Raw genomic sequence first — 72,089 nt, forward strand, 5'->3', positions numbered from 1 at the left:
CCTTCTCCTTCTCCTTCTCCTTCTCCTTCTCCTTCTCCTTCTCCTTCTCCTTCTCCTTCTCCTTCTCCTTCTTCTTCTCCTTCTTCTTCTCCTTCTTCTTCTTCTTCTTCTTCTTCTTCTTCTTCTTCTTCTTCTTCTTCTTCTTCTTCTTCTTCTTCTTCTTCTTCTTCGTCTTCGTCTTTTTCTCCTCCTCCTCCACCTCCTTCTTCTTCATCATCACCATCATTTCTTTAGAAATATCAATTCAGGCTCCCAAAATTGTGAGTCTAAGGGAAAAAAAAAACTAACCTGATGAGGTACAAGTTGTAGTTATACCTTGTTCTACAAGTAATGATGTAAAACACACACACACACACACATACACACACACACACACACACACAAACCTGGGGACAAACCATAGATGCAATAAAATACATAGTCCTCACTTCACTCTTTTTTTCCACATTAGAAATTATTCATTGAAAACTATGAGTATGCATAGAGAAGAAAAAAAACTAAAAATATAAAATGTGCCTCATTTTTTATACTTCAATTACTCTCCACAAAATATAAAAGGATGATAAGAAGTGGAAGAACAACTATCACAACATTGCTTCTCCTACTTGAATACTGTGGCTATACCTAAACTAGTAGAAGGGAAACCTCAGTCAAGGTTCTTCTCAAAACAATGCATACCTGCTCTTTTCCTACCTCTTATTTTACCGTGGTGCCTTCCGTGCTGTATGTAGTAAACAGTAAGTTCTTTAAGGTCAGGGAATTTATAAAAAGAGGCAGAAAAGAAATGAAATTGCTTCATTCTCCAAGTCTTTCTTACTTTCTCAGAAGAATAGGTTTGCTAACTCATTTACCTCAAATCCATCTTAATCTGGGTCAATAAAGTTGTCCCAACTTTATATGGGTCAACACCCTTTGGAATTTTTTAGGCTGTTCGTTATTCATTCAACCAAAGATGACACAGGTTATGTGTACATAGGGAATTAAATGATAACTCTTTCTTATTTGAATAAAATTATTCTTCCTTCTCCATACCATTTCCAGATAATCCTCTACCATATAAAATGGAAGTAGAAAGGATTCTGGAAGTGAATTGATATGTGAATGTTCAGTATTCATTATTTGCCTCACAACAGAATCTGTAATAGGAAGAACTGTGAGCTAAATCTGGAAAGGTTGCTAGATTGAATGAAATCTGAAACATTTAGGAGGTTGAATTTGCTAACTAGATGATAAGGAGCCATTGAAACCCTTTAGGTAAAAAGTGATATAATAAAATTAAAACATAAGAAGGATCCCTTTGATCATGAATGGCAAATTATAGTGATGAGACAAGGGAAAAGTCTAAAGAGAATAGAGGCGCGTTCTAATGGGGGAATAATGTGAATAGGTTACAAATATATTGTAAATAATGTCTGTGTTCCGATTGTGTGAGTCACAATAAAAGGTAATGAGTTCATAGGTATTTCAAATGTAGTGTGTGTCTATGTGTCTATCTATATATGTATGTGTATATACATATATGCATGTATGTATACATATACACACACAGAGCTTAGTTATGAATTGGATGCAGGAGGTATGAGAGAAAAATCAATAAGTAAAACCAAGATTTCAAAAGTAAATACGTGAATTTTTTTTTACCAAAACAAAGTAATAAGAAATAAGGTCTTTGGAATGGAATAACACGTTCGGTTTTCGATGTGTGGACTATAAGATGCCAAAACAATATCAAAGGGAAATTCTAAATTATTCTGTTGTGTAAAGAATTAATTGTTATTTGAGGTTTTTATGCCTCGGGGAGCACTGAACTGGGGCTCCGCAAACCCCATGGTACTCCACCCACTGGTTGTAGCTGTTGCCAGGGCTCTGGCACCTCAAGTCATCACCACTCTCTGACGCCTACATGGGCCTGGCAAAATTATAATGATTGGAAGCCTAGTGAGGGCAGTCATGTGACTGTCAGAGAGGCCATCCCATTGGCTGGGACTGTGTGGGGTGTTTCTAGGTTTGGGGCGAGGAGAATTGGGCATTCTAGGTGGAAGCTGGAAAGTGACAGGTGTTCTGCTGTATATTTTCAGCTGATTCGTGGGCGGTGGTATTTTTCAGGTATTATAATTTCCTTTTCTCCATTTTTATTTCCTTTCCCTTGATCCTACTGATCCTGTTTGTGTTTTGTTTTTTTTTTTAAGTTCGTTCTTGTTGAAATAAATCTTGTTCTGTTTTGAGGGAGGCTGCCGGTTTCCTTCCTTGCCCCAATATTGCGGCAAGCTGCTTAGCTAGCACTCCCCAATTAAAAATTGGTCCCCACAATTGGAAGTCTATGTCTGGCATACTGGTGACATAATAGTATTGATAAGAGTTTATAGGACTCAGGGGCAGCAAGGTGGCATAGTGGATAGAGCACCAGCCCTGGATTCAGGAGGACTTGAGTTCAAATTCGGCTTCAGACACTTGACACTTACTAGCTGTGTGACCCTGGGCAAGTCACTTAACCCCAGTTGCCTCACCAAAAAAAAAAAAAAAGAGTTTATAGGACTCATCAACAAAGAAATTATATTTGAAATGTAGGTAGTAGATGGTATTGCCACAGAAGAGTGAAGAGAGAAGGGGAAACACTTTACAAAGTTTGAGTTTAGGGGAGAAAGAAAGCAGAAGGGGATCCAAACCTATGAAAAGAAGAAAGACAAAGTTGAGAGAAAAAAGATCAATATTGCTGAGTACTGAGTGCAGGACACACTCAAACTAGCATGTATTTGGTGCTTATAATGTACCAGGCACTTTGTTAAGGATTGGGGATGCAAAGAAAGGTAAAAACAAAACCAAAAACAAACAACTTTCCTTTCTCACAAGAAGCTTGCATTGTAATGGGGGAAATAATGTGAAAATAACAATGTTCATCATATTTTCCCTTTTATATCTTATTTTTATGTACACTCTCTGTTTTGCCCCATATTCCTTTGTGAAAAGATTCTCTGACAGATCTCTTTATCACCAATACCTTGTATGGTTCCCTACACATAATAAACCCTTAATAATTGTTTATCCAATAGAAAAATAAAAGTAAGTAACAATGTAAAAACAGGGTGTGTCGAGAATAAATTGGGGTTGGTGTCAAAAAAGGGCACTAATATGATGCAGGCCTAGGAAAGGTTTCTTGCAGAAACTGGGAATTTAGATGAGACTTTAAGGAATCCAGAAAATCTAGAATGCAGAGAGGAGGTAGAAGAGAGTTCTATGCATGAATGACAGCATATGCAAATTTTCCATGATGCTGGAATGTTCTCTGTAAAGAGTAGAAAAGAAGACAGTATAACTGGATAACAGAGTATTTAAAGCGGAGTACAGGATAATAAAACCAGGAAGGTGGGAAGGGTTCATATTATGAAGGTCTTTAAAAATCAAACAGAGGACTTTTTTTTTCTAAAGTATGATAGAGATCTAGTTAAAATTTATTACATTTGGAGGTAATATGATCAAACAAGTTTTAGGAAAATCAATTTAACAGAAGAAAAGAGACTGAATTGGAGTAGAATAAGAGTTGTGTAAGGGAGAACAAACATAAGTGCTATTTCAATAATCTAGGCATGAAATGATGAAGGTTTGTACCAGGTGGTTGTAATGTTAGAGGAGAGTAGGGGACATATGCAAAAGATTTTTGGAAGGTAAAAATGGCAGGATTTGAAGAACTGATTGGATATTGATGGTAGTGGTGATGGTGGGTATAGACAGAAAGAATGAAAAAGAAGTTCAAGATGATAACTAGATTTGAATCTAGTGACTGAGAGAATGTTAATATGTTCAAAGGGTACAGGGAGCTTAGGCTGAGGAGACAGTTTAGAGGGAGAAGATATAGAAGTTAGTTTTAAACATGTTGAGTTTAAGATGTCTACAAAACATTCAGTTTGAGATGTCTGATAGACAGTTGTGGATATACTATTAAAGGTTCAGAGAGGTTAGTCCAGGAAAGAACAAAACAATAAATGTAATCTTAATAGAAACCATAATAGAAAATGAGATCCACAGTGTGAAATAGTGAAGGGAGAAGATGAGGCATAACATGTTTTCAGACTCGAAAGATAAGGTACAGCCAAGTTATGATATCTTTAAATGTCAAACAAATAATTTTGTACTATATTTTTAATATTTTTGAAAACAACAGGAAATCACTGAAGGTTTTATTTTGTGGGGTGGGGATGTAAGAAGAATGGTATACTCAGAATCATCCCATTGGAATAGCACCTTGGTAACTGGTTGAGGGGTAGATTAAAGAGAGGGGGGTTTGGTCAGGCAGATCTATTTGGAGGCTATTATAATATTTCAGGCAAGAGATGATAAAGATCTGTACTAGAATTTTTGTGATGTAAATAGAAAAAGTGTACTGATAAAAGAGATGCATAGGAGATAGGATTGACAAGATTTTGAAAATTCTAATGGGGAGGATTAGAAAAAGTGAAGAATAGGGAAATTTACAAAGAAGAATAATCTATGGGGAAAACTAATGTTTTGCTGACCATTTTGACTTTGAGATATCTTTGGGATATCCAAGTGGAGTTATCCAGCACGCAGTTGAAAATGTGGGACTGGAGATGAGGAAAGTTGTGGTCTAAATTTGCATATTTGGAAGGAATTTGACAGTACTATCTACGGTAATATAAGAGTTTAACAATTGACTAAGTGTAGATAAATAAAAGGAAATTGTTCAAAATAGGCATCATGGCAATATACACTTGGAGGTAGCAGGACATTGATGATAAACTTGCCAAGTAAATGTAGGTGGATCTGGTCAATAGGCAGGAAAAGAAGCATGGCAACAGCACCCTGTGTGGAAAGGGAAGGAAAAAGGAAGGATAGACAGAAAGACAGAGACAGAGAGAGACAGAGACAGAGACAGAGACACACACACACACAGAGGCAGAGAGACAGAGACAGAGACACACAGAGAGACACACACACAGAGAGACAGAGTGAATCAGACAGAGACAGAGACAGACAGAGAGACAAGGGGAGAGATAGGAAGACAAAGGGAAAGAGAGAGACAGAAAACAATAGAGAGAGACAGGGATACAGAATGAGAGAGAAAGAAGGAGACAGAGACAGATAGAGAAATACAGGGTGGCAGAAAGTGATGGAGACACAAAGGCATAGAGACAGACAGAGACAGACAGAGGGACAGAGAGAGACAGAGGCAGATAGGAGAGAAGGAGAAGGAGGAGGAAAAGGAGGAGGCAGGACAGGGAGAGGAGGGAAAAAGGTAGAGGGAATCAAATGCAGAAGGAGAAAATTATGAATAGTATAGTCTACACACACTACATTGCACGGGGCAATGAGGATTAAGTGACTTGACTTGCCCAGGGTCACACAGCTAGTAAGTGTCAAGTGCCTGAGGCCATATTTGAACTCAGTTCCTACTGAATCCAGGGCTGGTGCTTTATCCACTGCACCACCTAGCTGCCTCTATATATACTTTTAAAATGCATTCAGATATTGGAGGGATCTATGCTGTGTATTTTCTTTTTATTTGTTTGTTTTTGTTTTCATGTCAATGAGTGTTAAGTGACTTGCCCAGGGTCACACAGCTAGAACGTGTCAAGTGTCCAAGGTCACACTTGAACTCAGGTCCTCCTGAATCCAGAGCTGGTGCTTTATCCACTGTGCCACCCAGCTGCCCCATGCTGTGTATTTTCAATATCTAATAAGCTTATATTATCTAGCAGACACAATGCTATATAGTCTTTATGACATGCTACACAGGAAGTAGGCAAAAGGCAACAGAATGGCAAAGTACAATTTCTGCTTTCTCGTATGTGTATTAATGAAGCAGCTTCATCATCAAAGAAAAGTAAAAGACTAGTGTGATTTCCCCAAGCAGTAAAGTTGTTTTTGCTTGGTAATAGTCTACATATTGGATTGTTTTGAAAAACCTCTGGGAACCCATCTCTCTGGACTCTAATATACCTTTAAATTCAGATAATACTCAGTAAGTCTTTCCCGGAAGCTCCTTATCTTGAAAGGTTTAACTTGGAGACAGAGACTTTTAATGACTGATTAATATTTTTCTTAACTCTGGTCCAGATGGAGAAGAACTATCTATAGAACGTGAGCCCTACTTGTCATCTTAATGTGTTAAAGTGACCATGAAAAACACAGATTCCTTCCAGTTGAGGAAAAGCCTTGTTGATATACTTTCAGCCATTGTCTTGGACCACACAGATAAGTGTTTGCCAACAATGACTCCTCAGGTATCAGTCCAGGTTTTCAGGTGCTACGTTCAGATTATTATACTATGGCATAATTTGAGTGGCTGACCATTTGCTTTTATTTCCAGGTAGTATTTATTTTCCTTACCTTGAGCCCTGGACTTTTCTGCCCCATGCTGTGTATAAAGCCTGCCTTTATGTACTAGATAGCCTTTGACTGTCTGGAAAAACTTGGGGATACCTGACAACAATGTCGTTAAATGCATAAAATACAAATCAAAGGATTACAAAGGGATCTAATTATTGTTTAAAGATCTATTATTTTCCATCCAATATCACAAATGCCCTGAAATATATTTATGATCCCCAGTTAATATTCCCTTCCTATTGGGACTAATTGGGAGCATCTCCACACTGGTTGAAAAATAGATTTTTTTATAAACTGATTTAGCTTTTTAATTGTTTGCATCATTGCATCATTCTGCTTATATCATAAATATCTCCCTATTTTAATGTGTTTGTCTATAATGATGTGCATTCCTTCTAAAATTATCCTCATAGATTAAGTAATTCAAGCTCCTTAATGATTTTGGCAGACGTCAGAAACATCGATGACATATCAACTGGACCACCTCGATTCAATAACAGTTCCCATTCTCTATATTGTCATCTTCCTCAAAATTATTTTTCTCTATTTCCCAAACATATTGTTTTACACTGACCTCTTCCTCACTTCCCTGTCATTACTCATGGGAACAAAGGTGAGTGAGAAAACATCTGGCTAAAATTATTGTTATAAGGAAAGTGTTATCTAAATCTGTTATGTGTGATGGAAAAATGATTTCATTTAGGCATGTTTGCTTCTCTCTAAAACAGTTTTGAAGTGGGAAAGGAGGCACTTAGTTGGACATAGTTTCAGTTAGAATAATTGATCCTTATAATGCTTAAGGTATTTCAAAATTCATTGTTAAATATTATCTGGTCTATTACCAGGAGCCTGGAATGTGAGTCCTATCTATTATGATTCCCATTTTGTGAGTAAAGTGAGGCTCAGAGAGATTGAACCATATTTCTAAAGTCACATTACCAATTATCAGTAGCATACACTTGGTAGCATCAATTAGAGAATTTTCCCACCAGGACAGCTATCTGTCTTTCTCCTAGGAGTCACTGACACTAGGAAGACAAACGGATTTATCATAAAGGTTTTTCAGGAAATCCCAAAGTTTTCATAAGGATTATTCTTTGCTTCTTTCAAAAACAATTAAGCATGTAAGTGGGAGAGACTATTAACCACTCTACTTTTTTTTTAACTTACCTCTGAGAGACTTAATCTCATGAAAAAATGTTATATTACATGTTTTAAGTAAGTGTTTCTGTTTCTGAGAGACAGAAGGTGGGAGGCAGTGAAGGAGAGAGGAATAGAGAGAGAAAGGAAGGAAGGAAGGAAGGAAGGAAGGAAGGAAGGAAGGAAGGAAGGAAGGAAGGAAGGAAGGAAGGAAGGAAGGAAAGAAGGAAGGAAGGAAGGAAGGAAGGAAGGAAGGAAGGAAGGAAGGAAGGAAGGAAGGAAGGAAGGAAGGAAGGAAGGAAGGAGGGAGGGAAGGAGGGAGGGAGGGAAGGAAGGAAGGAGGGAGGGAGGGAGGGAGGGAAGGAAGGAAGGAAGGAAGGAAGGAGGGAGGGAGGGAAGGAAGAATGGAAGGAAGGAAGGAAGGAAGAAAGGAAGGAAGGAGGGAGGGAGGGAGGGAGGGAGGGAGGGAAGGAAGGAAGGAAAGAAGGAAAGAAGGAAGGAAGGAGGGAGGAAGGAAGGGAAGGAAGGAAGGAAGGAAGGAGGGAGGGAGGGAGGGAAGGAAGGAAGGAAGGAAGGAAGGAAGGAAGGAAGGAAGGAAGGAAGGAAGGAAGGAAGGAAGGAAGGAAGGAAGGAAGGAAGGAAGGAAGGAAGGAAGGAAGGAAGGAAGGAAAGAGGGAAGGAAGGAGGGAAGGAAGGAGGGAAGAACACTGCCAGCTTTTTTTTTATTTTTTATTTTCCTGGCAGCTTTTTTTTAACAAGACTAGGATCCCAAATCAAACATTCCAGCTGCATCTGCATTGGCTTCCACTACAGTAGAAAAGTGATAACTCTTTAAACACTCTAACAGGAGACAGTGGTATCTATTTCACTGTTTCTCCCTTTGGAACTTTGAAAAATCTATTGGAAGGAAGACATTGAACTTGAATCCAGAGCTTCCAGGTTTGAACACCAGGTTCATTGCTTATTGGTAATGCTGATCAACAAATCACTTTGTGATCCTCAGTTTTCTCATCTGTAAAGGGAGGGATTTAGATTGATTGACGTCCAAATTCTCTTCCAAATGCAAAGTTCAATATATAATTTATCATGTTTGAACAGTTCACATTCAGATCTATCACTATAACATGGGATATACAGCTGGGAAATGTGTAAAGGAAATCCTTTAGGCTTTTCCTTTTTTGTATTCCATTTTGGAATATTCAGGAATGCATTTTTTCTCTGTCTAGCTCCATTCTACTAGAAATAAAAGGCCAGGGCACTCATTGCTCACTGGAAGGTAGGCAGATAACAAAAACTTTCTAAATATAATTTTAAAATGGAATAAAGTGAGTTGAATGGTATTTGGTTGCCTAGTATTTGATAACTCCAGGGAATGTATTTGACATCCAGGACCAGCAGAAGTTTAATTAATTCTTGTGGTGGGAGGGTTGATTGAATGTGGAAAGGAATCAATTTTCATTTCTAGGTACATGGTAAGATGGCACATGATACCATACTGTACCATCATTAGATTTGTCTTTTGCCTAGGGTACCCTTTACTGAATGAAAAGATATTCTTCTTATTGGTTTCTGAGAACTTTACAAAGCATTTCTGGAAAATCAGTTTTTATTCATCTGATTTCTAGTCAGCACATAATTTATTGTACTCTGTGTGTGTGTGTGTGTGTGTGTGTCTTTACCTAATCTCCTCATTTGGCTATCATTTTATGTTTTAAAAGCCAAGAATAATTTCATTTAATCTGAGTTACTTATGTTTGTGGGATAGTAAAGGACCTGCAAATCTATTGTTTTTTATATTCCCCTATATATTTATCTGGGGTAGCTAGGTGGTTCAGTGGATATAGCACTGGCCCTGAAATTGGGAGGACCCGATTTCAAATTTGACCTCAGACACTTACTAGCTGTGTGACCCTGGCAAGTCATTTAACATCATTCACCTTAAACATCTGAAGTCATCTCCACTCATACTGATAATGTATCTTGACACTGGACCCAGATGGCTCTGGAGGAGAGTGATATTGGTGACCATATACAGCCCTATGCCATTTGGAACAGCTTTTTTTTTTTAATTTCGGGACAATGGGGGTTACGTTACTTGCCCAGGGTCACACAGCTAGTAAGTGTCTGAGGCTAGATTTGAACTCAGGCCTGTCCTGAATTCAGGGCCAGTGCTTTATCCACTACACCACCTAGCTGCCCCCAGCCCTATGCCATTTAAATCCAATTCAGTGCAAGTCATGACATCAGCGCAATTATTATGGCAATATTGGAGAATGAAGATCAAATAACAATATATTTATCCTCAATTTCTTGAGTAATTTTAAAAAATATTCACAGTGATATTTAATATTTTAATTTTAAGGTTTTTTTCCCTTATTAAAATATCAAATTTAGATAGATCTCAATTGGCTAACAAAGGCATATCTATATGTTTTCATATTGTTCAATTTTCTTTTTTAATACAATATATTAAATTTAATTTTGCTGTAATCAACTTTGCATGGTTTCCCTAAGAAAGAGCCTTATTAATGTCAAAATACAGCCTGTATATGCTTAGGATATTGCCATCTCTTTTAAATTGACCTTACATTTTAAAAACTAAAATATCGATGCATTTTATTGGCAAAGAAGGAATTGTTGGATGGCCAATGAATTTTAGAAAATTTTCCATGGGATGGATAATAATAACAATAATAGTAGTTGTAATAATGATAATGATAATAATAATAATAATAATAATAATAATAATAATAGTCCCTTCCTCTGAAATGTTTTTAAAAGATCAAATTTAAGAACAGTGTGAGTTGCAGTAACAGAATTTGCCTTTACCTTCACAAAGAATTATCCATTTAATGCTAACTAGGCTTTTATCATGTCCCCTATATTTTCAGGTTAATTAAACTTCTGGATAATCATTTATTATTCTCAATACATGGAAGATCATAGCAATGTCACTGAATTTATACTCTTGGGACTTCTCATGAAGAAAGAAATGAAGACAATGTGTTTTGTCATTTTCATGGCCTGTTATTTAGCCATCTTCTTGGGGAATTTCATTATCTTCATCACCATCACATACAGCCATCTAATGCAGCAACCCATGTACTATTTTCTTTGGCACTTGTCCTTCATGGACCCATGCTTTACTTCCACCATAGTTCCCAGGCTGATTAGTGACTTAATTGCCACAAAGAAGAATATCTCCTATAGTTGCTGCATGACTCAGCTTTTTACTTCTCACTTACTGGGAGGTGTTGAGATGTTCATTTTAGTGTCCATGGCCTTTGATCGCTATGTCGCCATTTGTAAGCCCTTACACTACATGATGATTGTCAACAGGCAGAGATGTAACATGCTGATCCTGCTTGCCTGGGTGGTGGCATTTTGGCATTCCATTGCCCAGCTTCTCATGATCCTGAGGTTACCTTTCTGTGGCCCTAATCAAATAGATCACTATATGTGTGACTCAAAACCCCTTTTAAAGCTTGCATGCACAGACACACATGTTGCTAGTATTTTAGTCATTGCTAACACTGGAATGGTTGTCTTGGCAACCTTTCTGGTTTTGATAGCATCTTACATCATCATATTATATAACCTTAGGAAGTACTCATCAGAAGGTCGGCGTAAAGCCCTCTCCACCTGTGCTTCCCATGTCATAGTCGTTGTTCTGTTTTTTGTACCTTGTATCTCCACCTATATCCCACCTCCAAATTCCCTAAATAATGACAAAGAGTTCTCAGTCTTTTACACTGTGATTGCACCTATGTTGAACCCTCTCATCTACACACTGAGAAATGCAGAAATGAAGAATGCTATGCGGAAGGTATGGTCCAGAAAATTGGCTTTGTTATTTAAACAAAACAGATGAATTTCAATGTTTTTCCCCTTTATATCCACCCAGTTAAGAAATAAGTATTTTCATCATGAAACTTTCAGGGATAAACAGTACCTTTGATAATACTGACTACCCTAGACCCAGAATTATAAGAAATGTTACATTTCATGGCTCTCCCAGTGTTTTCCTGATTCCTTAACGAATTGTTAGCTAAGCTTTCTTGAGACATTGGCTCCAGCTGCCTTGGATTGCTTGCACTAAAATGTTGGTTTGGTCTCATGTACATAAGATCTAATAAAGCATTAGCAATTGGATTAATTTTACAAAAAGGTAAAATAACAAATATATAAATATATCTCTTTACTACTTCATTCTCTGGAGAGGGGAAGAGGATTGGGTTCCTGGGTTAACTCAGTTGTTATATAGCACTCTCCTAGTTTCAAGTCGAATCTCCCTATTGGGTTCAAGGGTCAGGCATCCTGACTTCTCAAGTCTTCCCTGCTTGGATGAGTCAATGCAACATTCTGCATAAAATTCTGGTTTATATTTCATTGTGGTTAAAACTCGTAGGTCCAGTGGGGATCATTCCCTGAATCTAGAAAATGAGAAGGGAAAATAAAATAGAATAAGACAAATACCATACATCATTTTTTAGGTCAACAGGATAAAAGTGAGAACAGGAGAAGAAAGATCTTCATGAATCAATGGTTCATTCAGTTCAAGGTGTGCATGCTAAGGGTTGACCTTCACGCTTCTAGAATGCTGAATGGTGAAAAGAATATGACCTTCCTAGTCCTCCAGATGTAAAAATGCAAACTATTCTGGTTTTGCAGCTAATCAATGCAAAAAACTCCCACCCATGTGAAATAGGAATAGAGCGAAGCAGGGTTTTCTATATTAGGCTATCTCAGCATGTTAAGAAACTCTATTATATTTTAAACAAATCCAACCAGTTCTCAATGAAAAGCAGGTACCCAGATGAGTAGAATGGATTGTCACCTCTCATGCCTACAGAATACTTTGTACATAATCAACACTTAATAAATGTTTATTCAATGAATTGTTTGGGAATAAAAAGATTGGTGATCTGCCTTTTTTTTTGGTTTTGTTTTCTATTACACAACTCATTATTTCACTTCTAAAATGCTTCTCTTTGCAAAGGTCAGTAATGCCTGGGGACAGGAACAGTCTGAGAGTAAACCATGAAATCACTAATTTCCTTTGATGTTCTTCAGTTTCTCCTATTTTATTATCTCCTTTTTTTTTTAGTTCTTCTAATCAACCAAGGTAGTATAGCTGATGGCTTCTGTCATTCCTATTTTTTCTCTCTAATATCTGCCAGCAGATCCTTTTTTTTTTTTTTTTTTGGCAGGGCTATGGATGGGTAAGTGACTTGCCCAGGGTCACACAGCCAGTAAGTGTCAAGTGTATGAGGCCGAATTTGAACTCACTTACTCCTCAATCCAGGGCCAGTGCTTTATCCACTGCACCACTTAGCTGCCCCAGCAGATCCTTTTAAAAGCATACACCTAGATTTTAAAATGCTTAGCACAAGTCTGCCAACATATGATACAGATATAAAATAAATTGAATGAGAAATATACCTTTATGCAAACAAAAAGAATGCATATAATGCTGTTATCTGATCTCAGGTAAAGCCTTTTCTATTTTATGCATTTTGAATACCCATGAGAAAAAAAAAAACAAACATTTTATTTTCACAGAGTCAAGGAGTGCATAAATGGGCCATAAATTGTTTCTTATACTTCCCAGAGAAGAGTAGTCTTAGGAAAGAAGAAATAGCTGGTAATTGAATAACATGTATTAGTTCCTACTCTATTCTAAGCTCTGTGGACAATTCGATGCAAGTCATGTCATCAGCTGATGTCATGGTCCTCTTCGACAATGAAGGATAAACAACAACAACAATTACGACTCTATCAACAAGCATGCTTCTTGAAATGTGCTTCTATGGATCTATAGAACGGAAGTAGGTTATTTCATTAGTGTACACAAAATAAAAATTAATTTATCTTTTATAATTCTTGATTTAATTTAAATAGTCACAGTTTTCTCCTCTATTCATTGTTTTGAAAGCTCTTGCCCCCATTACTCAATTTGCTTATTTTGTGATACACATGCACACACATGCATGCACACACACATGTGTGTATACACACATGCATATATAGACACATATGCCAGGAAGATGCTCTATATATGTGAAGTGTATACACACATGTATAAACATATACATACATATATACCTATATACATACATATATGCATACATAGACACACATCTTTATTTCTTTCTATTTATCTATCATCTCTCTATAACCTATCTATCTATCTATCTATCTATCTATCTATCTATCTATCTATCTATCTATCTATCTATCTATCTATCTATCTATCTATCTATCTTAATTGTAGGCATCAAAGAGGCTGGCTGAACCTTACCCCATGGTTGGAGCAGATCTAAAGCACTTGGAGTCAGTCTTATGAAACTCCATAGTTGCTGCACCTGGAACCTGCTTTTCTGACCAGATGTTAACACTCCCCAGCCTCCTCAGACCTCTCTATAGACTTTGGAAATTATGCAAAACAAATTATATAGCAGAATACTGAGTTTGTGCCTTTCCTGAGACACCCTCCATGATGCTATTTTAACCCTTCCCTCTCTGTCCCCCTTGGGCCCTCAAGGACTTCAAGCTGTGTATCTCTAAATTGGAATTGCCTAGCCTTAATTAAAGATTTTCGTTTTTGATTTTTGTAAGCTTTTTTTTAACCTAGGCTGATAGAATATATCAACCATGTCATGTCATGTCATATCATGTCATGTCATATATCCCTTCATTCCAAGCTTATAGAGTACCAGGGATGAAGTCAAGAATGCCTCAGTTGAAATCCAAATTCAGATACTATTAACTCGGAACAAGTCACTTAAAGGATTGTTTTCCTCAATTTTCTCATCAATAAAATGCAGATAATAATAGCACCTACCTTGTGGGGTTGTTGTAAAGACCAAATGAAATAATATTTGTACAGTGTTTATGACAGTGCTTGACACACAATGATTTGAATAAAAAAAACAAAAAACAAAAACAAGAATCGGAGTTTCTGGGTAGGCTAAACAGCAATCAATAAATTGATGGCCAATAACCCCAAGACCCACATTGTAGATCCTAGAGCCTTAAATAACTTTGTTTTTTAGGTTTTTTTTTTGTTTTTTTTTTTTTTGTTTTTTTTTTTAGCGAGGCAATTGGGGTTAAGTGACTTGCCCAGGGTCACACAGCTAGTAAGTGTTAAGTTTCTGAGGTCGGATTTGAACTCAGGTACTCTTGACTCCAGAGCCAGTGCTCTATCCACTGCGCCATCTAGCTGCCCCAAATAACTTTGTAAAAGGTATTGCTCCTGAGAAGGGAAATTAACCTTTATTGGTGGTAATTTAATGCGCAGGTGGACTAGAAGAATTCATTTCCTCCTGCTGAGAACATGGTTTGATCATGAGACTCAAGTCTCCAGCAATCTGAACAACTGAATCCATGTCCATCCAGACCGCTCTGGTCAGTTTTCTCCTTCATGAAATGGGTCACCCTAAACTGCATTGGAGGAGTACAAGGAGGGGGGCTACTTTCCACAGGCTAAAGACTTTTCCAAACTGACTTTCATGTATACTTTAACAAAAGTTAGGTCTTCTAGTCGGGTGGGGTCCTGTCCAAGATTGAATAGCAGGAGTAAGTCACTCCTTGAAGAATAGGAGTAATCTCATCATCAGTAATGTCCTTCAGAGACTGACTTTAAGAAGAGTTGGGACTTAATGAATAAATGGGAGAAAAGACTGGATCACAAATTATTCATTAGTTATTAACATAATTGTATAATAATTTATCTCCATAATAAGCACTACATAAAAGATTGCTATTATTGTTGGCTCTTATATCAAACTTTTAATATATTTTATTTAAATTTTTGAGTTAAAAATTCCATCACTCTCTCCTTCCTTTCCCTCCCCCCTCCATGAGATGGTAAACAATCACATATATTTTTGAGAGAAAAAGAGAAAGAGAGCGAGAGCGAGAGTGAGAGAGAGAGAGAGAGAGAGAGAAATGGAGATAGAGATGGATATGGATATGGATATGGATATAGATATAGATATAGATATAGATATAGACATAGACATAGACATAGATATAGATATAGATATAGATAAAGATATAGATATAGGGATAGGGGTAGGGGTAAGGATAGGGATAAGGATAGGGATAGAAAAATGTAATTATGTAAGACTTTCCATGTCATTTTTTCTAAAACTTGAATAAAAGAAAAAAAAAGGAAAAGAAAGTGAAAAATAACATACTACAGTCAGAATTCTTTCAATATCAGTTATTTCTCTGGAGACAGATAATATGCTTTATCATTAGTCCCTTGGGGTTGTCTTGAATCATTTTATTGCTGAGAATAGTTAAGTCATTCACAGTTCTTAAACAAAAAATATTGCTGCTAATAGGTACAGTGTTTTCCTGGTTCTGTTCACTTCACTATGCATCAGCTCTTGTAAGTCTTTCCAGGTTTTTCTAAAGTCATCCTGCTTGTAATTACTTACAGCAAAATAATATTCCATTATAATCATATGCCACAGCTTAATTAGCCATTCCCTAATTTATGGGCATCCCTTTGATTTCCAATTCTTAGCCATCACAAAAAAGATTTGCTATACATATTTTTGGACAACTAGTTCTTTTCTCTTTTCTGGATGTCTTTGGGATATAGACCTAGCAGTGGTATCCCTGGATCAAAGGGTATACACACTTATATAGCTCTTTGGGCATACTTCCAAATTGCTCTCCAGAATGGCTGGATCATTCACAACTCTACCAACAGTGAATTAGTGTACCAGGCTTGCCACATCCCTTCCAAAATGCAACATTTTCCTCTTTTTTTAAATTATATTGGCCACTCTGAAAATTGTGAGGTGGTACCTCAGAGGTGTTTTTTATCATGAATTTCTCTGATAAATAGTGATTTAGAGCATTTTTCCCATATGACTGTAGGTAGCTTTGACTTCTTTGTATGAAAACTCCCTGTTCATGTCCTTTTATCATTTATCAATTGCATTTTTTATAAATTTGACTAAATTCTCTATATATGTGGGAATTGAGGCCTTTATCAGAGATACATGTTGCAACCCCCCCCACACACACACACACACAGACACACCAAATGTTCTGACTTCATTATAATTTTGGTTGTCTTGGTTTTGTTTGTGCATAAATTTTATATAAGTAAAATGATCTAGTTTACATTTTTCTAATGGTCTTTATGTTTTATTTGGTCCTAAGCTCTCCCATCCATCAATTTGACAGATAAACTATTCCATATCCCCTCTACTTGGTTATGGTATCATCCTTTATGTGGAAATCATTTAAACCTTTTGATATTATTTTAGCATACAGTGTGAGATGTTGGACAATACTTATTTCCTGCCATACTGTTTTCCAGTAATCCCAGCTGTTTTTTAGCAAATAGTGAGTTTTTGTTTCAAAATCTTGATTCCTAGGGGCAGCTAGGTGGTACAGTAGATGGAGCATCAGCCCTGGAGTCAGGAGGACCTGAGTTCAAGTCCGGCCTCAGACACTTGACACTTACTAGCTGTGTGACCCTGGGCAAGTCACTTAACCCCAATTGCCTCACTCAAAAAAAAACAAACAAATAAACAAACAAAATCTTGATTCCTTATGTTTACCATATATGAGACCACTATAGTTATTTACTATAGTGTAGTTCATATGTATTCTGTTCCACTGATTGACCACTCTCAGCTAGTACCAGATTGTTTTGATAATTATCACTTTGTAATACAGTTTGAGATCTGGTAAGGTTAGACCACCTTCTTTCACATTTCTTTTCATTGATTCCCTTGATATCCTGGAGATTTTATATGCCATCTTTATAAATAATTAAAATATTTTATAGCTAACTGAAAATCTATGCTTAATAGTTAGTAGAAGTGATGGAAGTCATCTGAAAATAGCTGACATTTGGACATAATATAGAAAATTATATTGGCAAGGAAGATAGCATGTAGCATGGTGAAACAAAAGAGAGCCTTGGGAAATATTGACTTTTCGGTATCAGGACATGGAAGATAAGCTAAGCCAAAAAAGCTAAAAAATGATAGTGTGCAAAAAGAAAAAAAAGATAGAGAATATGGTGTTGTCATACAAAGCAAGCAGGGAAAATGTTAGCAGTGTTCAAAGGTTGAAGAGATTTAGGAAGAGGAGAACAAAGAGAAGAAATTTTTATGATATAGTCCTCAAGGGAAAACTAAGCAGAGAGCAGTTTGTCTACACTAGTAAGATTGTGATGGGTAATATTATGATTACCTCTAAAATACTAGATTGTGTCTCTATATGAGTCAAATGTATTATTGAGATGAACTCAGATATTAGGAAGAATCAGTTTTGTACATATTTATACCTTCTCTTCTCCTAATTCCCATCACTTAAAATAAATAATGCTGAGGATAAATGGAATACACAGTAGAATTTCTAAAATTTTCATAAGCTATTGGAAGTGAGAAGGGGAGGGACTAGGATCCAAAGTGACAAAGTAGATTTTCTGACATTTTTGTTAATCAAAGAACCTTGGCTGTGCCTGGAAAATTAAAAAAAAAAAAAAGAAAAGAAAAGAAAAAAAAAAGTTGATCTCCCTAGGCACCAAAATGTAGCTTCTCTCTATAATACGGTTTTCCTTTGGCATCTTCAACATGTCTCTGGGAGTTCATCCCCTGGTCATTCACAAACCAATAAATTCAGAGTGATCATGGAGGTTTTCCTGGAAGATAATTTAGTTGAAATGCTCAAAGTGTATTAGTATATATAGCTAGAATGATGACTTTGAATACCTGATGTCTTATTCTTTGGATTCCAAAACAGGGAGAAAAAGAATTAGTACAAAATGAAACTCATTATGTAAAAGACTACCTTCTAGTTGAAAAAAAGAAATTTGGGATGAAATATACATGCATCATACTTCCTTTTGAGATATTGTGTTAATCCATATGTGCCCGCATTCACTACCCTGGCAGAAATCCATGATTTCAGGTACCAGATATGTTTTTTGTGAGAGATCATCACCCAGGTATGTATATTACTTTAATATAGGACAAATTCAAGATTCCCACTTTCATTTACACATATACGATATTTCCATATTTATCTGCTTCCTTAATCCTTTTTTCTGTGTGTTAAGCTACTGATACCAAACCTTGACTCTATTTTGATGCTATTTCCATTCCTAACATTTCAAGGAGCTAAATAGACTAAGGAAACACACACACACACACACACACACACTCACATGCACACTTAGTAATCAATCACCCTTCTAAAAATCTGACTCAATTTAAATTTCCAGCACTATCATTCTCCTCTTAAACTCACTTAGCTTCCCAGCTGTACCCCCAGAAACTTATCAAATTTCATTACTAGAGCGTATGATAAAGGTCTTCAGCTGAGGAGTGAATGGGTTTGCACTGATTGCTTCATTCAGAAGTTAGGAGGACAGTGTTTTATAAATCTAGAAAAATTAAGGAAATGTGACCTATTTTAATTCCTTTTATGCAGCAGTTTATTATTTTCCACATCATTTGGGATGGTTGGCTATTAGATAAATGTTGTTTCTATAGTGTAATTAAAATTATATATTATATTTATTAAAGCCCTTTCTCTTATACTATTTTATCCGACCCTCATAAAAGGTGAGATGGGCAATAGATAAAACTGAAACATAGAGATATTCTGTTATGCTCCCAAAGTAACATGAAAAATTTTTCCGTAGTGAGCAGGCAAGAAGGCAGAGAGAGTAAGGGGGAAATAAAAGATAAAGAAAGGAGAGGGAGAGAAAGGGGAAGAGATAGGATGTAGAAGGGAAGAGAGAGAGGCAGATAAAGAGAAACAAACATAGAGACAGAGGAGAACCAGAAAAGGGAATAGAGATCTAGTGAATACAAAATGGGGGAGCATAAAAACAGTCAAAATTAATAGACTGAAGGATGGAAAAAGGATGCTGCTCTTTCCTTCTCTTTTGGTCACATTTCTGCTGAACACCAATTGCCCAGAAACTTGCCAAAAATTATTCCCACCCTGGCTCTCAAGAGAACTTCAGTATTTCCATCTCTGAAATGCATTAGTCTCTCTCATACCTTGCTACTTGAGCTCATTATAATCATCAGAGGTCCCACTGATTCCTCCTTCTATGACTTCCTTTTAGAAATGGCAATAATGTTTTTAAAGAATTTTTAGAAATCCTTGTATAGTGTTTCTTAAAATCTTCTTTGAGTCATCTTATTTTTAGCCTGCTCCTGCCTTGCTATGCTTTGTGGCTTTTTTTGCTTTTCTTATTTGGATAATTTCAATCCAATTTTTAAGACATTAATAAACTACTTGACTCTATTAATTGGTTGTTAATTTTCTTTTGGGAATATGTCATTTTCAGTCATATTATTATATTTTGTGATGTACATTTTCACTAACTAATGACTATATTTGATTTAACTGCACTTTGTAAGATGGAATACTGATATTTTAAATTTCTTGTGTTTTTTTCTTACCCTATAGCCATATTCAATTTAATTATGTTTTGATTTACCTTGCACAATGTGTGGCACTGGGGACAGTATTTTTTTTATTGAATTGCTACCCTATTTTGTAGAATTTTAAACTAACCATGCTATTGAATGTTATCCTGAAACTTGATGACATAGACAAAAATTAATTTAAATCATGAAAAAAAATAGAACGTACATTTAATTGTGGAAAACATCCTTCTGATAACTAAATTGAAAACAAGCTGGTATCCTAGATCTAAAAATATTATGACTAGAATTATAGATATATATTTTGTTTCCATGATAAATTTGAGATGATTTTGTATTTCCAATGAAATATAAATGTAATTTTTATGTTCTGTATGATTTCAGATGAATTATTTTTATTCCTGCATACTCATCACCTACTCCAAATACATCAAAATGCAGAACAATGTCACTGAATTTGTTTTTTTGGGACTGTTCACGAACAAGGAAATGAAGATTTTAAGTTTTATATTCTTCTTGCTATGTTATTTAGCAATCCTCTTGGGGAACTTTATCATCTTCATTACCATTTCCTATAGTTATCTGATTCAACAACCTATGTATTATTTTCTCTGTCACTTGTCTCTTATGGATTTGGGCTATACATCCACTATCATCCCCAGGTTGATTAGGGACTTAGTTGCCAAAAGTAAAACCATCTCCTACAATAGCTGCATGACTCAGCTTTTCAGTGCTCATTTACTGGGTGGTGTTGAGATGTTCATCTTGGTATCAATGGCCTTTGATCGCTACATAGCCATCTGTAAACCATTACACTACCTGATAATTGTGAACCGGAAGAGATGTAACTTACTTATTCTGCTTGCCTGGGTTGTGGCCTTTTGGCATTCCATTGCTCAGCTACTCTTGATTCTTAGTTTACCATTCTGTGGCCCTAATCAGATTGATCACTACATATGTGATGTTAAACCCCTCCTGCAACTGGTTTGCATGGACACAAGTATTGTTAATATCTTAGTCATTGCAAATACTGGGATGGTAGCATTGGTTACATTTTTGGTCTTGTTGTCATCTTATATTGTCATATTATATAACCTTCGAACATGCTCATCAGAGGGTAGGAGAAAAGCTCTTTCTACTTGTGGTTCCCACATCATGGTTGTGGTCCTTTTCTTTGTGCCTTGTATCTCCACGTATGTCCCTCCACCCAGAACTGGCAATAATGACAAGGAATTTTCTGTGTTTTATACAGTGATTGCACCTATGTTGAATCCTCTCATTTACACACTGAGAAATGCAGAGATGAAGAATGCAATGCAGAAGGTGTGGTCCAGAAAATCATCATTATTATTCAACTTAAACATATGAATGTTAATTTGCCTTCCCTCCCTCTCTACACACCCACACTTGGGATGCTAGTAAAGAATTGAGCACTTGTCATCAAATTGTGAGGAATAAATGCTATCTTGAAAAGTCTATTCCTTTCTAGTTGATAATAAAGGAAAAATTAATTACTAAACATAATATATATTTCTTTCTATATGCCAAGCACTGTGATCAGGAATGGAGATGCAAATGAAAACTCCGGGTTTTCTCCTTTCTTCAAGAAGTTTATGTAATAACGTTGGTGATTACATAAATAGGAGAATGGTGGCCAAGGAAGGACGCTTTGGTTCAAAATATTTCAGATATTGAGGGATGTCCTAGAGGAGAGGAGTGGCACTCTTTATCCAGGAATAATAGCAGACTTTATTTGATCATGGTTCATTGTTGGGTGAACTTGCATCTAGTAACTGACTGATATTTTACCCACTTCCTAATGTTCTAATAAACTGAGAAACCAATGTAATGTATTGGCTATGACCTTTAAGGACAGATCCTTCTTGTTGTATTCATTGGTGAACATCCATCACGTGAGAATAAAAAACAAGCACTCACAGAGTGGTAAAAATATCTATGGTCCTCACAGCAGACTTTACCTCACAATACTTCTATGTTACAAAGCTACATACTACTTCCTCTTTAAACCATTCTAAAATATCTTATTGTATATGTTTTAAAAAATAGTAAAGAGGTGTGAGCAGAGATGAGCATTCATAATGGTAACATTATCACCCTTGCTTACAGTCTTCACATAGAGTTGGGGAGTTATTTTAATTTAAAAAAAAATATGTCCCTCTCAGAATATATAGAAAAATGTTTTTTTCCTTCCTCCCATTATAGATCAACTGCATTACCATCACTTCTTAAGGGCAGTGATTATGCCAGTTGTCATGACGGGCAGTAAAGCCATATTAATTTCCAATGATTTCTACCTATGTCAAAGTCATATGGATTTAGAAAAGTTGGGTGGAGGCAAACTGAATCCAAAAATTGGTGAGACAGTTTTGTTCATTCCCATTGATTTGATTTGTTATAACAAATAAGATTGGCTCCTTCCCTAATGGAATGAACATTTTCCCCATTTATCAGGACTGTTCTGCATCCATACCTATTAAAAAAATGACTGTGTTGTGGATGGTGGGTGTGTTGAAGTTTTGCCTCATGATAATTCCCCTGAAACAGGTTCAGCTCTTCTTGGGCCATGAACAAGAAAACAAGCAAACAACAAAAGCAAAAAACCAGAATCCTTCCCACTGGGAAATTAGCACTTTGCAAATCACAATCCCAAAATCATTAATAGACTCACTGTAGAACATTGGTTTATTTGAGAAATCTTTAACCAGTAGTAGTTTTATCTATAGACACTTGGCCATAGAACATATTTAAATAAAGGAATCCTTGGAATCTAAAAAAAATGTGGCTGGCAGTGTAGGGAAATTTAGAAGCTTATTGCCTTTCATAAGCAAGTGGCTTTAGAGAATAGAAAATAAAAATTGAGTCAACCCAAAAGAACATATGATTGTAATGTTCTTTAGAATAACTAACCTATCTGTGTAAATGTATTGTTTTTATTTCAACTTTATCCTCTCTTAATACCAATTATAGTGGTTATTATTCTCTTTGTTAAGTAAATTCATGTACATGGAAAGGGGGCATATGTTAACTGTATAAGGAATACAATCATAGATTTAAAAAAATACTCTCTAGATTTTGGTAAGCATTAAAACAACATTTGATAATGGATAGAGGATTGACCTTGGACTCAGGAAAATAAGGCTTTAATTTCTTCTGACAATTTTGCCTTGCGGGCCCATGGCCAAATCATTTTACCCCTTTAAGGCTCAATTACCTTATCTGTAAAATGTGACCAATATCTCTGACAAGATTATGTAAGGTGCTATGGAAACTCTAAAGTTTATACAAAAATGTGAGCTTTTATTATTGGGAAACAGAAACCTTCAACTATTTCATTGACAGCTATCTGTGCCTGCTTTGAATTCCATATCAATTTTGATTTAGTATTTATATCAGAAGGAATCTGAGAAATGGAATAAAAGGAGCTACTTCATACAATTGTTGTGAGGATCACATAAGAAAATACGAAGTAAGTTCTTGATATACTTTAATGTTCTGTATAAATATAAGCTGTTTTTAGATAAAGATTGACAAACTGTATGACCACAAATCCAGGAAGAATTTTCTTCATATCCCACCACCGAATCATACTGTCTTTTTGAGTCTGGAGGAGTCAATTCATGTTTAGGTTTCCAAGAATTTTCTAAGACCATGTGTTACAAAGAAGGTGCCAAACTGAACTGCTAGAGGTAGTGTCTTTAATTCAAAGTTCTAGTCTATTCCAATAAATACACAGATCAAATCATCATTTTCCTCCTCATTGTTATTATTTTACAGATGAAGAAATTTGTGCTAGAGAGTAGAAATTTTTTACAAAGATGATATGTGTGTTCATATGTGTGCATGCATTTATTTATGTATGCATGTATATATGTAGATATACAAACACATGTAAATACATACACATAGATGCATATATTTGTGTGTGCTTGTATATACACACTATATTTCTATGTGCATATATGTTGAAGTTAGGTAGTGTCTGGAATAAGTAAAATAATCTAGACAGCCTTTAGAATAATATATGGATGAAGTGATGAGTTCCTTGACTTGAGTATATCCATAGGGTTGGAAAACAAAGAAGAAGCCTAAGAAACAGTTTAAAAAATAAACAATACTCAGTGAATAGAAGTGAGGAGACATACCACAAACATAAATACATACATACATACATACATACACAGATATCAGGAAAAAAACAAAATTGTTGGCCAATGTTTCAGGTTAGTAAAGTTTCTTGGTGGTAACATGAAAATAATTGAGAAAATGAAAGCGTTTGAGGGAGGAAAAGACAGTATATTCTGTATTTGGGTTATTATTATTTTTTTAGTGAGGCAATTGGGGTTAAGTGACTTGCCCAGGGTCACACAGCTAGTAAGTGTTAAGTGTCTGAGGCCAGATTTGAACTCAGGTCCTCCTGACTCCAGGGCCAGGTGCTCTATCCACTGTACCACCTAGCTGCCCCTGGGTTATTATTTTTTAATAAAGGAACTTGGGAAAACTGCTCACATCAAGAAAAGGATGAAGTTTGGCTAAGGGATTAGGAATAATGATTTTGAGCTGTCGGTGGAGACTTGAAGATGAAATTATTCCATGATGGTATGGATACGGAAACCAAAAATTGAGGAAAAGGAGAGGGCCAGAAAATTAAAAATAGTAAAGGAGTGAGAAGATAAGGAAGAGAAATAGAAATTGGGAACAAAGGTTAACAACCAAAAGAGTATAAGAGAAGTCAGGAACTGAATCTGAATTGTGAGGGTCAATGGATTTCAATTTGAACCAGCTCCATGATGATGTCCCAGACAAACATGTCTCCAGCTAAGAATGAGCCCAGCTTATTTTGATTAATTAATAAACTGTTTTGGTATTTTTTACACTCCTATGGAAATTACATACTATTATATACTATAGATTTAACAGTGTTTAAGTCGATTGCTCCCATGTATAGATCCTGTGGGGTGACAACTCCACTTTCCGCCTACTATTGTTTAATTTGTGTTATTCATTCTTATCACAAGTTCTACGGGAATAAGTTCTACGGGAATTGGGTGATGTCTCATTATGTGTCACGAAATTGTCAATATTTCTCTCATTGATCATTCAATTACCTTTTATTCACAATTCCTATTTATTTAATATAATTTATTAAACAAACTGAATAAACTAATTTTATCATATTTACATGATCTCTTTTATCAGTAATCCATCCAATTAAAAGTACATAGATACATAGATACATACACATACATATATACATATACACATATATAATAAGTTAAACTTGTAGCTGGTTTTATGAAAAAAATAAAATAGATGAACAATTGGACAATTTGGTTGCAAAAAGGAAAACCAAAAATACATAGTATCAACATTGAATGTATTAAGAATGAAATGGGTTTTGTTTATATTTTTTTAAATTAACTTATTTTTGCTATTAGACCAATGATTGGTAACACAAGTTCTTTAAATTCTTTGAGTTTAGAGATCCTTTATTTTCCTTAGTTTTTTTTTCTTTTGTTTGTTTGCTTGCTTGTGGTTTTAATTTTTTCTTTACAATAAATTTTTTGTTCTTTATTATAAAATAAAACTATGCATGACAAAATGGGGTATCAGTCAATTTCAAAATTTCTCTATGTGAAAGAATTCTACTAAACTTTGCAGATAGCAAAAGAGATAAAAAACAGTCCCCACTTTCAATGAGATTACAATCTAATGATCTAGTGTCACAGGGTTTATCCTTGTATTATTATATTTGAAAATAACATACATTTCAAAAGAAAAATGAGAAAAGGACAAATAATGCCAAAAATCAGTATATTTCCAGTAAGGCACAGAAAGTTATGTGACTCCACAAGTAACAACAGCAATAGTATTATAGAGTAGAGGACTCTTGATGTACTGTTGTATATTCTTTACTTTTAAACCCAATTTCAATTGAGAATTTAAATAAAATGATGAATACTTTTCAGTGCATGAATTTGCTTGCCCAAAGGTCACATAAAGGCCATAATTATTTTTATGAAGAAAAAAACTTGACATCAAATTATGAAACCATTAAAACTGGAAGAGATCCTCATATTTCAAAATGTGAGGTCTTTTTGTGAAAAGATTTCTTAATCCAAAATTTAGAAGATTTCCAAATCTTGCATCAGCCTTGAACAAAATGATATTCTTGATTTACCTAATGTGATTGTTTACCTAGAAAGCTTCATTCACTTTATGAAAGGCTTTAGTAAAAACATATACACTTCAAAAGGTAAAATGTCTTTTTGTCCTTGGAGGAGAAAACTGATATATATATATATATATATATATATATATATATATCTTTTAACATGTCACCAAGGAATTGAAAACTCTGATCTGCAAAGGATAGAATTTACACATTTTTTTGTATAACCAACTCAATTTGTTATCCTCTAAATACAAGGAGGTTTCTTAATTTGTGATTCACTTTTAGAAACAAAAAGGCTGTTGATATTTCAGAAATGCTGTTTTCTTCCATGAAAAGAAAACTTTCATAACCTTTGTTTGAGTCCCTTAAATGTTTCATGATACTTTTTGTCACTTTATTGAAAAAATGAGAGAACTCATGTAATTATCAATATATATTTATGTTCAGATTGCAATGGCAACAAACAATCTAAAATAAGGTTAGTCAGCAAGCATAAGCATCATCAGCTTAAGTAGCATCAAATTTTTGGATCATTGAATTTTTAACAGATTTTGCAAGAAAAGGGATGTGTGTATATACATTATACATGGGTATATTATATGTATACATATACATACATCTATACATACAGATACACACATATATGTTAGTATATATAAACATATGCATGCATATCCATTTATAGATATATTCTAGTATATAGAACTTCATTCTCTTTCAAGATCACAACTTGAAATTGTTCAAACTAAAGGAAGATTTTTTTAAGTCACCTGGACCATTTTAAAAAGAAGGATTTTATTCATTGTTTAGCTTAACTTGTAAATATTTCTAACCAAACTAATTAGATAAATCTTTCTATTCAAGATCCAGAATTCAGCCTTAAGGATATCAATTTACAAACTCACAATTTTGCTAAACTACTAATATGGAAGAAAAAACTATAAAGCATCTTTACAAAATTTAAAATGCAAAAGGAAACATTTTACCAAGTTGGAGAAGAAATTGGATATCCTTTGTCAACTTCGTTAAAAAGATAAATCTATAAATAAGAAGAATCTTTTCAGATTTCTTGCATAAATCATCTTGATTTGGGGGCATCTAGATGGTGAACTGGATAAAGCATTGGCCCTGGGTTCAGGAGGACCTAAGTTCAAATTTGGAGTCAGACTAAACTAGCTATGTGACCCTGGGCAAGTCAATTAACCCTCATTGTCCAGCCCACCCATCCCCAAAACAATATTGATTTTGATGGTGTTGAATCATGTTAACTAATTTATATCTTTTATGCATAAATTATTTTGGTCACATTCCAAAATAATAATAGTAAAGGAATCATTGATCTTTTTGTCAAAAGGAACAAACAAAAAACTCAGTATAATTGGAGTTCAATTTAAAAATATTTTGAGAATTGTTATATTTTAGATAGAATCCAATATTCACCTTATAAATCTAGGTATTGTTAAGGGCTAAAATTCTAGCTAAACTGTCTAAAATATCTAATGAGTGGTCGCCAATAAATTATAAACTTTAGCAAGAGTTAGACTTTTAAGCATTTATTAAGGAGAATAAGAATTTGGTAAAGAGAGAGAAAAAGGCCTAGATTTCTATCTATTAAAGGGAGAGCACATTTCTAGCTCCCTTCTCCACCAGAGTCCAGAGCAAAAGAGAGCGAGACTGAGCGCCAGTCTCTTCCTTCCTCCTCCCACTAGCCCGCGTCACTTCCTGACTCCTGGTCTTGCCCTCAAAGACCTTCCCTTCATGGGCAGAACTCCTCTACAGTAAGTATCCAGCAGGTGGCGTTATTCCAATCGTTACAGTCCCCCCTGTTGTTCCTCAAGAAACAAAATGTTTCCTTGACGGAACAGTAAAAACAATATGATAACTATTGCTAACTAATAATATGTGAACAACAATATAGAAAAGGAAGAGAGGAAAGTTTTGTCCAGAGGGGCGATTTTTTTTTTGTCCTCATGAACCGACGCTTTGACATTAGTCTTGCAAAGGGAGGGCCTCTGCAGAGAATACATGTTACAGATGGTGTATATTATAACAGAAAAGAGAAAAAAAACCAACAAAAAGAACAAATCAAAACTGTTCATTTAAAGTCTCTGAAAGTCTTTTCTCAGATGTCCTCTAGGTGTAGTCGTGGAATGGAAGTCTTTTCAGGGGTTGATGTGTGGATGCTGGTAATCAGCCAGGAAAATTTCCTACAAAATTGAGCTTAACACAACTTTAAAATAGCTTTGTCAATAATCAAATCAAACAATGAAAGTTCTCAAAAACATGTCTAAGGGAATTCAGAATCTTAGTTGTTACACATGAAACATATAATAAAACAAAAATTGAACCATTCTTTAAAATTTAATATTACTATAGTCCCCCCCTTATGGAGGGTAATTGAGAAGACAATTGCTGCGATATTAATTATTAAAAATAATTTTTATCTTTGTTTCATCACTTTTTGCATCATCTGCCTAATTATCCTCATGCCATTATGAGAAATTAGAAAATCTAATATAATTGGTAACAGGTGTCAAGGCCAAATTCAACACTGTATTTATCATGACACCTGAGATAATTATGGGGGTTACCATAAAAGAACAGAGAAATGATAGGATATGAGCATTCCCACACTTGAGCAATATATACTGCCCATACAGTATGCCAGGCTTAAAATAGGTGGATGGAATATACGTCCATGCCACCGAACATATTGGAGGAAACTGAGTCAGACTTAATCAGATGCATGGGATTGAGATGTCCATGGCATCAGGCATATAGGAGGGAGCATAGAAGCCAGGTGTAGAAGTGAGATGGGTGGGATGAATACTTCCAGCCATCTGTACAATATTGTGGGGAAAAAGAGAATAAAATATTAAACCAAGAGAATCCAACCTCAACATTTGTCAAAAGCCGTTCCCTCGGCCATACCTTGACTTCATGCATGTCTCTCCCCTCATGTGACAGTTCAGTGTCTGCTCTTGCATGTATTCCTCTTGTGATTGGATGGCATCTTGGCCAACTGGCATCTGATAACTCAGAATAAAGGTAATTAGTGTCTTAAATGATAAGTTCCCATAATCCAAGTCTCATATGGATTTAAAAATTGAGGATAATAAATGATTGCAAAAAATGTGAATACATCTTGACTCAGAACACAATATATAGTTATGCAACAATTTCAAATAATATCTTTTTTTTTACTTAGTATACAATTACTTTTGTGAAAAATCTGAACATATTTAAATACAAGTTAAAGCACAACAGAATCTCAAAGAAAACTTTTTTTTTTGAAAAAAGAAAACTTTTACAAATGTTCCCCTCTTTTTTTTTTTTTTTTGGAATGTGCTTTACTTCTAGAATCAATTTACACTTGCCATGGCAAACAATTTGCTAGGGAAATGCTTTAAAGAGTTTGATCAAATAATCAGTTGAGAAAAAATAACAAAAACAAACAACTCAGAATATGGGAGCACAATACTCCTAGAATTAACATTGTATAATAAAATCAAAAACATCTTGCAATGTTTCAAAATTAGATAGACAAATGAATAGAAGAAAATACACATGGAACAATAAAATACAGTGAAATTCAAACTAAGGAAATCTAAATGAATATGAACTTAATATTAATAAGAGTATTACAAAATATAAACTTGATCACATGATTATAAAAAGCTTTTACAAATATTCTCCTTGTTTTAAAAACTAAGTATAAAACACAATCTCAAAAGCATGAAAATCTCTATGAAAATAAACCCATACCATTAATTTCAAAATGTAGGTGTAATAGCATAGAAATCCTATGTAACCTCTGAACTGACATTAATACTCTGAGTGAATTCAGAACACTTTTGATTCCGATATCTAAAATCCCCAACACTCATATCAATACCTTGCTGCTTACTTCTACATTTCTCTAAAATATATACCCTTCCATGGCAAAAGAAGCAGAGTCTTGAACTATGTTGATGATTGTCATTCTTATTCAGCTTAAGTTTTTCTTCTTTAACCCCTCTATATTGTCTGTCAGTCTTTTCACCATACAAATGCTTTATAAGATTACTAATTAAAGACAAAAGCAGGTTAGCAAAATTATGAACAAATCGAGCATATCTGGAATTTAAAGGGTTTTCTAAAGTTGTCTCAGAAGCACAGCCAGGCTGGGGAAGGGCTGAGCCTGAAGCTGCAAATGTAGTTAGAGAAAGTTGCGCATGAGCATTAGATCTCTGGACTTCCCAGGCAGGGGAAGCAATGGGCTTAGCCATGGGAGGAGTAGAGGGTGGGGTCTGGAGAGGAGGGGAGGGACCAGCACAATTTGAATCACACTTGATTTTGAACTCAGGCCTGGATTCCTCTTCCCCCACCTTGCCTCCAGGTGCTAGGGGATTAAAAGCTTCTAGAGGGTGGGTCATTGCCTCCAGGCATGCAAAATTAAAGCAACAATTAGTGTTAGAACTGGGAAAAGCTGCGGGAATCTCTTCAGGTTTCTCTGAAAAAGCATGGTTGGGAGAGGGAGAGATATTTCCTTGTGTGAGTAAGTTGCTGGCTCTTTTAACAAAAATAAAAAGAAAAATAGAAAATCCACAAAAACAAAGCATTAACATGATCTTATCTCCCATTTGTCTGGTTAAACAGACCAAAATCAAAAATAGGATAATTAGGGAGTTTAAAAGGTCCATTCGAAAAAATTCAAAGGAAAAACACAACCAGTACACCAGTACTTAGCAGTTAAAGGGAGAGGGAGGGGAAATTTCTTACCCAACCAGCAGATCAGAAGAAGACTGAGGGTTAGCTTTCCTCTTCGTGGTCAGCCATCTGTTAAGGGCTAAAATTCTAGCTAAACTGTCTAAAATATCTAATGAGTGGTCGCCAATAAATTATAAACTTTAGCAAGAGTTAGACTTTTAAGCATTTATTAAGGAGAATAAGAATTTGGTAAAGAGAGAGAAAAAGGCCTAGATTTCTATCTATTAAAGGGAGAGCACATTTCTAGCTCCCTTCTCCACCAGAGTCCAGAGCAAAAGAGAGCGAGACTGAGCGCCAGTCTCTTCCTTCCTCCTCCCACTAGCCCGCGTCACTTCCTGACTCCTGGTCTTGCCCTCAAAGACCTTCCCTTCATGGGCAGAACTCCTCTACAGTAAGTATCCAGCAGGTGGCGTTATTCCAATCGTTACAGTATGAAACCTTTTAATCACATACTTATTTAAACAAACTTTTATATGTATATGTATAGATAAATGCACATATACACATATATCTATATATGTATAAATCATATTAATTTATATATTAAGGAATTGAGAATTTCAACATCTGTATCAAAAGCATAAAAATAATATGCATATAAGTCTGACATCTGCATGTTTCCTGGTCAAAGATAATGCAACAATTTTGTATTCTATTCCTTTACAGTCAACACCAGATTTCACACTAATATTCCTTTAAAAATACAATTTAACTTGTTTGTATTTAGGTGTATTATTAAATATTTTAATAAAAATACATACCCCATCACAACTTAAATATTTTGATAGTCATTTCAATATGTTTTTTAATTGTCTCTATTTTATTTCATGCCTTGTAAAACATTATTCTGAGTAATTCATAGGCTTTTATAGACTGCTGGTAAAATTCCATGATGCAAACAAACAACAAAAAAGTTAAAAATCCCTGAAATAGGATCCTAGATCTAAAAGATAAATGTGCCCTTGAGATTACCCAGACCAAGCCTATAATTTACGACATGCAGTATATGAGGCCCAGAGAAATTAAGCCACAGAGGTGTTAAACATCAGAGCCTGAATTCAAGCAGATTCCATGGTTCCAAGTTCAGTGTTTTCTACAACACCAAGTTACTTAGACATAGGTGAATATAGTGAGTCATTTGGTGTGACCCCATTTGTGTTTGTTTTTCTTGGCAGATACTCTGGAGTGGTTTGCCGTTTCCTTTTCAAGGTCATTTTACAGATGGGGAAACTAAAGCAAACAGGGTGAAGTGACTTGCTCAGTGTCACACAGCATTTCAGATAACTCTCTCTTCCACTGACAATTTCCTCATTAATCTTCTGATAGCCCCAGAATGGGTACTATTTGGAAATCAAGTGTCAGATTCAACCTAGAATGTTTAGTGTACACAATGGAAGTTAAAAAGTCATAAAGGAATATGTGCTCAAATTATTCTACCACTGATTTATATAGAATGGGTACTGATAAACAAGAAGCTAGGGGCAGCTAGGTGGCACAGTGGATAAAGCACTGGCCCTGGATTCAGGAGGACCTGAGTTCAAATCCAGCCTCAGACACTTGACACTTACAAGCTGTGTGACCCTGGGCAAGTCACTTAACCATCATTGCCCTGCAAAGAAAAAAACAAAACAAAAACAAACAAACAAAAAATAAACCCAAGAAGCTAGAAATGAAGAGTTCATGGTAAATTTTGCAACCTATTAAACTATATCCTCACATACATAGACTATTTGTGAAAACCTCTTACTTGATTTGAGTTTCCGGTCATGTGAAGCACAGACAGTTGTGGGGTCAATTGGAAGAGGCCTACAGAATAATTCCAGAAGAATACATATACACAAAAACATTCATGTAAATACATAGATTATTTACATATATATTACATATATGTATATTGTTAATGGAAGTAAAATGGTATGTCTGATAGAAGGTGATATACTAAGCCTTGTATTTTAAATCAGAAAATTGAGATGTAATAAATGTCTAAAAATAATATAATTTGGGAGAGAAAAAGTATACGGACAACACAAAAACTTGACATTCACAGTTAACCTCCCCCACAAGATAATGTACTTGTCTATATTTTTCATCCCTATAATCAAGCCCATCGCCCTGCCTGTACTCCAAGACTGATATTTTCCTAAGCATGCAAGACCTCACATAGAAGTTTTTAATATTAAAATTACATTTGCATAGCTAGCCCTTTCATCCTTCCGTAAAATATCACAAGAACCAAATTAATGAAATTGATTTAGATTTCCTTTCCCCAAAATCTTTTGCCACCATACCTTTCTCATGGCATTTTTTATTTCAGTATTTCTCAGAGTATAGATTAAGGGGTTGAACATTGGAGCAATGATGGTATAAAATAGAGCAAACACTTTATCCTCTGGATAAGTAGTAGGAGGTCGAAGGTAGGAAAAAATTGCAGGTACAAAAAACAAGACCACAACTGTGAAATGAGACCCACAGGTGGAGAGAGCTTTCCACCGCCCTTCAGCTGTATGTGTGCGTAGGGTCCATAGTATAATGGCATAAGAAACAAATAAGATTACAAAGATCACCAAGACAATTATACCTGAATTGATGACAACAAGAACACCAGTGGTATAAGTATCTGTGCAGGCAATTTTCAGTAAGGGGAAGATGTCACAGAAATAGTGATCAATTTCATTGGGGCCACAGAAGGGTAACTTGAGAGTCATGGTCAACTGAGGAAAGGAGTGAGCGTCCCCACCAGCCCAAGCCACTAAAACAAGAAGGTTGCACTTCTTCCTGCTCCTGATGACCATGTAGTGGAGAGGTTTACAGATGGCAACATAGCGGTCAAAAGCCATTGCAGTCAGAATAAAGACCTTGATACTGCCAAAGAAGTGCATAGTGAAGCTTTGGAGCATACAATAACCATAGGAGATGGTTTTTCTTTCAGTTAGTAGATCCCCAATTAATTTTGGTGTAATGCTCAAAGTAGAATAGATGTCCATAGAAGACAAGTGACTGAGGAAATAGTACATTGGTTGGTGGAAAAGATGACTGCAATGGATAGAGATGAGGATTACAAGGTTTCCTATGAGGAGACTGATATAACAGAATAAGAAAAAGATAAAAGAAAACATCGGTATGTGTTGGTCATAGGAAAGTCCAAAGAGAACGAATTCTGTGACATTGTTTTCAGCTCCCATTTTAGTTTTGGTATATTCAGGATTAAGTCCTATATCTGAAATTAGAAGAAATATTATTTTAATGTAGGCATATTCATGTGAAATATATTTTACTCATTATGGTCATGATCATTTTCATTATTTTTGTTTGTTTTTGTTTTTTTGTTTGTTTGTTTTGGTTTTTTTTGGAGGGGCAAAGCAGGTTGTGACTTCCCCATGGTCACACAGCTAGAAAGTGTCAAGTGTCTGAGGCCAGATTTGAACTTGGGTACTCCTGAATCCAGGGCCAATGTTTTAACTACTGTGCCACTTAGATAACCCCCATTTTCATTATTTTTATGAAATATATCAGGAATGTCCATAGGTAGGGAACTAGACCAGCAATCATTTGAGACAATACCAGGAGCTTAAATAGAATAAATTGTGGATGCTTACACTGAAGAGGATAATGTAGGCATTTCATGGTAACTGTCTTCAAATATTTGACAGGCTATCGTATGGGAAAGAATTCACACACATACATACATGCAACACACAGGTGCATACCTGTAGAAATGCATGTGCAAACATACGCATATGAGGATACATACAGGTAAATGTGTTTATAGATATATGCATAGGCCTGATATACATATGTATATTGAAAAAGAGAAAATGAGCTTAAGCTCAATGAAATAAATTATTTTCTAATATGTATTCATACATGTGTACATATATACATAGATATTTACATAGATATATGTATATATAAATATATTTTGATAATGTTTTAAACTAAGCTTATGTTCTTTCTCTTTCAATATACTTATGTGTATTATGCCTATATGTATATATGTTTTTCTATATGGATGTGAGTGTATATAAAATAGTATATAAATATATGTATACATATATGTTTACATGTATATATAAGTATATAACTATATATTTATCTCTGTGTATATCTATATCTATTTATATCTCTATCTATATCACTATCTGTCTATCTCTCTATATCTCTATCTATTTATATCTATGTCTATGTCTATATCTACACACACACACATACACACTCTGTGTGTGTATACTCTGTACAAAAGTAAAACTGGATGCCTAGTGATATAATTTATTTTTCCTCATAACAGGCTTTCAGGTTTTTTTGTTTGTTTTGTTTTGTTTTGTTGTGTTTTATTTTTATGCTTGATATCCACATGCAGGATATGTTTTTGAAGATACACTTGTTCAGGCATGGTTTGAGTGAGCTTAGAAGACATGTCACCTCTAACTCAAGTTTCAAGATTTGAATCTTAAAAAAAAAATTCCACATAGTTAAACATGATTTTTAAAACAATTTGATTTTCAGTGGTGTTAATTCATGAGGGGTTTGGCATTAATTGGTATTATTAATCCCTTCAAATAAAGTGTTGTTTTTAGTGAACAAATGTTTGCATTCCAGCTTTTCCATTTCCCAGAAAGAACTAATTATTTCAGCTTATGATTACTTAACAAAGGCATTGTCAAACTAAATTAAAAAAAAAAAAACAAGCCAGAACACTACTAATTTGCCCCAAACACTAACTTGTCTAATTATAAATTGTTGTGCCTTACTGTGAAATTCTCCCCAAATCTGGAGTGTTAAATTAAAGGTATAAAGACAGAAAAAAAATACATAGAAAGTGCTACACTCACTCTAGGAACATTTAAAAAATGGAACCAGTTTCTATAATTGAATAAAGCATTTCAGTGGTTTTACTTGGTATAAGGAAAAGGTGTAAAAGCCTACTTTACTTCCAGAAATGACCCCCAGTTCTACTTCTAGTTCTCTGTAGTACTCATACCTAAGCACATCTTAGCTGAGAGGACAGAAAACAAGAATTTCAGTGTTGGAAGGAACCTCAAAAGGTATATATTTGTTGTTTTTTGATTGATTCTGTTGTGTCCAAGTCTTTTTTACCCAATTTGAAGTTTTCTTGGCAACGATACTGGAGTACTTTGCCATTTCCTTCTCCAAGACATTTTTTATTCGTGAGGAAATAGAGGAAAGCAGGGCTAAGTGACTTGCCCAGGATCACACAGTTAGTGTTTGAAGCCAGAGTTGAACTCATGTCTTCCTGACTTCATGTTAGACATTTTATCGAATGTACCTAGTAAGTCAACCCATATCCAAAGCAGAATATATACACTACTAGAGTAGTGTCAAACTGAAATAGAAATGAGGGCCAACAATCCATATATAAGGATCCATTTGAGCTTCATAGTGACTTAGTTTAATATGTAGTTTTAGCTATTTTTATTGTAGTTTTATTTATAATGTTATGGGTTTGGCCCATACTCAGAAGTATTATTGGCTATATGCCATCCATAGGCCATGTATTTGATACACTTGCCCTACAACAACGCTAATAAATAATCTTCCAACCCTTGTCTGAAGACCACTAATGAATGACAAGCCACTTCTTAAACTAATTGTTCATTCCACTTACAGACATTTATGTCTTTTAAGGGTACTTATTATTTTCCACATGAAGCTAAAATCTTACTCTTTGCAACTCTATTTGATTGCTCCTCATTTTGCCCTTGGAACAAAACAGAATGATATAATTCATATTCTATTTAGCATTTATTCAAATATTTGACTAGAACTATAATTTTCCTCTTAAAAATCTTGTATGTGAAAAATATGTAGTTCCTTCTACCAACCCTCATTTAGCATTATTTCAAGTCCATTATACATGCTGGTTGTCCTCATCTGGATATTATCAATATCCTTTGTAAAGCCAGAACTGAGAACAAAACCAAAGAGAATAGAACAGAAAAGAATAAAAGATTAAAAAAAAATGAAAATTAGGTTTGTGAAGAGTATTATATAGTGGGATATATAGTCCTAAATATTGTGTGGTGTGGAGATCAGAAGAGAATAGACTTCAAAACCTACTCCAATTCTGACAAGTTATATGATTATGAACCATTCATTTAGTGGTCTCTACATCATCTATTAAATGGAAATGTGAAAATTTTGGTCCAGTCCATTGGTTTAGGAAATTTCAATTGAACAGAATTTGCCAATTTTAATTGCAGAATAATAGGACCACAGATTTAGTGTTGATAAGGACATAGAGGTCATATAGTTAAACACCTTTTTAGAGATAAAGAAACTAAATAGTCAAATGATTTACCAAAACTTACATAAGTAGTAATGATGTAATCTTCGGTTGAAGCCTTCTCCTCTGATTCCCACTGTAGGTCTCTTTCAACTCTAGTAAATTCTATCTTTTCTGATGATGTATGGTCTTAAGAAAGTAATATGATGAACTTAGAGATTTAGTTGCTTACCCAAATCACACAGTAAATATCTATCAGAAAAATAAAAATGACTTCATCTTCCTAATCTCAAGATTGTGTCTTAGTCTATTATCCCATGTTTCCTCTTCTATAATATTGATACAAACAAGGGAACTGGGTAGCATAGTAGATAGAAAACTGGACCTTAAATTAGAAATAATTTAGTTCAAATCATGCCTGAGGTACTTACTAGTACTAGTACTTGAGTAATCTTGTTCAATTCACTTATACTCTGGGGTTCATATTCCTTGTCTATAAAATGGGGATAACATAAGTGCACCTACTTCCCAGGATAGTTGTGAATAAAGGGCCAGGACTCAGAAATATCTGAGTTCAAATATTGCCTCAAATACTTCCTAGCTGTATGACTGGAGACAAATCATTTGCCTTCTGTTTGCCTTAGTTTCTTCATCTGTAAAATGAGAGTAATAATGGCACCTACCTCCCAGGCTTGTTGTAAGGATTAAATGAGATAATAATTTTAAAGTGTTTAGCACACTACTTGGCACATAGTTAAGTGCTATCTAAATATTACCAATTACTTATTACCATCATCATCATCTCTAATTATTTACAAATCTTAAGCATTTTATACAATGTAAGCTATTATTGGTTTTTGTATGATTATTGCCATTAATGTATATCACATTTATTTTTGGTACATATCAAGACAATATTTCATATAAAAGTGTTTGTGAATATTTATGTGCTGTATTTGTGAAGTCATTAGAATATAGAATATCAGTTTTAAAAAGAACCTCAGAAAATAGAATGTTATATCAGATATATGTATATTTTAAATCTACTCAAGCTTTCTTTAATCTTTCATCACATAACTATTCTTTGACATACTGGGCACAAGCTTTCCCTGATCCCTAGCCCAGAGTTGTTTTTATGATTGTAATGATGTTTTATGGGAAAACAATGAAATTGATTTTTCTTAACTAAGAAATCACTCTTACACATAGATAGATAGTTAAATAGACAGAGAGATAGATAGATAGATAGATAGATAGATAGATAGATAGATAGATAGATAGATAGATAGATTATATATATATATATATATATATATATAGAGAGAGAGAGAGAGAGAGAGAAAGAGACACCAAGATAGATAGAGATATACTCACACACATCCACATCCACTTGTAAGCAGTCAAAAGAAAAAATGGGAATAATGTCAAAAGGAGCAAAGACACAGAAGGAAAGTGGAGGAAAATGAATAATAACATTCCCAAGGTAACTTTCCTTAAATTCAAGTCAGTGACTGAACAAACTTTTATTATAGGACATAAAGTGAGGAATTCTGACACTTAAAAGTTTCCTGATATCCAGTTACTTGTCGTTTCATGAACTAGAACATATAAAATTAATTTACTTTTCTAATTCTCATCTCCTTAGTGTGTTCATTTAGTGTTTATCAGAAGAATGAGAAAAAGAAAAACTTCAGGATTACCATCACGGTATCTGGGTTACAGTCCATTCTGAATAGTATGTAGGCCTTAGCTTTATGAGACATGAGTTTATAATCAAGCTTTAGTTGTGAGTTGATTGATCATTTTGTGGCTCAAAATATGAATTATTATTTTTTTCTATGATCTTCAAACAATTTGTATTAAGATCGTTCTCTGCAAACTTCTCAGAACTGGATATTACACGCAGTTACCAAGAGGCAGTATCATATAGTAGGGAGAAGACAAGCACTGCAATCATGAAGACCTGGTTTCAAGTCTTCCTTATGAAATAGTCATTCACTGTGTTTCTATAGAGAAGCCATGAAACTTCTCATTGCCTTCTTTGGGGTAAGTTGGACAGATTCCCAATAATATCACTTACTCACATTAAGACAAATATCAACAAATCTCAGTAAATATTAGCTATCAACATAGTGACACTTTCAGCTTGATATTTAACTCTTCTGATCTTAATTTCCTTATATAAATAATGGGAGATTTGGCCTCTGTGGTTTCTCCTGAGATCTAGTTTCATTTCATATTACTGTTTTTGTCTTCTGCAAGCTTACATCCCTTATCTTCCATTTCTTCATATTTAAAAGAAAAATAATATAAATAACTACTTCTTGGAATTTGAGGATCAAAGGAGATAATGTGTGTGACGTTTGTAAGCCTACGTTTGGGTGCATAAATATCAATGGCAAAGAAAAAGATGATGACAAAGATGGTGATGGAGAAGATGATATTGATGATTACATTGAATTAGTTATAGTTTACACCCACATTGGTAGTTCCCCCTCACAAATCTTTCCTATGGTTAAAAGAACATTTATACCATAAAAAAAAAAAAAACATTTGTTAGGATCCAGTGAGAATTTACATGCAAAGGCTTTATAAACTATACTTTATAGTATGTCCACTATAAAAATGAGTGGACACAGATACAAAAATAAACAAACAAACAGATAAATAACTGAGTGGATAGATAGACAAATGAATGAATGAATGAATAAAATAAATAGGTGGATATATGAATAAATAAATTGATAGATAGATGATAGATAGATAGATAAAAAGCAAACAAAATTAAGTTTCCCACAAATATGAAATCATTGTTGTTATTCAAAGATCCATGTCAGTTCTGGCCACTATAAGAGGGAGAACAGCATTTTTGAATAAAGTGTTACCAATGATACCAATCTTTATGTTAATCAAAAGTTACAGCCTTTCAATTGATCTTTGATCAAGAATTTTGACAAAAGACAAACTTAATCACATTGTGGTTTTCCATTTCTCCCTCCTCTCCATTTATGAATCACTGAAACAATTTTTGGTTATAACACCTATAAAACAGATCCATGTACACACACACACACACACACACACACACACACACACACACACACCAGGAAAATCATCCCCCCCCCCATCACACACCCCAATGCATCACATGCAGCAAAGTGGGCGAGGGATAGCTAAACATCAAAATAAATAGTTCAGGGAAAATCTAAAGAAAGTGGAAAATGAAGTATTATATTATGTGCTTTTAGGATTTTTAATAATGGGTTTCAGGTTAATAGGTACTAGATAAAAGAGCAAAAGCATTAGACTTTCAATACAGGTTGGAAACAGGATTGATTCAAAATTCTACTTCTGAAATTTCCTCACTGTGGGTCTCTAGGCAAAGAAATTAAACTCTTCAATCATGGTTTTCCCAGAGTGAGCAGAGGTTAATAGAAATGACTCTAGAATTTAAATTAAAAAGAAAAAAAAAAAAACTTGAAGTCAAAACCATACTCTGTCACTACCTGGCTGTGGGACCTTTGGTAAGTAACACCCTCTCTGGGTCTCTAATTTCCTCACCTGTAAAATTAGAAGACCCGAATTAGATGACTTCTAAGATTTCTTTATGCTTTAAACCTCTTTTTTATTTTTGTTTTTATAAGATTGACAAGGAAAACAATCAAATGATATAAATTAAAGGATTCCTATGAGTATAAGCAACTGTCATTGATGAAGGAATGCTATGTTTGAAATTAAGAAACAGTTATGTGACTGTAGACAAATGCATAATTTCTCTCAACCCCTGTATTTGCATCTGTTAAGTGGGGATGATGAGGATGGTCATGGACAGAACAACAATAATAATAACAATCTGTTATTGTAGAATTTAATTTTATGATGTGATGTCTAAATAATAAGAATAGAATGTGTTTTGCTGTGAATACACTTGGAATATAAACTGTTTCTAATTATGCCCACTTTGACAAAATCGGGCATTATGAATTATAAAATGTAACATTTTAAAAAGTCATCTTCCTCAGCTTGAGATAAATTACATAATTAAAAGTGTTTGAGGCAATTTCAAAAAGCATGTTAAAAAGCTAAAAAGATAACAAAAGAGACAAAGAATTAAAATATCAGTAAGTGACAATCTTTAGAAGACACATTTTCTGACTGCCTCCCTTTTAGACCTACACTGTATCATTGAATATAATCCTTACAACATCTATGAGACCTAATATGAGTGTCAATTTTAACTTCATTTATCTTCATTCATTTTACAGATTAACAACAAATTTTACACACACATGGAATAATAATAAATAAAAATAAGCAAATGTCATAATACATGTCTCATATATTATAAACATTTTTCCCATTTTACCAGGATTATGCATTATAAAAGATACATTACCTCTACTCTTTCCCCCTATTCTTAGAATTTATTTTTCTGCTTATTATGACATTTATAAATGTTATGAAGTGCTCAATAATGATCTGTTTTCCTCTCTTCTTCTTCACCTCTTTCTTTTTCTCATCTCTCTTTTCTCCTCCCCCCTTTCCTACCTTCTTCTCTGCATCTCTACTCTTCCACCTCGATTCCCACCTCCTACCATCCTCATATATCTCTAGATCTTCTCTTCAATTAACTTTCCTTCAATGTTAAAGAGTTCCTGACATCCTAGATCTCCTGACATCCACATGTGTCATAACTGGGAATTATAGAAAAAAAATGATTTGATAAATAGGTATAGATGATAGGTAGATGATAAATAGATAGATAAATGGATGGATGGATAGATATGTTATGTGATAGATGAATTGATAAATAACCTATTTCACACATAAACATATTTCTAAAGCCTGCCTTTCTACTTCCTGTTACTATAGGCTTACAGAACATCAGAATTGTAAGGATCTTAATGGCTGTCCTGTCCTGCAGATAAAATGAAACAACCAATAAAAGTTTTAATATGCTTGACACATGGTCATCAAGCTTTTGCTGGAAAACCATAATGAAAGGGTAACCAACCACCATTTTGGGGAGACCATGACACTCAGACTTTTTTTTGCTTTTTATTATGTCTGTCCTTAGCTAAAACCTACCTCTTTAAACTTCTTTTTTAAAAAATTTGCTCCGATTTGTGACTCCTGTAATAAAGTAAAGTGGGTCTAAGATTTTTTCTTCATCAAAGTCATTCAAGTACTTGATTTAAGTAATCATGATTTCACACCCACATACATTTTGTCTCTTCCAGAAAATTAAGTAAAGTAATATATTAGGGAACATAGTGTTGTTGAATCATGAATCGAAGGGATTTCAAAGTGATTTTCCAATAAGTGTCCTACATTCAGCAATTCTTGATAAATCAAGCTGAGTTGAACCCAACATTAAAGCTTTCATAAGCCCAGGGATTATAAAGGACCACTGGTCAAATCATATTTCCTGAGAAGTAACTATTAAATACAATAAACATTTGGTAAGGTATAATCAGCCTAGAATCTACTTGTTATATCTGACACTAACATCTATAGCTTAGGACAATTTCACGGCCTTACAATAGTAACTAATAATAAGTTTAACTGGTAGCCAGATCTGATTTCACCCACTCATCAAATATACACTTCAGACACTTACTTTAGTAAGAACTCTTGGATTAAATGTAGGTGTTTATAAACCATAAATAGAAACATCAAGACTGGTATAAATCCTGTAGAGAAATCCTTCACTGTATACAGGAATGGAAGAATTCAAGCCCCATATACACACAGTGTCTGAGAAACTGAGAGCAAGTAATTATTTCCCCAGCACTGAAAAGGTAGCTGGAGATTGGCACACATCTTCTTTGTAATCATAAATTGTAACTCAGAAATAAGGGAGGAACATTTATGTATTGTAAAATAAAATAAATATAAAAATCATATCTCTAAAGCATTCATTTGAAAAAAGTGAAAAGAACATCTGAGCAGATTCTAATATGTGTGCAGTATTTATACATCTTTGAGAGTCTGAAGAAATGATGCTCCTAGATGAAGTTTAGAATGCTTTTTTTTTTTCAATCAAAAAGCACCAGTCCAACTTTACTCTCTCTAGGGTATGAGGAAAATTACCTCCTGGTGTCATGTGGTAGACTTCGCTCTATTTAAAGACACAGATAATAAATTATCAGTTTTTAGGTCCTGCCTGCTTGCTGTACTTTTCAACCAGATCTTCCTGGCTTGACATCAGGAGAGTCATAACGACAAGTTTATCTGCAAGTATACAGAACTGCCTTTAACTTTAGGTTTTAAGAATGAGGGAGAAGAAAGAGAGAGGGAGACAGAGAGGCAGAGGTAGAGGCAGTGGCAGACAGAGAAAAAGATAGAGATAGTCAGAGACAGAGAGAGAGACAAAGACAGAGAGAGAAGACAGACAGACAGACAGACAGACAGACACCTACATATACACACAGAGACAGAGAGGTAAAAGGAGAGACTGACAAAAAGACATAGAGACAGACACAGAAAGAAAATTATGAGAGTCTGAGAGAAAGAGAGACAGGAATATAAAAGGTCTGGAATGCCAATTGTTTGGGAATGCTTCTATTTTACTAACTTAAATATTCTATGTGTCACAATTTTTCATAGTAAAAAATACAGGGTGATTGAGAAGCACTATCCTAGATATGATAAGGAATCATCAAAATTTGCTGAGTTTTTTTTGTGACCCTATAAGCCTTGCATTTTAATAAAATAGCATTGAGAGATGTGTGAAAAATAGATTCATAGACCATCAGCAAACTGTGGCACACAGGCCAAATCTAGCAAGTTGGATTTTGCCCTCAGGTCCTAGTTTTCTGACCTTTGAATTAGAGTGCAGATAAAATAGATGTGGGCAGGTAGGTGAAATAGTGGATACAGTGCAAGTCCTGGAGTCAGCAAGATCTGAGTTCAAATCCAACTTCAGACATTTATTAGCTCTGTAACCCTAGGAAAATCACTTCATTGCCTCAGTTCCCTAATCTATAAAATGAGCTGGAGAAAGAAATGGCAAACCACTCCAGTATCTTTGACAAGAAAACCCCAGAAGGGTTCATGAAGAGTCAGACACAAATGACTCAACAACAACAAAAGTAATAAAGGCAGAAAGACACAATCTAACATTAAATTAAAATTAATTCATGTGCTGATTCCCATGTGCCAGGCATTGTGATAAGACCAAGGGATAGAATAAAAAGCTTAAAAAAATCCTGTCCTCAAGAAATTTCTGTGTGAATGGGAGATACTGGCTATACAAATCAGAATGCACAAGATAAACAGAGGAGTTTTAAGGAAACCATAGAGGAAATGGCATTATCAACTTCTGGACCAGTAAGGAGAGGGATCAACAAATGCTTCTTTCATGATGTGGCTGAGACTTAAGATAAGAGTTCTAAGAGTCAGAGGTAGAGAGGGACAATATGTCAGACTTGGTGAAGAGTTAGTACTCTATATTTATGCATGTCATGGTGAGGATCAACAAATAGGGCAGTATGGCTAAAGGTTAGGTTACATGAAGATGAATAGGACAGGAAATATTATGAAGAGCTTTAACTATTGTACAAAAGTTGCCATATGTGATTTGTTACTTAAGAGGAAGTCATTATAGCTAACACTTCTAATAGGCATCCTTGCTTCACCCCTGAGTGCACTGGGAAGGCTTTCAGTTATCCCCTTAAAAGATATTGATTGCTGATGGTTTTAGACAAATATTACTTAACATTTTAAGGTTATCTTCTTATATTCCTATACTCTCTGTTGTTTTGGTTTTGGTTTTGGTTTGCAGGGCAATGAGGGTTAAGTGACTTGCCCAGGGTCACACAGCTAGTAAGTGTCAAGTGTCTGAGGCTGGATTTTAACTCAGGTCCTCTTGAATCCAAAGCCAGTGCTTTATCCACTGTGCCACCTAGTTGCCCCCCTCTATATTGTTTTTAATAGGAATTGGTGCAGTTTTTTGTCAAAGGCCTTTTCTGCATCTTTTGAGATAATCATATGATTTCTGTTGCTTTTGTTATGGATACGGTCAATAAGGCAGATAGTTTTCCTAATATTGAACCAGCCCTGCATTCCTGGTATAAATCCCACCTAGTCATAGTGTATGATCCTTGTGATATATTTATGTAATCTGTTTGTTTATACTTTAATATTTTTGCATCAATATTCATTAGCAAGTTTGGTCTGTATTTTACTTTCTCTGTTTAGGCTCTTCCTTGTTTGGGCATCAGCACCGTATTTGTCTCATAAAAAAGAATTTGGCAGGACTCCTTCTTCACTTATTTTTTCAAATAATTTAAAAAATAAATAAATATTTTTTTAAAAAATCAAATAATTTACATAGTTTGAGGATTAATTGTTCTTTAAATGTTTGGTAGAATTCAATTGTGAATCCATCTGGCCCTATGGATTTTTTTAGGGGGAAATTAATTGATGACTTTTCTAAAATTGGGTTATTTAAATAGTTTATTTCTTCTTCTGCTAATCTGGGTAATTTATATTTTTGTAGATATTCATCCATTTCATTTTGATTGGCAAATTTATTGGCATAAACTTGGGCAAAATTGTTCCTAATAATTGTCTTAATTTCCTCTTCATTGGTGGTGAGTTCACCCCTTTCATTATGGATACTAGTAAATTGGTTTTCTTCTTTCCTTTTTTTGATCAAATTAACCAATGGATTATCTATTTTATTGTTTTTTTTTTTCAGAAAACCAGCTTATATTTTTATTTATTAATTCAATGGTTTTCTTACATTCAATTTTATGAATCTCTCCTTTGATTTTCAGGATTTCCAATTTGGTGTTTAGTTGGAGATTTTTAATTTGTTCTTTTTCTAGGTGTTTTTTTTTTTAGTTGCATGCCCAAATCATTGATTTGTTTTTTCTCTATTTTATTGATGTAAGCAGTTATGGATATAAATTCTCCCCTAAAAACTGCTTTGGCTGCATCCCACAAATTTTGATATGTTGTCTCATCATTGTCATTTTCTTTAATGAAAGCATCAATTGTTTCTATGATTTGTTCCTTGTACCACTTGCTTTTTAGGATCAGATTATTTAATTTCCAATTCATTTTCAATCTGTCTTTCAATTATCCATTATTTAATGCAATTTTTATTGCATTATAATCTGAAAAGGATGTGCTTATTATTTATGATTTTCTGCATTGGGTTTTAAGTTTTTTATGTCCTAATACCTAATACATGGTCAATTTTCATGTAGGTCTCATATACTTCTGAGAAAAAGGAATATTCCTTCCTATTCCCATTTATTTTTCTCCAGAGAGCTATCATATCTAACTTTTCAAGAATTGTAGTCATTTCCTTCACTTCTTTCTTGTTTACTTTTTGGTTAGATTTATCCAGTTCTGAGAGGGGAAGGTTAAGGTCCCCCTTTAGGATAATTTTGCCATCTATTTCCTCCTGTAACTCATTCAACTTCTCCTTCAAAACTTTAGATATTATACCACTTGATGCATATATGTTAAGTATTGGTATGACTTCATTGTCTATGGTACTTTTCAGCAAGATATAGTTTCCTTCTTTATATCTTTTAAACAGATCTATTTTTACTTTTGTTTAGTCTGAAATCATGATTGCTACCTCTGCTTTCTTTGCTTTAGCTGAAGCATAATAGATTCTGTTCCAGCCCCTTACATGAACCCTGTGTGTATCTCTCTGCTTTAAATGTGTTTCTTGTAAACAAAATATTGTAGGATTTTTGGTTTCTGCTATCTGCTTGCATTGAATGGGTGAGTTCATCCCATTTGCATTTATAGTTATGATGACTGTTTATTCCTCTCCATGCTATTTTTCACCTGTTTATCCTCCCTACTCTGACCCTCAACCCTCTCCTTTCTTGTATTTTACTTATGCTCACTGCCTTCCCCAATATCCCCTCCCTTGTATCAGTCTGCCCTCCCTTTTTTATTATGACTGTCCCTTTTAAAACTTCCTTCTAGGGGCAGCTAGGTGGTGCAGTGGATAAGAGCATCAGCCCTGGAGTCAGGAGTACCTGAGTTCAAATCTGGCCTCAGACACTGAACACTTACTAACTGTGTGACCCTGGGCAAGTCACTTAACCCCAATTGCCTCACTAAAAAACAAACAAACAAAAAACCAACTTCCTTCTAGAATAAGATAAATTTATATATCCACCTGAGTGTGTTTGATTTGTTTTATATTTGTTTTTTTTTTTGTTTTGTGAGGCTGTTGGGGTTAAGTGACTTGCCCAGGGTCACACAGTTAGTGTCAAGTGTCTGAGGTTGCAACTATACTCAGGTCCTCCTGACTCCAGGGCTAATGCTCTATCCACTGTGCCACTTAGCTGCCCAATAAGTGTGTTTGTTATTCTCTCTTTGAGCCAACTTTGATGAGGGTGAGATTTAATCTTTGCCCATGACCCCATCTTCCCCTCCATTATGATATTTCTTTTATGTCTCTTTGTGTGGGGGATGGGGACAATTCACCCCATTCAATTTCTCCCCTCCTTCTTCTTCCATGCAATTTCTTTCTACCACTTTATTTTGTTTTCTGGGGTGGTGTTCCATCAATGTCACCTTATGGCCACACCCTTTTTCTACATATACTCCTAATTATTCTTTTAATAAGACTTAAAAATATTAGTATCCCTTCAAAGTTACCTTATTATCACATCCTCTTTACATATACACCTAATTGCTCTAATAAAGTTATTAAAACTTACAAATATTATTTTATCATATAGAACTAGAAACAGTTTAACCTTATTAAATTTTTTTTTACACTTTTTCTTTCTTGTTTCTTTTTTACCTTTTTATGTTTCTCTTGAGTCTTGTATTTGGTGGTCAAATTTTTTTATTCAACTCTGGCCTTTTAATCAGAAATGCTTGAAAGACCTCTATTTCATTAAATGTCCATTTTTTCCCCTGAAATAATATATTCAATTTTTCTGGGTAGGTGATTTTTGGTTGTAAACCTAACTCCTTTGCCTTTTGGTATATTATATTCCAAGCCCTGAAATTCTTTAATGTGGAAGCTGCCAAAGCCTGTGTAATTCTGACTGTAGTTCCACAGTATTTAAATTATTTCTTTTTGGCTGCTTGAAATACTTTTTCTTGGATCTGTGAGATTTGAAATTTGGTTATTATGTTCCAGAGAGTTTTCATTTTGGGATCGCTTTCAGGTGGTGATCGGTGGATTCTTTCAATTTCTAGGTCAGTTGATTTTCCAATGAGAAATTTTATATTTTCTTCTTCTTTTTTAAACTTTTTTGATTTTGTTTTATTGTATCTTGGTTTCTCATAGATTCAGTTTCCATTCGTTCAATTTTAATACTTAAAGAATTGTTTTCCTCAGTGATCTTTTGTACTTCCTTTTCCCTTTGGCTAAATCTGTTTTTTAGGGAGTTATTTTCCTCAGTAATTTTTTAAAATTTCTTTTTCCCAGTTCTCTTGGATTATTTTTATTTCTTTCCCCAATTTTTCTACTACTTCTGTAAGTTGATTTTTACAATCCTTTTTAAACTCTTCTGGGAATTACTTTTGGGCCTGGAACCAATTAGTATTTTTATTGAAGGTCCAACTTTAGCCATTTTGTCATTGTACTCTTTGTTAATGGTTTGATATTCTCTATCAGTGTAGTAACTGTCAATAGTCAAAATTTTTTTTCATTGCTTTTCTTTTTTTGTTCATTTTTGTGCATTGATATTTTTATTTGAGTTGGGCTCTCTTCCTAAAATTTCCCAAGGTTTGTGCTGAGGCTCTGGATCTTATGGGTGGTTTTCACTGGGCTTCAGGGCTTAGCACTTGCTTTTGCGGGATTGCTAAATTTAAAAGTCTTTCTGATGGCTGGACCTGGAGGAGTGATCTTGTTGGTTGGCCCCAAAAGTGGTGCTTTGCTGCTGGGTTACTCTGTTAGCAGGCCCTAGAGGAGCAACTTTGTTTCCAAAATGTCCAAATGGGGAAGGGGGGGAGGGGGAACCTGCTTCTGGGTTGCTATGGTAACCAGTAACTCTGCTAGCAGGCCCTGAAAGGGTAATTTTGTTGTGATCTGCTGAGTCCCTGGGACTGGTTTGTCCCAGAAATAGTCTCTGCTGGGAGGTCACAGGGGTGGGAACTTATTGTTGACCTACTTGGGCAGGGCTTCACTACTGTTTAGCAGTGGGGTCAAAGCCTCTCTGGTGGTCTGTGATAGCTTTGGGGTACCTGGTGAGGGTCTATACCTGGTGAGGCACGCTATGCTGCCCAGACTGCTCCAGGAGGCTGCTCGTTTGCAGGTTGGTGGAGCCTCACTGGTGGATCGCCCCAGGCTCAGAGCCCTGCCTCAGGACCCCTTCTGTGGGCCCAGAAACTGCCCCTTCTGCTGCTGCTCCTGAACCTCACTTCCCTCCCATCCAAGTAAGACAGACCTTTCCTGCTGGAATGATAAGCTGTTTCCCTGTTCCTGGGACAATTCAGAGGCAGTTTTGTGTTAGTTTGCAGGGGAAATCTGGAAGAGTTTCAGACTATTACAATAGTCCAAGCATGGGGTGATGAGGCTCTGCACAAAAATGCTGACAATTTCAAAGGAAATAAAGGGATCTATTTGGTAGATGCTACTAAGGTAGAAAAAAAAAACGAACTTGAATATAAGTTGAATATGAGGAATAAAAGAGATCAAGGGGTCAGGGATGATGCCTAGGTTGCAATGAGCTTCCTTTTAAATGTATTAAGTATCACGTGCCTAAAGGACATCAAATTTGAGATTATTATTAGCAATGAAATATGTGATACTGAATTTCAAGTCAAAGTTAGGGCTTGGTACATAAATCTGAGAATCATCTACAGAGACACGATAAAGGATATGTTATGATAATCAAAAAGGCTCAGGATAGAGTACTTGGCAGGATATTCTGGTTAGTGGGCATGACTTGAACGTATATACAGCAAAAGACTGATGAGCGTCAATCAGACAGGAGAAGAATGAAGATAGAGCAATGTAGCCAAAAACCTAGAGAGGAGAGAGTATCAGAAAAAGGCAATTAACAAATTCAAAGCCTTCAGAAATGTCAAGAAAGATGAAGAGTGTGAAAGGGTCATTAAATTTCATAGTTAAGGGGAAAACTTTGCAGAACATAATTTCAGTCAGAATCCAGACTATAGATAATTAAGAAGAAGCTTAGCAGAAACAGCAGAAAGGAAGTAGAGGTGAACACTGTAGATAACCTTCTCTAGGAGTTTAACCATGGAAAGGAAGAGGTGTATAGTATGATAGCTCCTGAGGACATATGGATGAAGTGATTTTTTTGGAGATATGGAGACATAACTATGTTTATATGCAACATGGAAGTAGCCAGTAGGCAAATAAGTGTTAAGGATTAATGAGAGTTGAAATGATAGAAGAGACAATATTGTGGAGAAGAGATGTTGTATCACTTATACATATAAAAGAATATGGAGAAGGGATAGTCTTACCAAGAAGGGTGATGTCTTCATGTAATAAAAGGATGAACAACAAGATCGTGGCAGAAGGCATCTGTGTGATATAAAAATTAGGAGAAAAAAATGGATTCTAAGCATAGAGGCTCATTTTTTTCAGTAAAATATGGGGCAAAGTTCTGGGGTGGCAGGGTAGAGGAAGAAAATGTAATTGAAGGTTGCAGGATGGAAAGAAAAGGTTTGGAAAAGACACAGTGCTGAGTATGAAAGTGAATCTATTAGGGAGGCATAAAAGGATTGCTGTGCTATACTGAGAGACTATTTGAGATTACATGACCTACTTATGATGTGAGAAAATGATGGGATTTGGCAGTTACCCAAAGGCCCCACCTGAGATTAAGTGAGACTGATTGAGAGCAACTGACTTTACTGATTAACCTACTTATAGTTAATTCAATTAAAGCCACACCTGGCTGACTCCCAAAGGGGAGTGTTCTCAGAGGCTGTGGACTGTGACATCAACAGACAACCACCCTCAAGTACAGTGAACCAATGGGTTTGGATGATGCTAACCAATCAGCTTGAAGCAGTGTGTAAGGACCACCTCTCCTCCAGACCTATAAAAAGGTTCCACACTCAGTTTTCTTGGGCAGTTCTTGGTTGAAGCAGGCTCATGGTGGAGGACTTGAGGAAGAATCAGACCAGGTTGGAATTCTAAACTACATAGGCCTTTTCTTAACTTTCTGAAATACACATGTTCTCTTTTTACTAATACCTAGTATGCTTTAATAAATTCCTAATGCTCAAAGACTGGTGCTAAAGTTTCTAATTTAAGGTGACAATGCATTTAGATTTTAAACATCACAATGATTTTCACCCAACTTTCCTCAGGCAAACATGACTGGGAATGTGTGACAATTATAAGTATTAGAGTTATACTTTCTGGACACTGTTACTAACAGACTGGCAATTTATTAATAAAAGGATAGTCATTTGGGTCTCTGCCTCAGACCAAAGATTCCTAATGGTGGTGGGGTTACAGATTATATATATAATCTTTCCTTTGAAGAGGAGATATTCTTGAGCTATGCTTAAAAACCTCTGATTGATCAATTTAGAAGAGTCAATCTTATTTTATCAAGATTACTGAAAGTTTATAGCTGTGACCAGGGCCAAGGAGAGTATCTTATAGGTTTAAAGCCATAACCAAGAACAAACACAGTTGACTTTATTTTAACAAGAAGGACTTTGGAATTTGGGGCTATCAGGATCATATCTCTAAGATATTAATTACAAAAATCATTTCTCACAAGTGAAAGCTGTTGGTAATAGGAATAATACAAGTGTTAATATGAATAAATGTATCATCTGGATTTGATGGAGGTAACTTAATATCCAAATAGATTTTATTAGACCCTGGATTAATAGGAGCAAAATACCGATTGCTCAAAGATTTCAAAGTAAACCACAGTCCCTATTTATTTTCCCCAAGAGAATAAACAAACTCAAATGCACCTTTGAAATTCCCATTCACTATCTTCTTTCCCCAGGAAGTAAAGAGAGACCTCCTTGTCTCTGATAATACCCTTCCTGTTTCCACCTATGTGTCCATAGCATCTGCTTTAAGTTGAGCTGTTAAACTGATTTGTATTGTTTAAATGATTTACATTTGTAATGGGTTGATCTGTGTCATGCTAATGAAGTTATTCTGTAACCTGTGAGCCAAGAAAACTTAAAAACCCTTAGAAAGGAGGAAACTTTGAGCTTCTCTCTTAGGGAAGTCTCCACACAATCATGTTGTGTGTTGTATTTCTTGTTGGGACAAAATATTAAATTAATATTATGTTTTTTCTGTCTGTCTCTGATCTGTTTCATAGGAGGACAGTTATGGATATCATGTTCTCTTTCTAGTTAGGAGATATTATAAGATATAATTTCTCTGATCTGTTTATTAATTTTTTAGGATAAATTAAACATTATTGCTCTGGTCTGTTTTTAGGAGACAGGCAAATACAAAAAGTATATTTTAATATTCAACAAGAGGTTGATATATGAGAAGGAAACATCAGTAAGAGGAACAACAACACCACCAACAAAAAAGCAAGAGATAAGAGAAGAGGCTAGTGAAAAGTCAAACTAGCTCACCAAAGACTTTTTTTAATTATAAAAGTATTTTATTATTTTCCAGTTACATGTAGAGATAGTTTTCAACATTTTTATAAGATTTCTAATTTTAAATGTTTCTCTCTCCCTCTCTTCCCTCCCCCCTCCCCAAGACAGAAAGTAATCTGATATGGGTTATATGTGTACAATAACATTAAACATATTTCTGCATTATTCGTTTTATAAAAGAAGAGTCAGAGCAAAAAGGAAAAAAAAAAACCTTAAAAAAGAAAAACAACAGCACCAAAAACAAAAGTAATAGTATGGTTCAATCTGCATCCATATTCCACAGTTTTTTTGCGTTGTTTTTTTTTTTTTTTTTTCTGGATTTGGAGAGCATTTTCCATCATGAGTCCCTTGGAACTATCTTGTACCATTGTTTTGCTGAGAAGAATCAAATCTATCACAGTTGATCAACACCTGATGTTGATGATACTGTGTACAATGTTCCCTTGGTTCTGCTCATCTCACTCAGCATCAGTTCATGCAAGTCCTTCCAGGTTTCTCTAAAATCTGATTGCTCGTCATTTCTTAAAGCACAATAGAATTCCATTACATTCATATACTACAACTTGTTCAGCCATTCCCCAATTGATGGGCAGCCCCTCAATTTCTAATTCCTTGCTACCACAAAAAGAGCAGCTATAAATATTTTTGTACATGTGGGTCCTTTACCCTTTTTTATGATGTCTTTGGGAAAAAGACCCAATAGTGGTATTGCTGTGTCAAAAGGAATGTACAGTTTTATAACCCTTTGGGCATAATTCCAAACTGCTCTCCAGAATGGTTGGATCAGTTCACAGCTCCACCAACAATGCATTATTGTTGCAATTTTCCCACAGCTTCTCCAACATTTATTCTTTGCCTTTGTTGTCATATTAGTCAATCTGATAGGTGTCAGATGGTACCTCAGAGTTGTTTTAATTTGAATTTCTCTAATCAATAGTGATTTAGTGCATTTTTTTCATATGGCAATAGATGGCTTTGATTTCTTCATCAGAAAACTGCCTGTTCATATCCCTTAACCATTTCTTGATTGGGGAATGACTTGGATTCTTGTAAGTTTGATTTAGTTTCCAATATAATTTAGGGATGAGGCCTTTACCAGAAGTATTGGCTATATAAATTGTTTCCCAGCTTTCTGTCTCCCTTTTAATTTTGGAAGCATTGATTCTGTTTGTACAAAACCTTTTTAATTTAATGTAATCAAAATCATCCATTTTGCATTTCATAATATTCTCTATCTCTTGTTTGGTCATAAATTGTTCTCCTTTCCAAAGATCTGAAAGATAAACTATTCCTTCCTCTCCTAATTTGCCCATGGTATCAACCTTTTATGTCTAAATCATGTACCCATTTTGACCTTATTTTGGTATAAAATGTAAGATGTCGGTTTATGCCTAATTTCTGCCATACTCTCTTCCAGTTTTCCTAAGCAGTTTTTGTCAAATACTTAATTCCTATCCCAGAAACTGGAGTCTTAGGGTTTATCAAAGCGTACATTACTAAAGTCATTTGCTACTTTCTTTCCTGTGCCTATTCCATTGATCCTCCACTCTATTTCTTAGCCAGTATCAAATAGTGTTGATTACTGCTGCTTTCTATTAGAGGTTCAGATTTGGTGCTGCTAACCCACCTTCTTCTGCATTTTTTTCATTAGTTTCCTTGATATTCTTGGGCTTTTGTTTTTCCAGATGAACTTTGTTATTGTTTTTTCTAGCTCTATAAAATGATTTTATGTGGTCTGCTTGGTATGGCACTGAATAGGTAAATTAATTTAGGTAGAATTGTCATTTTTATTATATTAGCTCACCCTATCCATGAGCAATTGATAGTTTTCCAATTGTTTAGATATGATTTGATTTGTATGAAAAGTGTTTTGTAATTATGTTCATAGAGTTCCTGGGTTTGTCTTGGCAAGTAGACTCCCAAGTATTTTATATAGTCTACCGGTACTGTAAATGAAACTTCTCTTTCTATCTCTTGCTGCTGGACTCTGTTGGTCATCACCAAAGACTTTGGATCAAAGAAAGGGAAGGGGATTTTAGTTATTGCTGGGATCATCTCTCAGGGGAAAAAAAGAAAGGGGTGGATGGACTTTAAGACCAGGTGTAGACTAAAAAACAGGATTTAAGATTGACAAGTTGAGGGAAAAGCAGGATGTTGGGACATCTTGATCAGATAAAGGAATTTCAGAGTTCATCAACATGGAATTAGTAAATATATTGGCAATGAAAAGATCAAGGTTATGATTATCTCTGTGTTTAGTTGAGGTAGATTGAAGTAGTAATCAGGTGAAAGGAGAATTTTGAGGAATTCCAGCTTTCAAGATGTTTGAAGAAAAGAAAAAAAAAACAATATGTATTTTAAAATCCCTTACATAGAGGGCAGGAGTTGGTTAGTAGAGGGAAAAACAAAAACAAAAAACTATGAGCCAAGCCCTGAACTCATTGAGCAAAGAAGGGGAGTATTCTGGAAGATGCTAAATAATAGCTAGAAAAAATTGATTGAATAATAGATGAGCATTGAGTGAACCTCAAAGGAGAGGAGAGATTACTGAGTGATTGTTGTAGAGGACATGCTTGGAAGTTAAAATAATAACTAAGGAACATCCCAACTCCCCCATCTCAGCAAGTGATTTGGAAAGTAAAAGATTTAAAATTAAAGGGGCAGCTAGATGGCACAGTGGTTAAAGCGCTGGCCCTGGATTCAGGAGTACCTGAGTTCAAATCCATCCTCAGACACTTAACACTTACTAGCTGTGTGACCCTGGGCAAGTCACTTAACCCCCATTGCCTCGCCAAAAAAAAAAAAATTAAAGCATGTTTGTTACTTATGGACTAAGCCTTTGTCAGAGTACAGTTGGAAGGATTTGTAGATTTAGAGTGGGAAACTGAGAGAGCAGGGTTGCATTGCAAAGTAGGACAAAAGAGGCAGCTAGGTGGTGCAGTGGATAAAACCCTTGCCCTGGATTCAGGAGAACCTGAGTTCAAATCTGGCCTCAGATTCTTGACATTTCCTAGCTGTGTGACCCTGGGCAAATCAATTAACCCTCATTGCCCTGCCCGCCCCCCCCACCCCCAAAAAAGAGAGAAGAACAATGCATGTGTGACAAGTGGAGTTTCAATAAGGACACCATTGTTTTTAGAATGACTGGGATAAGGAGATGATGACAGGTCCTCATTGAGGAATAAATGTGTTGATTATCAACATCCCTGGGGGGTTAGGTCTCTGGTTTGAGTCCTCTCTGGATTTTAGATATTTTAGGCAAAAGGGCTTGTTGGGGGAGTTGGTGGAATAGCTTGCTCTCCTTTCCCTGCAGCTATCAGACGATACAGGCCATACCTTGATGAAGCACACTGGAATGGTATCTCTTTCTTTGTCCCTTTGTATGATTTTTTTCCCTTGTGTGATTTTTTTTAAATATATGTGTACATAAATTCGATGTATGTGTATATAATCCATAATACATTTATAAATTGTACATCCATATGCATGAATACTTATATACTATATTAGATTATGTATATACATGTGGAAGTATATATATGTGCATGTATATATTCCATGCCTTACACTGTGTATATTATTTAGCAATGTATAGAATCTCATTATACTTTATCTGGATAACAACGGACAAAAAAAACTCATTCAATAAAACTAATCAAATCATTAATAGATTCTACTACTATATGTAGAAAACCATACCCAAAGCCTCCCTTGACCTCAAACCTCCTTACACACCAAGCTCTGAAAAAAGGGAAAGATGTTGATTTTACTGTCTTTCCTTTGAGAACAAACTTGGTCATTAAAATTATACATTTGACTTTATTTTTAATTGATGTTATTTTTTCCATTCAAATTTTGGTAGTTACTCTGTGTATAGTTTTTCTTTTTCTCTTTAGCTACTTATCCATTGGTTGACAGAATTATTTACACTGAACATCACCTTGTTAACAATCACAAACAAAAAGTAAACCTTAAAAGAAGACACTTGTCAATTTGGCCAGATAGCTGTTTAAGACTATGAATTGTAGACCTTATCATGTTTTTCATTGGCAGAGGGACTTTGTTCAAAACAGAGCTCCATGGACTAACTAAATCCCACAAACCAGCCACCACAAACAAGAGCAACAATCACAACCAAACAACTGAAAAATTGACCATGTGTGATAGCATCTACGTTTCCCCATAGCTATTGTATATTCTTCATCTCTCTATCACTAGAAGGAAAGCTTAATTCACAAGCAACCTTTAGGAGGCCAGATTGTTCAGCTCATTATTCTGTTTTCTTATCTTTTTATTCTGTTTTGTTTTCCATGTTTGTGATCACTGAATATTGTTCTCTTGTCTCAGCCTACTTTCTTCTGCACAAGTCTGTTACGTCCTCTTACATTTCTTTGAATTATACTATTCACCTTTTTTCCATTGTAATAACATTTTATTACTTTCAGATACCCAAATAAATTCAGCTATTTGCCCCCAAAAGGACATTCCCTTCATTTCAGTTTTATGCAACCATAAAAAATGCTGCTCTAAACATGTGGACATATAATTGTCGATTGTGTTTTTAGGTTCCTATTCATACATTTTAACAACAATAAATAGTTGAAAAGATAGGAACAAAATGCGTGTGATGAGGACTTAAGAGCAATTTAATTGATCTGAATATAGAGATCATGATATATCACTCAGTATATCAAATGGTTGCTATTCATAATTTTATATAATATATTTAAAGAACTCTAGAGTTACTCAGACTCCATAGGTTAATTGTTTTGTTTTGTTTTGAATCAAAGGACTCAGCCTCATTTTAATTTCATCCATTCCTTAGAAAGTATTGTCCTTTTAAATTGTATTGATATTTAAAGAATGGAAAACACAACAGGTCTTTTAGAAATAATAATATCCCAAATGGTCACAAGATGGCGATGTTACTCCATTAGAAATTTCATCTCTAAACCCACCTCTCAGGCCAGAAAAAATAGGAATAATCAACTTACAATTAAATTAAAACTCCTGAGTGGGCCAGAAAACAAAAACAAAAAAAAAGTATAAAGTCAACCCATCACAGATTTGTTCTATATTAGAAAAGGCTACTTATGACTAAATGTGGGCAAAAGAAAGGAAAATATATATAATAAAAATAAAAGAGAACATAAAATGTCAGTATGATATTTCAGTTGTCCAAATATTATGTAAGAAAGCTTTATGAAACCTCAGAATAGTGTCTATGAAGTGTGAAAATGGACAGCTGCCTGGGGGTGTTTGAAGTCCTATTATAGTTCAATGGCGTCATACCAAAATTTAGATGACATTTAGAACTGATTGAATCAGTGAATCTAAATAAGACTGGATGGATTCATCTTAACATGGCCAAAAGTGGGCAATTCAGTGCCCCAAGAATGTTTTGGGTTGTTTTTTTTTTTTTTGGTCTTCTCTTCTTTAAAAACTTAACCAATGATTTGCATAAAGAAATACAATCTATACTTTTCAAATTTTAAAATGGCACAAAGTTGAGAAAGGTAACCAATATGGTGATATAAGTATTGAGATATCCTCACACTCTCATGGGTCCTCCCACGAGGGCCAGGGCCCTAGAATATATTTATAGCCCCTCTTTGCTTGTAAGCCATTTCTTTCACTTTAAAATCAAACTTTGTTTGATTCCAGCCTCTTCCATCTCTAGCCTGCTCTGTTTGTCTCCAACTATTCACAGGTTAGAGGCCAGTTCAGTCTGGTTGATAGAAAGGACTTCAGAGGTCTTTGATTCAAACTCATAACTAGTTAAAAGTTACTGGGGACAGCTAGATGGTGAAGTGGATAAAGCACTGGCCCTGGATTCAGGAAGACCTAAGTTCAAATGCGGCCTCAGACACTTGACACTTACTAGCTATGTGACCCCTGGACAAATTGCCACCCCCCACACACAGACACACACAGATTCCTTCAAGGATAACTCTGATAAGTTGTCAGTGAGTATTTGCTAAAAACAAAACAATAACAACAATAAAAAATACACCTTCCCACACACAAACTTTATTAAGCTGAATGAAAATGTCCAATTTCAGTATCTTCATGTAGTTTTAGAGGGCATACCTTTAGGGATTAGAAGGCCACAACTTTGACTTTACCAACTACATAAAAAAAAAAGTTTCTTAGGCACGGTTTTCTGATATGTATGATGGGGATAAGAAAGTGTAGCATGTACCTCTCAAGGTCATCCTGGATTTAAAATTAATGTATGTAAAGCAATTTGAAAAATATAAAGCACTCTACAAATGACTTCTAACATTATCTTTCAGAATGCCCATTTCAATTTTGGATAGCTATAACGATCAAGATATTCTTTCTTTATATTGTGCTGAAAGTTGTAATGTCACATACTTTTATGTGCTACTTTTGTACACTAGGGCCAATCAACACACATCTTATCCTTCTTTCACTTGATTTGCCTTCAAATATAATAAGAAAAGAAGCAAATCCCCAAGAATCTTTTCTTCTTCTCCTCTTGCTTTCATAGTCTAACCATATGATATATGACATATGACATAGTCTAACCATATGACATATGACAGTACCCTAACAATACTGGTCACTTTCTTTGAACATGGCTCATCTTTTAAATGTTGTTTTTAACTAAAAGATTAAATGTGACACTTGGAACCATTAAACACCATGGTCCAAATCAATGGCTTCTAAAGTTGTTGAGTACAGTGGAATTTTTTTCAACACAAAGGTAATGGTGATGATAGTAGTAAAAGGAGCAGCAGCAGCAGTAGCAAAAAAGAAGAAAAAGAAGATAGGAGTTAACATCAATCAAATAAAAGGATTGATTCTTGATTTAAACCTGGTGATAAAATTTTAGTACAATTTTAGTAATTTTGAATGGAGAATATTATATTATGCATTATATTTTATATATTTCAAATATTTATGCACTTCTAAGGATACAGAATTAATCATACAATTCAACTCAAGCTAACAAATATTTATTAAGAATCCACTATTTTCCACACACTAGGTATTTGGTGCTAGATAGAAGATACAAAAAATTAAGTATCTTCTGACATCAAAGATTTGGGTCAGTGCTCCCTATAAAAGAAAAATCAGTTATATTTCACCGTCTGTGCCCCTTTTCTATAGTGCAATCCCATTTTTTCCATAAAGGAGAGAAACTAGTATTTAGACTTTAATATAATAAAAAGCTATGCTCTATTTTTTTTATAGATTTGTGATGAAGAAAGTATTTTTTAAAATTTTAGCATTTGCAAAACTATTATTGTTATAATAATCATTGCTAGTAAGTTGATAAGCATTTATAATTTTTTTCTAATATGTGCTATGTGGCAGAGTGGATAGAGTTAGCCTTAGTTCCCAAAGGCCTATCTTTTTTTTTTTTTTTTTTTGCCAACGCATCTTGGCTTGGTGACCTGTGCAAATCACTTAATACCTTAGTGCTCTAGATGAGTGTTGTAAAATGCCAATAAAAGCAGACAGCTAAACAATGTATTAGTGTCTCAGCTGGCACAAATTGATTTAGAAAAACCCAAATTAATGTGACTGTTTTATTGGAGTTCTTGTTATTTTGTTAAATACTTCTCCATTACATTTTAATCTAGTTCAGGTGGTCCTCAGGAGTGTTAAGGGCACTTTTCTCTAGTCTACTCTCTAAGTAGCAGAAAACATGCCTACCTGCTTTGGTTGATGGGGGTTTCCATTCTACGAACACCCTATTTAATTAGAACCAAGAGTGCAACACATATTTTTAGACATAATTCTGAAGTGAAACAGTTTCTGATATCTAGGACCTTGCAGCCTACCATAATCATCATCTTCATCATTGTCATTTTCAGAACTGTCTCTATCATTTTCATTACTGCAATCATTAAGCCAGATTTACAGATGTCTCTCCTACTCTATTAACTCCTGTTGTTTCTTATTGTCTTTTTTTTGGTGGGGGGTGGGAAATGAGGGCTAAGTGACTTGCCCAGGGTTATAAAGCTGGTAAGTGTAATGTGTCTGAGGCAGAATTTGAACTCAGATCCTCCTGAATCCAGGGCCAGTGCTTTATCCACTGAGCTACCTAGCTGCCCCCCTGCCATTGTCTTTTGGACAGAAAACCAATTCCTCTTTTGGGCTTTTAAAACTATTCCCGACTTGTCATATTTATGTTTCCATTCTCATTAGAAACAAATTCATATTATTTAAAATCCATAAAAACTAATCTTTGTTCTTCATTCACAGAATAAAATTCTTTGCTCTGGTTGACCCACCTTTCCTCAAATGTGCTTTCTCTTCCTCACATCTGCATGAAAGAATCCATCACTTCCTTAAAGACACAGCTCAAGCACAACTTTCTGAATGAAGCCTTTCTGGATTCCTTTAGTTTCTACTGCCCTCCCTCAGACAAATTTTCATTTAACTACCATATTTTTATTCAGTATTTATTCTTGTATGTAAGTAAAGATGCATTGTTGTCTTTAAATTTAGAATATAAACAACTAGAAAGTAAGGATTATTTTATTTAATATGTTTGTATCTCTAGTACCTAAAGCAGGGTCTACAACATATCACAAAACAGTTAATAATTTTGAAGGAAACAAAATCAGGAAATAGAAAAAAAGGTAAAGGAATAGAAGAAACAACATAGAAGTTTCTAATGGTGACAGTCACTGAAAGAGGATTTAAATATTTTCTTTTCCTGTGTTGATTCCAAAGGAATGACAACCATCACCATTGCAAGACCTTTTGTAAGGGTGAAATTTAGTATGGGGAGAATTAATTGGGTGGCTTGCCATAATATTGGGGTAAGAAAGGAGATTAATGGCCCCTTTCAAAAAACAAAACACAGTTTATTAATGGGAACAAATTTAAAACATAAGTGAGGTTAATAAAGCTAGGGACAATGAAAAAGGAAATAGTGGAAGGAAAAAATACAACCTGCAAACTCACCACGACCTAGAAACAGCATTTTCAAAGAGAACCAGCTGCGCAGCATCCCTCTTCCTCTCTTGAGTGTGCTGAAGTGAGCTCTCTTCCCTTCTCTCCCCCAGAACCCCCTTCTCCCACAGGAAATCGGGCCAACCACAAACTAATTGACTGGCAGCCCTGATTGACAGAATTAACAAGCAACTATACAGAGACGAGTTCTGGACACCAAAAACCACCTGACTTGTCCTCACAGGAATTCTTGTCATGGCAGGGCTTCCCTCATTATAATTTGGCCAGGCCCATGCAGGTACACGGGTGTCTGTTGCGAGGCCAGTGTACATGGGCACATGCCAAGGCCACCAATCCCAGCCAAAGATGGGGTCACAGGAACTCCAAATCACAACCAATTCCTTACACTCCCCCCTTTGCTTCCTTAAAAAACATGGGGTGTTTCCTTGATGAAGAAGTAAAAAATTATAGAATATCATAACCTATGCTAACAAACAATATGCTAATAACAATATAGGAAAGGGAGAAAGGGAAAATTTTGTCCAGAGGGTCAGTTCCTCATGGACTTGCATTTTGACAATGTCTACAGAGGGAAAACCTCTTCTGAAGATACATATTACAGATGGTGTATATAGTAACAAAAGGAAGAAACAAAAATGTTCATTTGGAGTCCTTGAAATCTTGTCTTCCTTGAGTGTTAAGATGCCATCAGGGAGTCTGGATTCTGGTTGTCTCTGGATACTTTTACTTATTTAGCTGTACAACTGCTGTATTTTCACCAATCTTTAGTATAGCATTGTCAGTGATCAAATTAAACAGTGATAGTTCTTCAAAATATAACTCATATAGAACAAATTTAAACTTGATACATACAGCATATTACATTTCCCCTGTGGAGGATATTTATACAGGTTTGAGGCAGTTATGATATCAATAACACGTTTTACCACCATATGTCTGGGTCAAGGCCAAATTTACTATTATGCCTATGATCACACCTGAAAATGTTATAGGATATACTTTGGATACAGACCTAGCAGTGGTATTAATAGACCAAAAGGTATACAGAGTTTTATAGCCCTTTAGGGATAGATCCAAATTGCTTTCCAGAATTGTTGGATCAGTTCACAACTCCATCAACAGCATATTAGAGTCCAAGTTTTCTGATGTCTCCTCTAACACTTATCATTTTCCCTTTTGGGGGGGTAATATTACTCAATCTGTTAGGTATAAGATGATACATCTAAATAATTTTAATTTGCATTTCTTTAATCAAGAGATTTATATCATTTTTTCATATGAATATATATGTAGGTATGTATGTGTTTGTGTATGTATATTTGCATATGTATGTGTATTTTTCTGTCTGTATTTATGTATGTATATATTAGATCTGAAAAGAGTCAGTTCATATACCTTGACCATTTATCAATTAGGAAATGACTTGCATTTTTATATTTTTATAAATTTTACTCAGGTTTATGTATATTTGAGATATAAGGCCTTTATCAGAGATACTTGGTATATTTTTTCACAGTTTTCTGCTTCCCTTCTAATTTTCTTTGCAGTGGTTTTGTTTATGCAAAAAAATCTTTTAAATTTTATATAATCAAAATTATCCACTTTACTATTTGTAATTCTCTCTTTGTCTTGTTTAGTCCTAAATTTTACCCTTATCCATAGATCTGACAGGTAATCAATTTCATGATCTCCTAATTTGCTTAAAGTATCACCCTTTATGTGTAAATCATGTACCTATCTTGACCTTTTTGTGGTATATGTATTGAGATTTTGGCCTATGCCTGCCTTCTGCCAGACTTTTTTCCTATTTATCCATCAGTTTTTGTCAAATAATGAGTTTTTTTCTCAAAAATCTTGGATCTTGGGGTTCATCAAATAGTAGATTATCATATTCATTTACTACTCAGTTTTATGTACCTAATTTATTCCACTGCTCTACCACTCTATTTCTTAGTCAATACCAAATTGTTTCCATAATTACCACTTTATAATAAAGTTTGGGATCTGGTATGGGTATTCAACCTTCCTTTACATTTTTTTCTCATTTATTCTCTCAATATTCTTGACCTTTTGTTCTTCCAGATGAATGTAGTGATTTTTTTTCAAGCTCTTTTCTAGCAGAGAATAAATAGATTAATTTATGTTGAATTGCCATTTTATTACATTGGTTTGGCTGACTTATGAGCAATTAATATTTTTACAATTGTTTAGATCAGATTTATTTGGGTGAAAAAATGTTGTGTAATTATGTTTATATAGTTCCCTGGGTTTGTCTTGGCAAATAGAATTCTGAGTGTATTATATTGTCTATACAGTTATTTTATTTTTTTTTATTTATATCACATTCATTTTCATTGTTTGGTGGGGGGGGCAATGAGGGTTAAGTGACTTGCCCAGGGTCACACAGCTACCTTTTAAAATCTCTTATGTTTTTTCTTTCTTGTTTCTTTTTCTCTTTATATTTTCTTGAGTATTGTATTTGAAGAAAATTTTATTATTATTCAACTCTGATCTTTTAGGTAGTAATGCTTGTAAAGTCCTTTATTTGATAAAATGTTCATTTTCCCCCTGAAGGATTATACTCACTTTTTCTGGGTAGCCAGTTCTGGGTTGTAATCCTATCTCCTTTTCCTTCTGCAATATCATATTCAAAGGTCTCTAGTTCTTTAATGTAGAAGTTGCTAAATCCTGTGTAATCCTGACTGTGTTCCACAATATTTGAATTGCTTCTTTATGGCTTCTTGTAGTATTTTCTGACTGACCTGGGAGCTCTATAATTTGGCTATGTCATTCTTGGGAATTTTCATTTAAGGATTTCTTTTGGGTAGTCCCTTTCAATTTCTATTTTCCTTTTTATTTCTAGGATATTATTATTTTTTTCTTTTTCTTGATAATTTCTTTAAAAATGATGTCAAGGCTCATTTTTTTAACATGGTTCTTGGCCAGTCCAATAACTCTTAAATTCTCTCTAATGGATCTATTTTTCAGATCAGTTGTTTTTTTAATGAGAAATTTCATATTTTCTTTCTTTTATTTTATTCTTCTGTTTTTGTTTTATTTTATCTTGAGGTCTCATGTAGTCATTAGCTTCTAATTGACCATGTCTAATTTTTAAGGAATTATGCTCTTTAGTGAGCTTTTATACCTCCTTTTCCAGTTGGCCAATTGATTTGTTTTTGTTGTTTTTTTTTTTACAGAATTGTTTTCTCCTGTGAATTTTTATATCTTTTTTTTTCATTTTTGCATTTTTTTTACAAAGCTATTGATTCTTTTTCCATGATTCTCTTGCAGTACTCTGATAAATATTAACATTTTTGCTAGCTCTCCAGTTTGCATTGTAAAACCCTTTTTTTTTTTAAAGGAGTACATTTTGGGACAGAAACTAATTTCCTATTTTATTTGAGTCAAAACCATTTTGACAGTTGTTTTCATCAAAGTTTGTGCCTTCATCCTCCTGGTCACCATAGGACCTTTCTATAGTCAAGTTTTGTTTTTTTTTTAAACTCATTTCCCACCTATTTTGTGACTTTGTACTTTTATGTAAGATTTGCACTTTGATTCCTGCATTATATCAAGATTCTAGTGTCAGGGCTAGAGGCTTTGTTGCTGGCTTGCGCTATGAAGGCTAGGACTTTCTGCTGGCTGACTTCAGTGGAGAGTCTTGTTTCTGGTCAACAATGGGGGCAGGATCTCACTGTAGGCCTATAATAGGGGTGGGACCTTATTGTAGTAAAGGTCTAAGACTTCTGGATTGTCCCCAGAGTTGCTGGCTTGTGGGGTAGGGGTGGGTGAATTTATCATTTTTAGTAGATTGCCCTGGTCCTCATAGCCTTGCTGCAGGCCACCTGGTTTGGGCCTGCACCTACTCCTTTTTTTACTGAACTTCCTTCTCACTCCACTGAGACAGACTTTTCCTGATGTGCTAGTGAGTTGTTTCCTGGCTCCAAAATTAATTCTGTCAGTTCTGAATGTTATTTGGAGAGGAATTTGGGAAGGCTCACTCTAACATTTTGGTACATGAAGTCCTCTAAACAACATTATTAAAATGGTGCTTAGTAATAATATAGAAAGGAAATAAATGGTCAGAGAAATAGCATTTATTTATCAAGAGTATGTTATCATGGATTAAATGTCTTTTCTTCCTTTTTTGATAGTAATTGAGCTGATAGAAGCAAGGGAAGGAATAGAGTTATAGTATGCCTAAGTATTTGACAAAGTTCTTTATTCTTTCCTTAGGGGAAAAAATGGAAAGTTTAAACTAGATAGTAATATCAGGTGTTTCAATAATCAGTCTGAAAGAATGATCATTAGTAGTTCAATGTAAAGTTGGAAGGATATCTCAACTGGAACACACGATGGTCCTATATTTTTAGCATTTTAGCAGTGACTCCAATAAGTCATTTATGAGATACTTATTAAATTTGAGATAGCACAAAACTACAACAGATGAGTACCATATGGATGACAGTCGGGATTAAAAGAAAAACAACCACCACCACCAATCATCAAACAAAAAACTATCATCAAGCTGGAGCTTTGGTCCAAATCTGGTAGAGTACAATTTAATGTCAAAACAAAAAACACATGGGGCAGCTAGGTGGCACAGTGGATAGAGCACTGGCCCTGGACTCAGGAGTACCTGAGTTCAAATCCAGCCTCAGACACTTAACACTTACTAGCTGTGTGACCCTGGGCAAGTCACTTAACCCCAAATGCCTCACCAAAACAAAAACAAACCAAAAAAACAAACAAAAACAAACAAAACAAAAAGCACATGAACTTACATTTGGTTCTTAAAAATTAGATGATGCAGTAGATAGAGAACTGGCCCTGTATTCAGGAGGACCTGAGTGCAAATCCAACTTTAGACACTTACTAGCTGTGTGGCCCTGGGCAAGTCACTTAACCCTCATTGCCCCACCAAAAAACAAAACAAACAAACAAACAAACAAAAAAAAAAAAAACAACTTTACAAATACCAGATGGGGAAGAATAGCTTCCTGTAAGTTACTCTAAAAAAAAAAATCTGTGTTTTACATTACTTGCCCAATTTCAATAAATCATATAAAAAGATCTTCCTAGATCCTCAAACAGTGTAATATTTGATAATATTAAGAATATTAGAGTGCCCAGGTTTTAAAAAATGGTAATCATGCCATAGTCAGACCACTTGAAACCATGCCAGCAATGCAATGTTCAGTTCTAGATAAGTGCTGAATTTTTGGAAGAGCAGTGATAAGTACAGAAGTATTCAGAAAATGGAGATCCAGATGGTGAAGGTCCTCACCATGTCATATATGAATTCAATTGTCAGAATAATGAACTTTTACTTTATTGAAGAGTAACAGTATGTTTAAAAAATCTATTAGTTATCCTCAAGTTTTTCAATAGCTATCACCCATCATGTACAAAATTAATTAAACTTTTTTTTCTTGCACACCCTCCACCCAGGACAAATCTAGGAGTAGAACAATTTGGGTTTGATGTTGGGAAAGAAAAAAAAAGACATTAATAAGCATTAGGACTATAAAGTGGAATAGACTGCTTCAGTAGGACAGCTAGGAGGTGTAGTGAGTAAAACTATATGTGGTCGCCCTATTTCTGTCCCAAGTTTAAGGAAAATTTGCTGGAGTTTATCATGTATTTGTTAATTATAAATTAGAGGCTACTTCACTAGTTTGGAGACATTAAGCAGTTATTAAAGTAAATTAAATGTTAATAAAGAGAGCACACATGGCTCTGAAAGATAGGAAAGCCCAGCTAGGAACAAGAAAAGAGAGAAGAGAGAAAATGGGGAACTCTCATGGGCTGCATTTGCTCTCACCAAGTTCCTGGGCCAAAGAGAGTGTCTGTGCAAGCTTGCTGAGGATAGGAGCAGAGCCTGCCCATACACATTGTTCAAGCTAAATGGCTAACATCATTCAAATCTCTTGGTTCACTGGATTTGAGGGTGGTCTGGCCCAGTCCTGCTGAGGTCAGAGCCCAGAGAACAGATCCTCTGGTGGGAACGCAGCTTTCAGGTAGGTGTGGTTTTAAGTAAGGTAACTTCCTGACTCTGGGCTGACCTTAAGAATGGTCAGGCCTGGGGGCAGCTAGGTTGTACAGTGGATAGCGCATCAGCCCTGGATTCAGGAGGACCTGAGTTCAAATCCAGCCTCAGACACTTGACACTTACTAGCTGTGTGACCCTGGGCAAGTCACTTAACCCCAATTGCCTCACCAAAAAAAAAAAAAAAAAAAAAAAGAATAGTCAGGTCTGGCTCTCTCAGTGGGAGTCCTTGGGAGTCCCAAAACCCCTATTATTAATAATTTTCTCACAGAGGCATAGTTGATAGAGAGAACAGCCTAAAGTCAGAAAGACTCATTTTCCTGAGTTCAAATATAGCCTCAGACAGTTATTAGCTGTGTGATCCTTGGCAAGTCACTTAACCCTATTTGCTTCAGTTTCCCCATCATTAAAATTAGCTGGAAAATGAAATGTTAAAGCACTCCATTATCTTTGCCAAGAAAACTCCAAATGTCGTCATAGTCTTGGACATGACTGAAATGACAGAACATCAACAAAAACAGTAGGGATGGGGCACCTCATCCCTACTGGTCTTAAAAGCCAGACTACATGTCCATTTTAGGAATATGTTGTGGCCGGGGTGCTAATTCAGAAATGTATTCTCTCTCTATCTCTCTGTCTCTCTCTGTGTGTCTCTCTATCTCTGTCTCTCTGTCTCTTTCTCTGTCTCTCTCTTTTTCTCTCTGTCTCTCTGTCTCTCTGTCTGTCTGTCTCTGTCTCTGTCTGTCTGTCTCTGTCTCTGTCTCTCTCTTTCTCGCTATTGAGTGCTATGAAGCAGAAGGTCATTTGAATCTTGGACCGTACCAGTTGAATGAACTTGTGTGAATCATGTCACTTCTATAAAACTTGTATTCCTTGTTGGAAAAATGGGGTTCAGCTTAGGTAGGAATAAGAGTTTGCCAGCTCTGAAATGCAGCAAATATAAATGGGTTAGACAAGTTAATCTCTACATTTCTTCTAGTTCCACATACTATGGTTTCTTGAGCTAACTTAAAAACCCCAACTGTGAAACTTGACAAGTATGTGAAACCAAGGAATTTACTTAACTTCTTCAAGCCTTGGTTTCCTAATATGTATCAAGGGGGTTTAATAAACCTTGACTCACAATGTTGTTGGAAGGAAAGTGCTTTCTAAATGTTTCTAAATATATGTTGATATTATCACCTGTGGTTCTTGTTACTTTTAGTGCAAGAGGCAGTGCAGCCTAGAGCCCTCAGTGAACACTCTGGCCTTAGAGTCAGGAAGATCTACATGTGACTCCTCCGCCCACCCCATAGTGAATAACTATATGACCTTGGACAATCCCTTATCCTCTCCTTTGAGACCTATTAGACTGTAAGATTGTTAAGGGTTCTTATTATTTTGATTTTCTTTTTGGCCACTGTTCTTAATACTCTGACAAACACAGGGTAAGTCTTTAATTAAAACTTGTTGCCCTGCCTCTCTGGGTCCTAGTTTTCTTTGTAACATAAGGATAATTCTCCTTTCATTGTCAGTAAGTCCATTCATTCCAGTCATTTGATGAAGCAGCCACTAACATCTCTTCTGACTCTAAATTTATGATCCTATTATCCATTCTTTTCTTCAGGTCCCCAACATCTAGCACAGTTCCTGCTTATTGTTCTATTATTTCAGACATATATTACCCTTTGTGACCTCTTTTGGGGCTTTCTTGCCAAAGATAATGGAGTGGTTTAACATTTCTTCATTTCACACATGAGTAAACTAAGGCAAACAGGGTAGAGTGACTTGCCCAGCACCACACAGGTAGTAAGTATCTGAGGCCATATTTGAACTCAGGAAGATAAGTTTTCCTGATTTCAGTCGTAGCACCCTATCCGCTGTGCCACCTCCCTACCCCAATGCCTGGCACATAGCAGATATTTAAGAAATGTTTGAGGGGGAAGCTAGATGGCACAGTGGTAAAGCACTGGCCCTGGATTCAGGAGTACCTGAGTTCAAATCCGGCTTCAGACACTTGACACTTACTAGCTGTGTGACCCTGGGCAAGTCACTTAACGCTCATCGCCCTGCAAAAAACAAAACAAAACAAACAAACAAAAAAAAGAAATGTTTGTTGACTAGTATAGTGATGGTATCTCTTGATGTGAGTGACTCAAGTAGAAAGGTTAAGAGACAGTGGGAAAAATAAAAGGGGGAAATGTGATGAAGCCAGGGCACATTTGTCAGGTGAAGGAGTCCTACAGACTAATAACTTCTGAAAGTGTTTGGAGGGGGCAGCTAGATGGCGCAGTGGTTAAGCACCGGCCCTGGATTCAGGAGTACCTGAGTTCAAGTCCGGCCTCAGACACTTGACACTTACTAGCTGTGTGACCGTGGGCAAGTCACTTTACCCCCATTGCCTGCAAAAACAAAACAAAACAAAACAAAACAAAAAAGAAAGTGTTTGGAAAGAATTGAAGGGAACAGTCACCAATATTGTACCAATTATGTCTATAGAGAGATTTTCCTGGTCCATAATTTTTTCATGGCATTCTTCACCTCTGAATTCCTTAATGTGTAAATTAAGGGGTTCAACATAGGCGTGACAATGGTATAAAACACAGCTACCATCTTATCTTCTGCAAAAGTCACGTCAGGCCTCATATACATGAATGTGCAAGGTCCAAAAAATATAATAACCACAGCTATGTGGGAACCACAGGTGGAGAGGGCTTTGCGCCTGCCTTCAGCAGACTGCTTCCTCAGGGAAACCAGGATGACTGTGTAGGAGATTAACAGGATAACAAAACTCCCCAGAGCAATTGTTCCACTGTTGGCTGTCACCACAACCCCTGCCACATAGGTGTCAGTACAGGCAAGTTTCAGTACAGGATGCACATCACAAAAATAGTGATCAATTTCATTGGGGCCACAGAAAGGCAACTGGACTACCAGTGCCACTTGGATGATGGAATGGAGAAAACCACCCACCCATGTCCCCAACAACATCTTATTGCATCTTCCCCGGTCCATGATAGTCATGTAGTGGAGAGGCCTACAGATGGCAACATATCTGTCATAGGCCATCACTGTGAGGATGAAGATCTCGGTACAACCAAAGAAGTGGACCCCAAATAGTTGCATCATGCACCCTCCATAACTGATGCTTTTCTTCAAAGTCAATAAGTCTGCGATCATCTTGGGTGCTGTGACAGAGGAGTAACAAATGTCTACAAAAGATAAGTAATTTAGGAAGAAGTACATGGGTGACTTGAAAAGGTTGCCAAGCCAGACTGTTGCTATTATGAGAAGGTTACCCAGAAGAATAATTGTATAGAAAAAAGTGAACACCACAAAGCATATCTTCTCTACTTCTGGATTGTGAGAAAGCCCCCAGAAGATAAATTCAGTTACATTGTTTACATTCTCCATGGATTTTCTGTGTAGCCACATACCCCAGAAAAAAATCAGTCCATCTGAAATGATGCAGAAAAATCAATATCATAAATTAAATAATAGTAATGACCATTCCTATTTGATTGGAGCTATTTTTCTCCCACTGAAACTTCATGAGGGGGCAGCTAGGTGACACAATGGATAAAGTACCTGCTCTGGATTCAGGAGGACCTGAGTTCAAATATAGCCTCAGACACTGGACGCTTACTAGCTGTGTGACCCTGGGCAAGTCACTTTACCCTCATTGCCCCGCAAAAAGAAAAAGAAAAAAAAAAGAAAAAGAAAAGAAACTTCATGAGGTAGACTATGCAAATGTTTTATCCCTAATTTACAAATAAGGAAAGGACTAAGTCATAAAATCACTTAATATAAGATCTGAGATTTAAACCAAGTTCTACTCTAGAGTTCTACTCTATGGTTCTGTGTTGTTTTGTTTTTCTATGACAGCATATATAACTTAAAAAAAAATCATGACATGATTTCTTCTCTGGCTTGGAGTACTTGGGAGGGAGGGAAAGCTAAAAGAGGAAATGGGGGCCACAATTTTACATGAAATTGCTGTCAATAAATCTCTGCATCTATTATATCTATAGATTTGTGTACTATGTATAAATATATATATATACACACATATACATATATGTATGTGTGTATATGTGTGTATCTTGAAAGTAATATGGCCTTGAGCACTGATGGTAGCCTTTCTTTACACAATGGTGAAAAAGTCTAATTGAGTTCAGTTAAAAAAGCAAAAGTACATATGCCAGACATTATTACTGAGAGTACAATGAAAAAAATGAGTACATTACCATCTAAGTGCTAGGATTGTAGTGGAGTGACATGAAAAAGTGAATAAATACAAAAAGTATAGAAAATGAATAATGGATTAATTCTACAGGTGAAATAGCACTAAAGAAGGGAAGTTCAATAAAGACCACATATAAGAGGTGGAACTTGAACTATTCATTGAAAGTGTGTTTTTTTTTTCATATAAGA

At 35.2% G+C, this 72,089-nt stretch overlaps 4 protein-coding genes across 4 annotated transcripts; 2 read left to right on the plus strand and 2 right to left on the minus strand.

Moving 5' to 3' along the window:
- The first annotated feature begins 10,417 nt into the window (after positions 1 to 10,417).
- On the plus strand, positions 10,418 to 11,356 carry LOC122731915 (olfactory receptor 4P4-like). The gene has a single exon (XM_043972163.1). It carries the CDS (start codon positions 10,418 to 10,420, stop codon positions 11,354 to 11,356), a length of 939 nt encoding a protein of 312 aa, XP_043828098.1.
- Positions 11,357 to 20,360: 9,004 nt separating this feature from the next.
- Positions 20,361 to 21,293, plus strand: LOC122731916 (olfactory receptor 4P4-like). Its single transcript, XM_043972164.1, has one exon. It carries the CDS (start codon positions 20,361 to 20,363, stop codon positions 21,291 to 21,293), a length of 933 nt encoding a protein of 310 aa, XP_043828099.1.
- A 4,858-nt stretch (positions 21,294 to 26,151) lies between these two features.
- On the minus strand, positions 26,152 to 34,049 carry LOC122732853 (olfactory receptor 4P4-like). The gene is made up of 2 exons (XM_043973254.1): positions 33,148 to 34,049; positions 26,152 to 26,158 (listed from the first exon to the last, which is right to left on the minus strand). The coding sequence occupies exons 1-2, from the start codon at positions 34,047 to 34,049 to the stop codon at positions 26,152 to 26,154; spliced, it is 909 nt and encodes a 302-aa protein (XP_043829189.1).
- A 36,099-nt stretch (positions 34,050 to 70,148) lies between these two features.
- On the minus strand, positions 70,149 to 71,069 carry LOC122732849 (olfactory receptor 4S2). Its single transcript, XM_043973250.1, has one exon. The coding sequence runs from the start codon at positions 71,067 to 71,069 to the stop codon at positions 70,149 to 70,151; it is 921 nt and encodes a 306-aa protein (XP_043829185.1).
- Between the last annotated feature and the right edge of the window lie 1,020 nt (positions 71,070 to 72,089).

This window comes from Dromiciops gliroides, chromosome 6 (assembly GCF_019393635.1).
Source record: "Dromiciops gliroides isolate mDroGli1 chromosome 6, mDroGli1.pri, whole genome shotgun sequence".
Lineage (NCBI taxonomy): Eukaryota > Metazoa > Chordata > Mammalia > Microbiotheria > Microbiotheriidae > Dromiciops > Dromiciops gliroides.

Coding starts and splice junctions, on each gene's coding strand:
- LOC122731915 (XM_043972163.1), top strand. CDS start 10,418: ATGGAAGATCATAGCAATGTCACTGAATTTATACTCTTGGGACTTCTC.
- LOC122731916 (XM_043972164.1), top strand. CDS start 20,361: ATGCAGAACAATGTCACTGAATTTGTTTTTTTGGGACTGTTCACGAAC.
- LOC122732853 (XM_043973254.1), bottom strand. CDS start 34,049: ATGGGAGCTGAAAACAATGTCACAGAATTCGTTCTCTTTGGACTTTCC.
- LOC122732849 (XM_043973250.1), bottom strand. CDS start 71,069: ATGGAGAATGTAAACAATGTAACTGAATTTATCTTCTGGGGGCTTTCT.